General features: G+C 33.1%; 6 protein-coding genes across 8 annotated transcripts; all 6 read left to right on the forward strand.

The window, feature by feature from the left end:
• The first annotated feature begins 5,754 nt into the window (after positions 1 to 5,754).
• Positions 5,755 to 10,770, forward strand: LOC129901040 (fatty-acid-binding protein 1). The gene is made up of 4 exons (XM_055976149.1): positions 5,755 to 6,240; positions 7,411 to 7,660; positions 8,062 to 8,153; positions 10,420 to 10,770. The coding sequence occupies exons 1-4, from the start codon at positions 5,835 to 5,837 to the stop codon at positions 10,557 to 10,559; spliced, it is 888 nt and encodes a 295-aa protein (XP_055832124.1). The 5' UTR covers positions 5,755 to 5,834; the 3' UTR covers positions 10,560 to 10,770.
• A 436-nt stretch (positions 10,771 to 11,206) lies between these two features.
• On the forward strand, positions 11,207 to 12,337 carry LOC129901001 (mavicyanin-like). 2 transcript variants are annotated; one of them, XM_055976102.1, is made up of 2 exons: positions 11,207 to 11,497; positions 11,977 to 12,337. In XM_055976102.1, exons 1-2 carry the CDS (start codon positions 11,317 to 11,319, stop codon positions 12,054 to 12,056), a joined length of 261 nt encoding a protein of 86 aa, XP_055832077.1. In that variant the 5' UTR covers positions 11,207 to 11,316; the 3' UTR covers positions 12,057 to 12,337. The 2 variants fall into 2 exon arrangements, with proteins under 2 accessions (XP_055832077.1, XP_055832076.1); XM_055976101.1 differs by having other exon boundaries at positions 11,207 to 11,481.
• Positions 12,338 to 15,233: 2,896 nt separating this feature from the next.
• Positions 15,234 to 17,169, forward strand: LOC129899681 (probable inactive patatin-like protein 9). The gene is made up of 2 exons (XM_055974704.1): positions 15,234 to 16,563; positions 16,754 to 17,169. Exons 1-2 carry the CDS (start codon positions 15,634 to 15,636, stop codon positions 16,964 to 16,966), a joined length of 1,143 nt encoding a protein of 380 aa, XP_055830679.1. The 5' UTR covers positions 15,234 to 15,633; the 3' UTR covers positions 16,967 to 17,169.
• A 9,744-nt stretch (positions 17,170 to 26,913) lies between these two features.
• Positions 26,914 to 34,596, forward strand: LOC129899384 (ARM REPEAT PROTEIN INTERACTING WITH ABF2-like). Its single transcript, XM_055974333.1, has 19 exons — positions 26,914 to 27,309; positions 27,569 to 27,729; positions 28,185 to 28,357; positions 28,443 to 28,563; positions 28,655 to 28,729; positions 28,858 to 28,952; positions 29,115 to 29,190; positions 29,309 to 29,416; positions 30,905 to 31,033; positions 31,134 to 31,202; positions 31,347 to 31,406; positions 31,664 to 31,787; positions 31,882 to 32,021; positions 33,112 to 33,175; positions 33,253 to 33,332; positions 33,618 to 33,682; positions 33,773 to 33,890; positions 33,969 to 34,093; positions 34,203 to 34,596. The coding sequence occupies exons 1-19, from the start codon at positions 27,054 to 27,056 to the stop codon at positions 34,288 to 34,290; spliced, it is 2,127 nt and encodes a 708-aa protein (XP_055830308.1). The 5' UTR covers positions 26,914 to 27,053; the 3' UTR covers positions 34,291 to 34,596.
• A 616-nt stretch (positions 34,597 to 35,212) lies between these two features.
• On the forward strand, positions 35,213 to 41,714 carry LOC129899628 (DAR GTPase 3, chloroplastic). Of its 2 annotated transcripts, none has more exons than XM_055974640.1 (9): positions 35,213 to 35,444; positions 37,688 to 37,831; positions 37,947 to 38,063; positions 38,964 to 39,107; positions 39,192 to 39,278; positions 39,935 to 40,050; positions 40,478 to 40,659; positions 40,963 to 41,024; positions 41,125 to 41,714. In XM_055974640.1, exons 1-9 carry the CDS (start codon positions 35,259 to 35,261, stop codon positions 41,155 to 41,157), a joined length of 1,071 nt encoding a protein of 356 aa, XP_055830615.1. In that variant the 5' UTR covers positions 35,213 to 35,258; the 3' UTR covers positions 41,158 to 41,714. The 2 variants fall into 2 exon arrangements, with proteins under 2 accessions (XP_055830615.1, XP_055830614.1); XM_055974639.1 differs by having other exon boundaries at positions 35,215 to 35,444; positions 40,963 to 41,020.
• Positions 41,715 to 49,799: 8,085 nt separating this feature from the next.
• On the forward strand, positions 49,800 to 50,631 carry LOC129899630 (protein FANTASTIC FOUR 2). The gene has a single exon (XM_055974641.1). The coding sequence runs from the start codon at positions 49,922 to 49,924 to the stop codon at positions 50,567 to 50,569; it is 648 nt and encodes a 215-aa protein (XP_055830616.1). The 5' UTR covers positions 49,800 to 49,921; the 3' UTR covers positions 50,570 to 50,631.
• The last annotated feature ends 4,574 nt before the right edge of the window (positions 50,632 to 55,205 follow it).

Genomic DNA, 55,205 nt, shown 5'->3' on the forward strand with positions numbered 1-55,205 from the left:
AACAGAAAAAGATAGACATTAAAAAACAAACGTCATGTTAACAATTTGACAAGGACCACGATGGAGGGTGAGTGAAAACTTTTCTCTTTAATAATGTTTTGGATTTGATTTTTTTTTTTTTAAAATAAGGAATTTTTCTAAATAGAAAGCACTTCAATAAACTTTATGCAACATGTATCAAAATTAATCAGCTCAATAAATATTGAATACATAATGATTCCAAGGAACAATTTAATAAGGACCACTAAGGATATATGTGTTGGGGTGAATTAGAACCATTCTTAATTAGATGGCTCAATTATTTAAGAAATTCATGATAAAAAGTATTTTTTTCTTAAATAAACCTTATATTATACGTATTAAAATTGATTGGATTAATAAATATTGAATATCCGATGAATTTAAAACAGTTTGACGCATTGATTGTTTACGAAAATTTTGATAAAAAGTGTTTAGACTTAAATGAATCTTAGAGATGTATCTCAAATGGTCGCACAACTTAAGATAGTTTACTTAGAGAGTAACTCAACTTTGTTTTATAACTAAAAAGTTAATCGACTAAGAATAGTTTAATTGGTAAGTCACGCAACTTTATATTAAAGTCACTCAAATTATTGATATCAGAAAGTTACCCGACCAATCCAAATAATTTTTTAATTAAATTTTGTTAAAATAAATATTTTAAAGCTAAATTTTTAAGAAATAATAAGATACTATTTTAAAGAATTTTTTTATTTTGATTAACCAATTTCTATACAGACATAATTTATTTTAAATCTTTTGATAATTATGATATTTTTCTAGTATAAATGTTTTATATCTTAAACATACCACGAATTTGCAATCATCTAAAATATTATTCATAAACCTTCTAAAATGCGTATCAAAATTGAGTGACCTCTTCGAGCCTCTGAACTCATTTAATAAAGTTTATAGCTCCGCCTCTGAACAATGTTCAGTAATATAGTGTTAATATTATCACTTTTTCTGTATTATCTTTCAAAATTAAAGTCTTGTTATTTCTCAATTGGAATAAGAAAGATGAGATAAGCATTACAGAACTAACGTCATTTAACAATCTGATAGGACCACTCACGGATACGATGGGGGTGAGTGAAAATCTCCCTCCTCAATAAATGTCTCGAATTTGATTCTCAAAAATAACAATAAAAAATAAACTTTATGAATAGTAAATACATAATAATTAAAAGGGGACAATTTAATAATGACCACTAAGAAAACATGTGTTGAGGTGAACTAGAACCTTTCATTCTTAAGTAGACGTTTTGAATATTATATAAAAAATTTATGATAAAATGTGATTTTTTTATTAAATGAATCTTACATGATATATATCAAAATTGATCGTATAAGTAAATATTTAATATGCAACTGTTAAAACAATTTGACGTCTGAATATTTTAAGAAATTTTTGGAGAAAAGTATTTTTCCATCAATGAATCTTATATAATGCATATCAAAATTGACGGAATTAGTAAATATTGAATATACGATGGTTTAAAATAGTTTGATGCCTCGATTGTTTAAGATATTTCGAATAAAATTATTTTTTTTTTCTTAAATGAATCTTGCATATCAAAATTAATTGAATTAGTAAATATTGTTTGACAAAAATTAATGAGGTGGAGTACCGTACCCCATCAATGTAGTAAACAGTGGTGAATATTATCTTTTTCATTATGCGTAGTATTCGCCAAGATGAAAGCCACCAAAGACTAAGGATTTTGTGGCCGATCATAGCTGTCGACCAATCAAATTCGACTGGTTAAGATTAAACGATATATCGACTCAATTGACATGAGATTCTTTGTTTTTTTGTTTCCCATTTTACTGTTTTTGAATGATGGATTTGAGCAAATTAGTATATCGTTCCTTTATGCAAAGCTAATTTGAAATATAATAAATTTATCCATAGCACTTTTGAATTTATTAACTTCTAGATGATTCAAGTTGGTTTGATATATACAAGGCTTTCTTGTGTACTGTTACACGTGTATTTAAGCTAAAGCAGCTTAATTAAACACTAAAAGGCATACAATATGTATATGATGCCATAGTACGAAGCACTCCAAAACATTATAAGTAGAACTTAATTATATATTCAATATGACAATATATATATGCCGCAAAAATAACATGAAAGCGAAGGATACACTAACCTTCTCCCCACACACACTATAGGTCCTCCAATTTTTTCGAGAATTATAAGATTTAAGGGTCATTTTGTCTAACTTTGAGTCAAATATGAATTTAAAATTTTAATTTGATGGGTTTCACTTTTAAAAATTTTAATACTCCAATGTCAAAAATGTTGGATTCTATCGAACTCGTACCACAATGTCTATATACATGGCTTCAACCAACACTGACTGCTTTGAGGAGCGCTTGTGGAAGGATATATATTCGATGTGGTTCGCAAAATCTCGTTGGTAATTACACCAGTTTAAATTATGCAATGTGAAAATTTTGGAAATGGACATATAGTAATTAGTACATATATAATTTTTGCATTCTACAACACTTGCCAGAGGACGATTGAATTGGTGCGGCAGGTGGTATCTCATAATAAAGGAGGCCAGCTATTGATTTCCACCTGCATGCCAACGTCTTCTAAAATGAGCAAAGTGTGATGTGATTTATATTTCATATGCGGTTTGTGAGCTATATGCATAAGAGCAAATTTATCCCCTGTGCACCTAAAATACCGGCTGTGAAGTTCCCTTGGGAGTTGAAAAAGAAGACTAAGTTTGAAATAGCAAATTTTGCTGATTACTAGTTGAAAAAGAAAATCTTTTGGATTTTTAATTTGGTTTATGAGTACTCTTGAACATGACTTGAGATTATTATTTTTAATCCGTTCTTGATATTGTATTTCCATTGTTGGTTTCTTTGGGAGATCCTAAGAAATTGGACAAACCGGTATCGGAATCGATAATATTATATCTTATACCTCACACCAAACGACTAAGAGTCTAGATGTCTAATGTTGTCAATTCCAAACAAGAAAATCAATTTCGTCAGTTTTTATTGATTTTTTTGGTAATGTGAAATTTATTTTAATCTTATATCTAGTACTAATTGACAAATTAAAAATATGTGATCAATTGGAATATTCTTATGGGATCATTTTCTTGAAACACCCGATAGTTACATTATTAGTCAAATATTAGTAATTTTTCAATGATATACGATATCAAGTTTAACTAGATTTTAATAATTTAACAAAAGATAAAATGAATCCTAAATAATGAAATGATTTCTTTAATTTAAAAAATTATCAATAATACACCATCTCAAGAATTTGAGTAAAGTATAAGAGTTCAATATCAATCTTGTGTTGACATATAATTTGGAAGAACAAAGAATAGACACATTTCAACAATACTTGATATGAAAGTGACAAAATAAATGTTAAAACCAACCATTATTTAAATTGGATAAAAACAAATTCATTATATGGTTCTATGAAATATTAGTCCATTTCATAAGAAAATCAAAAATATTTATTAATACAATATATGTTTTTTTTAATAAAAAATATATGATATATTTATATCCCGGATTTGTTCAATTTTTTCTTGGTCAATATCAAATGAAATGATAAGAAAAATCAAACTAACCCGACATATTATAAATACTCATGGTGAAGAATTGAATGAAGTATATTTTATACCAATAAAACAAAATGGTGCAAACCGAAGATGGAAAGAAAATAGTCATGGCATCTAAAGTGAATTTGTAATCTTTCAAATGGCCTTTGATGCCTTTCCTTGAGCAGTTGATGCTCCAAACGCCATAATTTTTTGTTTTTTGCCCAGAAAACGACCTCATATGACTTCACATAATTATTATTGATGCTAATAATAAAATGTTCTTCCCTTTAAAATCATTACTTGTACGTGTCTTCTTATGTATCATGCAAGGAGGCCTATTTTGAGACAACATCAAGTCGAGTATAAAACATATATCTACATTAATTAGTTGTCTCGTGTAGATTATGAAATATGGATTTGGAAGTTTCGGATGATACATAATATGAGTTAACTTTTGAGATTGAGTTCGGTTTAAGTTTTTTATCTCGTTACATGACATAGGACCCATCCAAATTCTTGGTTTAGAAATTTTTGTCGATTGTTCTTTTTTTAGGACAATTATTTAGTGAATGATCCTCTTTTTGTTTCTTGTGCAATTTATTACCCTTTTAGACCATGATAAAAAAAAATCTTGTAAGAAACGTTAGGGCTCATTCTAAAATTTTATCCACTAGACGAGAAACTAATGTTATGTCAAGCCTGGTGGAACTATATATTTGCACAGCTTTTTAAAATAAACACAATCTAGATGACAATCTTAAAAAAAGATATTTTCGTAAATCAACCTTCTTAATTTACCTGATGTTATGCTTCATTTGCTAAGCCTAGACATGCGGGGCGTTAAGTTACGTTATTATTCCTCATTACATGCATGTGACATATGAATTGATATCCTTATGGCTTGTATGATCCTTTGACAATTCTCATTTTATGATCAATTGGCTTTTAAACTTTAGCGAGGCTCAACGTTCATTTAATCTTTTTTTTTTTTTTACTATCTGCATTACTGCATATGAGCCAATATGTAAGGACTGACAAAACCTTATATCATAAATGAGGCCTTATCGGTCTTGTAAGTCTTTTCGGTACAAGTATAATATTCTTTGTTATTAAGTTATTGATTAATCGAGACTGATTATGAAAATTTATATGAGTTTAACGTACGTACGTTTCACATTGTTAGGCTTAGTTATGTTATTTTTCTCAAGAAATAATTGAAGGGACTGACCTTTCTGTTTTTGTACATGTTTAAGTTGAGAAATTAGTCCAAAGTATCTATAAAAAACAGTACTTAATTAAGAATCAATTTTGTTATATGATATAAATGGATTTTTTCTTAATTCTTAAGTATAAATGGAGATGACTTGAATTTGGACTTCATGCAATCTCAACAACCTAAATGAATTAGAGGTTTCAGCTTTGAGCTTTGGTAGAATTTTTTTTTTTAGTAGGGAGCTTTAGCCCCAAATAGGGAATCTACCTGATGCGAATCCCAAATAGTCGGACTCCTATATAGGTACCAGACACCACATGGAAAACCCCAAGAAAGAAAAACCCTAAATGAACCGACCAAATTTTGGTTTGTGAAATGGACCACAGGAAATTGAACTTCTATCCTAGTTGCCAGGCCCAGACCATTAGAGAAGTGAACTGGATCTCCAAGTCCAAGGAGTCCAGTCCGTTGCATCTTTAATCCCGGAGAAGTAAAGCCTATTCAATTCTCCAAATAGCCATGAAAATAATATAAATATGATATTTCTATAATCATTCATAATTTAATTTTAAAACTCTTATTTTTTTTATCTTAATTACATATTTAAGATCACAAATTTCAAAAATTCTTCTTTCAAGGAATAGTTTCACTTGAATGAAACATTTGGAGTAATTCATTTTTAAGAATATTAATTTTAATATTTTATTTTTAACTGACATTAAAGATGTCATCATATAAAATTAAATTTTAAGATTCATGTTTCATAAAAAACATAGGTTAAATGATTCCTTTTAATATGCATTTATCGACTCCAAAATCATATTATGAATCATGAATCAAAAGCCTAAAAGATGAAATTCTTGCCTTCCACACCCCTAAATGTGTAAAGAATATTAGAAAAAGAAATAGATAAAAAATATACATTAGGAAGAGAAGTCCGTCCCTTTTTGGTTGAAACTATAAACTACAGTGGAAACGATATACAGTAAATAAATAAAAAATAAACAATGGCTTCTCTCCGTTTTCCTTTCTTGTTTTCTCAGCCCCACAAGACACCGTCTTCCGCCACTTCAGATGCTCCATCTCGTTCCTTCTCCACCGTCGCCGTCGCCGTTGCGGCCGGTGGTTCAGCCGTCGCTGCCACCGGAGCGATCATTGCCCTAACTCAAAGCTCCAAAAATTCGTTTTTGGAAAATGCTATGAATTTCTTACTTTCCAATTTCTCACCTAACAGAAATCATTCATCCCCTTTGTGGGGTTCTGTTTCTCTAGCGGATAACTCAGCTCCAGTCACTGAATCGAGGACCGGAATGTCATTTCCGTCAATTCTGAAAGATACTCAACGACTCCTTGGAATTGGGCTGCGTAAAAAGGCAATTTTTGGATTGAAAAACATTAATGTCTATGCTTATGGTACCATATTGTCACTGCAACTTATTGCATTTTTTTTTTAGCTCTATGCTGTTGCTGAGGTTCTTGATTTTTGTGATCGTTGTGTAGAGCACAAATGCTCAATTATATAAAATGAATTCCAATTCTATGGCTTAACTTCAGCAGCCTACCGAGGACATCACCTTACATACGAAGCTGATACAAATTAGTGTAGAATGCTAGTATGTAGTTGAGTATTGTTTAGCTTATCCTTCCATACTAGTAGTTGTAGCATTACTCTTGTAGTTTCTTATCTATCAGTATATGTTATTTCTTGTACTTCGATTATAGTATTTTTTGCTGTAGATATTGTTTCTTTTTTGTTTTCAGAATGTTTTTTGTCGTGCGTTATTCACTTCTGTTATTTATTTCCCCGAGCTACTTTTTTATGTTTTTCCTTGCGCCGAGGTCTATTGAAAACTACCTTTCTACCTCCCAAGGTAAGGGTAAGGTTTGAGTATACACTACACTACCCAGACCCCATTTGTGGGATTACACTTGGTATGTTGTTGTTTTTGTTGTTGAATCCAATTCTCATTTCTTGCTCTTTCTAATTCATGAAATGTTTTTTTTTTGGTAATTAACTTTATTTTCCGGTCAGAACACAATAGCTCTATTAGTTACTTTAATACCCTTTGAACTTTACCATTTACAGTAGCTCGTGTCGGCTTATCGATTCATGCTTACTATAGATAGTTTTCGTGGAATAAGTTTTTGAAGTAACTTAATACAGTTTCTTGCACCGTTAGTGCCAGTGACGGAGCCAGGAAGTTGTACAAGGGATTCAAAAAAATAATAGGAATCTCATACATGAGATTTGAACCTAGGTCTTAAAGTAATTTCTTAATATACCGAAATAGAATTCCTTTTTGCTCTGTGTAATTTTTCAACGAGGGGAATTCGATTGGATCTCCTTTCTACAACTTAGGTCCATCCCTGGTCAGTGCATAAAAATTAAACCTGTGGTGGTATCATATATGAGAATCTCATTGCCGTCTCTATTGGACCTTCCTTTAGAAAATCAGGGGAGATATGCATTATAACACTCTTTTTGTCCTTTTGTAATTTTGAGTGTCTGCATCTCGAAGTAAAAGTGATGTTTACTCTAAATTTGGCCTTTATCTAATGTGATATCAATATGGCATCCTCTAGGCGTGTATGCTGATGATGGTGATGTGAAGAAGTGTCTGGCTGAGAGGCATGGAGGGCACTCTGTTTCTGAACTGCAGCAAAAGGAAGAGTTGAGAAATCATCTCATGGAAAACGATATACGCATGACTGTTAGGCTTCAAATAGTCTATGCCAGATTGAGCATTCATTCTGTGCGTAGTGCTTTCGAAGAATCTGTTGGCAGCAGATTACATAAGTTTGGGGGATATGATAACAAGGAATTGCTCCAAAGGTAATTCCTTAGCCTCATATTATCAGTATCTTATTCAACCTTATTACCATATCACTACAGGGAAACAAGCCTGCCAAAGCTGGATGAAGCACTTCATTTGCTTGCACTCTAAATTATTATGTTTTATATATATTCTGGAACCTTACTCAAGTTGCCTTTTAAATTTAATCCTTTTGCGATATCAGATTCTTTAACATTATGACCGGACTCTTTTGCCTAACTGTGATCAATTATCTCTTAGCTACATACTACACATCTTTTCTTGAATAGAGTTATTGAGCTACTAACAAGTTAACCCACAGGATATTATTCGAAAAATGAGACGATTGTTTCTCAATCCTTAAATTATTATTGCCTCCTTCCAATTCTTATATAGCCTAAAATGCCTTTTGCAACTGTAGGTTCACTTCCCAGTTTAAAGATGACATTAAAATACCTCGGGGATCTATCATAGAACTCTCCAGAGACCATGGCTACGTACTTCACACAACAAGTAAGATGATTTATTTTCTGTTGACAGTAATTTGGAAAGGAATAGCTCAATCTTCTGTGGTTTTTCACTTTTTCTACAATGTTCATATTTCGATCTGATACTAATCTCTGGAAGTGAAGACTCCCAATCTCTCAGTGTATGTGCCCACACGACGTGCACGTGGGTCAGTGTGTTTTGAGAAAACAAATGTTGTAGCTATCACTTGGCCCAAATTATTGAAGAGCTATTGGACGGATACATAAGACGTCATTTTCTTTCAGCCATTTCCCTTTTAAGGTTGGCTTTCGAAGCAGTATGAAAGAGGCTACAATGAAGAGGAAATTACTTCAAGTGAGCTATACCAAAAATATCCTAATTACACTGTCAGTTGGCTCATTTTATGCCCTTACATTTCCTTAGTAGAAAGTGGCTAAACATTTCCTGAATTTGGTTACAGCAGAAGTCATACTGGAAAATTATAGGATTGTAGTATTATATCAACCAACAAACTCTATTATCTTTTACACGGATATATAATTTCTGGCCTTTACCAGCTTCACCATCTATAAACCCAAAAAAAGTTGCTGTATGTTAGCTGTAGAAAATATTCTTCCCCAAAATATATCTGGATGTTTTTTTCTTCTTCATTTCTCTCCGCGAGAATATGAAATGTTGCACTGTTTGCTTGCTCATTGAACAAATCAACTTACAAGCCACTAGTGATGATTTATATTGACCAATGGTTGATACACCTCTGCCACAGTGGCTAATAAGTCAAAAGACATTCCACATAAAAAAACTAAGTTAAACATCAACATATCCCAGTGTAATCTCACAAGTGAGCGGTGCGTACGCAGCCTTACTCCCTACCTTGTGAAGGTAGAGAGTCCATTTTCAATAAACCCTCAGCTCAATCAAAATCAAGTATGGAAAGAAAATCATGTAGTGAAGAAGCCATGATAACTCTTAAACTTTAAGGTAGTGGTAAGGTCTGCGTATACTTTACCCTCCCCCGACTCTACTTTGTATGATTACACTGGGTATGTTGTTGTTGTTGAAGAAATCATGATAAAATAAATTGGTAGAGAACAATAGAAACAACAACTAATACGGAAATCGAAGCAAAGGGAACAACAAAAATAACAAAATCGAATAAGATTGTAAGAGTATAATAATAACAATACTGCTTAGGGAAAATAGACAACGCTCGATGAATTAGTAATCTTCTACCCTAATCCTCGACCTCCATATTCTCTTATCAAGTGTCATGTCCTCGGTAAGTTACAAGTGAATCATGTCTGGTCTAATCACCTCTCTCCAGTACTTCTTCGGCCTACCTTTACCTCTCCTCATACCCATCATAAACCAACCTCTCGCACCTACTTATTGGGCATTTGTGCATCACCTATTCACACATCCGAACCATCTCACCTCACCTCCTTCGTCTTGTCAACCATGGAGGTCACTCCTATCTTTTTCCGAATTTTAATTCTATCTCTCCTAGTATGGCGACACAGACATCTCAATATTCTCATTTACGCTACTCTCATCTTCTGGATGTGTGGGTTTTGACAGGCAAACACTCCTCCCATACAACATTATTGGTCTGACAATCACTTTATAATGCATACCTTTAAGTCTTGGTGGCACAACCTTATCAGACAAGACATCAGATGCGAACCTCCATTTCGTCCGCCCTGTTCCAATATGATGAGTAACATCGTCAATCTCCTATTTCCTTGGATTATTAACCCAACATACTTAAAACTTCCTCTCTATGAGATGACTTGTGTATCAATCCTCACTTCCACATTTGCCTCGTGAGTTAAGTCATTGAACTTGCATTCCAAGTACTTTGTCTTAGTCCTGCTCAACCTTAACCTTTTAGACTCTGGCCTCTGTCTCCAAACCTCCAGCTTATTGTTTACTTCGTCGCATGTCTCATCAATGAATACTATGTCATCTACAAATTGCATATACCATGACACCTCCCTTTGGATATGTCACGTTAGTTCATGAACTACGAGGACAAATAGAAATGGGCTAAGCGCGTGATCCGTAAATATTGGTGGATGATTTGTTCAAAATGCATTTGAGGTAGGAAAGCGATGAGCCAATTAATTGCCTGTCAGTTCCATAAAAGAATAACTAAAACATTTTGTTGGTTTTCTTTTAATTCTCAACATATTATCTCTGACCTTTTCCCCTAATGTGTTGTTTGTTTATAGTTTATTCTTACATCAATCATTTAGATGACGCTTAGGTTCTTTTTATTTTTCTTTTGTAGTTGATGGGAAGGAAGTGGGAAGCATACAAAGCAAACTCTTATGCAGATCAATTCTAGACCTATATATTGGTGATGAGTCATTTGATCACAAAGCCAACGAAGATGTCGAGTCAAACTTGGCTTCTCTACTTCACAAGTAGCTACTTCTTTGGCATAAAGAGAATTTATCAAAACGAGGAATCGAGTTGTGGTGATATATTGGCTAGTTAAATTGTTTCCCCCTTCAGAAGTGCAAACAGAACTTGGATTTGTATGTTACATGCTGATGAGTTGTTTTCTCTACTCTTGTAATATCCTGCTTTGGAATTTTTGTAGCATAATTGAAATAAGTATCTTGTCTTGGTTACCAAATTTATTTTCTTTGCGTTTAATTGCATCTTGGAGTGATTGAGAGAACAATTTGGAAAATCTTAGTAGCGCTTACTACTAAGGTTACTTATTATCTTGTTGTTTCTGTTTGTTGCTATTGCTTCTTTTTCACTGTTTGTTCAGCTGAGGGTTTGTCAGAAGTAGTCCTTTTACCTTCTCAAAGGTAGGGGTAAGGTTTGCGTATTTTCTACCTAGCGCGATGCAGGTACAATGTTGCCCAAAGAACTTTTTGGAGTGACAGATTTTTTTTCTACTATGCTTATGCATAGCTTTCTTTGAGCATACAACACATTCTACTCATACAATTTGCTCAATTCACGCACAAATTGTGAGTGCTACTGGACTCCTAGACCCATCCTTGGTTCTTTATTCACTCAAACATCATGGTCCATTCAGCAGCAAAAGTCTGCTGAACATTTATATACTGATAGTTCATGCGAAAGTGCTGCTACAAATTCCTTAGAGTTCTAAGATACTACTTCTGAATTACTAGAACACCTTTTCTTTTTCTGTTTTGGAGGTCAAGTCATGGTCTGCGTAAAGGAAGCTGTGTTTCTCTTCTTGATGATGGTAGTTTTTGGTTTCTTCAGCACAACGGTGATTGGCAGCACAGTGTACAATGTTGGTGATTCTGCCGGTTGGACTGGAGGCCATGTTGACTACCATATGTGGGCTTCTAGTAGGACTTTCCAGGTTGGTGACACTCTTGGTAAGTCTGACTAGTCGATCAACTGGGATCTAGTATGAGAACAGTGTATATAATAAAGTAGTAACTGATTAAAAGTATACATTCAAATTTACATTCACTATATAATAAATTAGTAATTGGTTAAATTTATGTGATGTTTGTCTCGGTCTTGGGCAATCCTCACATCATGATTGAGTTCGACCCAACATCCACTTTCTTATTATGGTATCAGAGTTAAATCAATGCCTCGATCCCTGTTATTTTGTTTCTAATGTTGTATATGTTGTGGCATGTGGGGGAGGGTATTAGATTGTGCCACATTGGTTGAGGAAGTGGGTTGTTCTCTCTTATATATTAGATTTTGGGGTTTAAACCAAGGCTTAAAGTCTATTTTCTTATTAGCTGATTGTATTATGCAATTTCTATGGATATACTACTTACTACGATGATTTAACATTGTGTTTTTTCATCTTTAATTCAATTGGTGTTGTATATTCAAGTACAATCAACAACTCCACAACGTGATACGAGTGAGCCTCTCCGATTTCCATTCGTGCAATGCTTTTCATCCAATCGTTAGTTACTCCACCGGCAATGACACCATTACTATCAACGGTCCCGGCCACTACTACTATATCTGCGGTTTCCAAGGCCATTGTCTAGCCGGATAGAAGGTCGATATTAGGGCCCCCAAGGCTAACCATATTCACAGCAGAAGTGCAACTAAAGCTCCGGTTAAAGCTTCTCAAAGGGAAAAAGAGAGAGACTTAACCAAATAGCAATGATTAGTAGAACGAACAAAAGCCTCTTAATAAAATTTGTACTTGTGACAATGTTCTGAATTATTCTCTCTTTTTGCTATTGGACTGCCCCATCAATAACTAGTCTTATTTGTTTTAGTACTGATGCTCTGGGTAATAATAAGCATCCTTGTGGGCAAAACATATATATTTGACTATCAGAACCAAAATTCAATAATTCAACGTCCCTTCAAAATCTGTCTTCCATTGGAAAAAATACATTTGTACAAATGCATGAATTATAGTTATATTTCTGGTTATATTATTATGAACTGTAGCCATTAATAACAAGTAAAAACTTACTGGCACCAAGTAATTACGTCAAATCATAATAATTTATAGTTTGTGTGGTTATTGTCAAAGAAACACTAGGAATTCATTTGTTCTTTCGAAAGACAAATAGATTTAAGGCTTGTTGTCATATAGGCATAGAGATCTCTGGAGCAACTTTAGTCTTGTGTAAATTAAAACAGATTGGAATTTATTTCAGATAAAAAGAAATAGAAAACACAAGTAGAGTTCAAGAAATCCACATCAAATTTGGATCAATTAATCCATTTTTTCATTTTTTTAGATCAGTGGGTCAAGGTCCATTTTACCAACCCATCATTTTCTAGAAAACATGCAACTTTTTGACCAACACAGATAATCCAAAATCTTGTGATCCCATATGCATAACACAGATAAACAGAAATTAACAAACACGTCTATCTTCTTTGTCTTCCCCTGATCAAAAATTTGTATTTTATGGGTTTGGAATGCCATTAGACTCGCAAAACACTAGAATTGATCACTATTATTGTCCCTCCATTTAAGCTGATCCAGGTCTTATAATAGTTGTACACTATACAATTAATTTAAAAATCAATAAGAGTTGAGACAAACCTGTAGTATAAAATGAGGTTTAACTAATAGTTTCAACGCAAACACTATTTATGTGTGATGAAAAACACTAGATAATGAATCCTATGTTATGAACTCTTAAAATTAAATAAACCGTAATTAAAATAAATAAAAATTAAAATTTTGGATTGTGCTGAATCTCACACATTCAAAGTGAGTTTGGTAGGAGTTAGTCTAGAAAGCAAGAATCCCAATATTAAAAATTTAAAATGTCTATTAAGGGTCAGTATACTGTTAAAACATGACCCCTAAGGGCCCTAACTGAACAGTAGGAATGCACTTTTTTTTTTTTGTTTTATTGTATTTAAAATAGCAAAATAGCTGACTAGGCTACTCACAATTGTAAGAAATATAGATATATATAGGGACAAATAAATAATATTGACACTACAAAATTGCAATTAAAGTTAAAATTTTCTGATTTGTGAATAAAAATAGTACTATTCCCTCCATTTTAATTTACCTAATTTGTTTTAACTTGACATGAAGTAAATTTTTTTAACTATTATATTAATTATACCCAAATATTATTTATTGTATAATTTTAAATATGTCAGATGAAAAATTAAAATTAATAATTAACCATCTCTATTGCCGGAATCCTATGAAACCACGTATGTGTCCTGCTAAGAAACACGTGATTTGGGATATTTTCAATATGAAATACTTATTCAATAAAAAAGATTATGTGCAAACTTTATTAGTCAAACAGATTTAATAAAGTAAATGGAAAAAAAAATAACAACATCAGTCAAAAGCAAAGCAAAAGAGAAGCCATTCTTAACTTTATTCGACGTTTCAAGCCTTAATTTTGCAGAGCTCTCAAGAAGTTCTATAATAAAATGCGTAAGAAAATTATATGCAAAGCAAACAACTTTTACTCTATTTTATCCATTTAAAAATGAATATATTGATTTTTCCAATATATAAGAAAAGGTTGTAATAAGAATCTAAATGGATATGATGATCTTTATTTATAGAGTTGCTCCGTTTTATTTTCTGCAACATACTTTAATTGAGTAACCTAATGAAAGTTACTGATCAGCATTAAAAAAAAAGAGTTACAATTTAAAATTTACAATTAATTATGGGTAAAAAATTATCCACTGCAGATTATTATTTCTTTCGTCCTCAAATAAGTGTTGTTTTGAAAATTCTAGATTAAAAATAGTATTTCTTTTCAACTTTATCTTTATATATTAAAGAATTGTTCAATCTTCAAAAAATATCTAACATCTAATAATTAATAAATAAAAATAACTTAGTAAACTATATTATTGAATTTCTTAATTGGCATAAAATGGATTCAAACAACACTATTTTAAAACAAAATGAGAAATATTTAACTGTTGATTAATTAATATTCATTGCCACCTCATTAAACCATGCAACTATAGTAAATATCCGGAAATATTCACCCAGTTTCAAAATGAGTGGTAGTGTTTTTACCTTGTCATTTCAAAACAAGTGGTGTTTATATTTTCTCTAGTCCATACAACAACAACAACCTAGTGAAATCCCACATCGTGCGGTTTGGAGAGGTTAAAGTGTATGCAGACCTGACTCCTACCGCTGTTTCCGAAAGACCCTCGGCTCAATATATTTTCTCTAGTCCATGTTAAGTAAATTGTTGAGTTATGATATATTAAATTATTATTCTTTTAATTATTCTTAAACTATTCTTTTATAAAATATAAAGTTAAAAACTTAATTAAAATATAGGGTAAATATGGGGGAAAATCTCAATAATTTTTTTAAACTTTGAAAAAGTTACATAGTCTAAATAATTCATTTAATATGGACTAAGAGAGTATAATCAAGAAGAATTATTTTTTTTTCTTTCAAAATTATAATGTATTTTATTACATGAACACACCATTAAAGAGACACTTCTTTATTTAAGATATTTAATTAAGAGTGAAATACTACCGTGGCACATAGTGTGTCCACGTTAGGAGCTTCAACTGCAGCTAATTAAAGCTTTTTTCAATGCTACATTTCCTCTGTCATATTATTGGTCTATTCCAAAAAGAGAAAAATGAAAAAAAAAAAATACCATCATATATGTACAGCTTCCTTTAGTTGCAGTACTATACTGTTTCCCTACAACTACTACTGCTCCACTTCTCTTGTTTCCACTCTCACTCACACTCTCAGAGAGGAAGCATACACTGCACTGAAAGTGTGACTATTTCAAGTAAGAGGAACTCATACATATACATACAACTGGCCCTGCCCATCATAAATGTCTCTCCAAACCAAATCGTGAGCTTTTTGCTGCTGTACATTTCACGGATTTCTCCATTACTACACTGCATAGGTACACCCAGCCCCTACACACATCCATCTGGCAAACTATTCCTTGTTATCCACACTCCATTTTTTCTTTTTCATTGCCTTAATAATCATTAGCAACTAGTTTTGCCGTTTTGGTGTTGATTTACTGTATCTGAAATGGAGCTTGGTAAGGTGACGATGGAGATCTTCTCTAAGCTCGAGCAGAAATGGTTGTACCAGCACGAAGGGAAGAAAACGCGTATTCTCACCATTGACGGTGGTGAAACCACCGGCATTGTTTGCGGTGCTGGGTTGATTCATCTAGAAACCAACATCTGTTCAAAAACCGGCGATCTTCACGCTCGAATTTCGGACTACTTTGACATTATCGCCGGCACCGGCATTGGAGCGGTTTTTGCTGCAATGCTTGTCGCTGACGGAGGCGATGGACGTCCAATATTCACGGCGAAGGATGCTGTGAAATTCGTAACGGTGAACCAGACACGACTGTTTAAGGAGAAGAACGTCGGTGTTTTTCCCCGGAAAAGGAGGTTTTCAGGGAAGAGTATGGATAAGGTGTTGAAGGAAGCTTTCAGAAGAGAGGACGGGAAAGTGTTGACGTTAAGGGACACATGTAAGCCTATACTTGTTCCTTGCTTTGACCTCAACAGCTCAGCTCCTTTCGTTTTCTCCCGAGCTGATGCGACGGAGTCTCCTAGCTTTGATTTCGAGCTCTGGAAAGTTTGCCGCGCCACGTCAGCAAATCCGTCAATGTTTAAGCCGTTTCAGCTAAATTCTGTCGACGGAAAAACCTCTTGCTCCGCCGTAGACGGCGGTCTAGTCATGAACAACCCCGCCGCCGCCGCGGTAACTCATGTTTTACACAACAAACGAGATTTTCCTTCCGTGACTAGCGTTGATGACCTGTTGGTTCTCTCTCTGGGTAACGGTCCGTTAAGTCCCCAGTCAAACTTGAAACTCCGTAATGACGGCTACTGCTCTCCATCTTCCGTCGTTGGTATCGTTGTCGACGGTGTATCTGAAACCGTTGACCAAATTCTCGGCAATGCGTTCTGCTGGAATCCTAATGACTACGTGAGAATTCAGGTAATTATAGATGAGCTTAAAAAAAATTATCTAGTGAGATTTTCACTCTTTTGAGTATTTGAGCATGTCCTTATTATTCACTACTAATCCATCATTGACATTGTTAATAAAGAGTTTATAAGTTTAGCTGAAATTAATTAGCTACATTGGTGTGAGTCAGTGTTGTTAACGGAGTGGCGTTTATGCACAGGCTACCGGCTACACAAGTGGAGGAGTGGGGCCGAGAGAAGAGGAGGTGTTAGAAGAAAGAGTAGTAGAGTCGTTACCTTTTGGCGGTAAGCGGTTATTGACGGAGACTAACGGACAACGAATCGGAAGCTTCGTACAACGGCTTGTGAAGAGTAGCTTGCCGCCAAGTCCCTGCAAGGAAACTGCCGTGAACCCTCTCAAAAACGGACGTTAAGTCATTTTATTTGTCTTCTTCTCTTTTTTTTTAATCACTTTTTGTACGTTCTGTTTAGTTCTAGAGACTCGAGATTAGTGTAAAACCTTTGTCGTGTTACGTCCTAATCGTCTTGATGCTCGAGTAGAATATTAGTGGTCGCATTTTAATAATACTAGCTTATTGTCTACTGCAATATTTTACATAAATCTATTTTGTCTTAATGGATCTTATCAAATGAGGGTAGATATATATTTGTAGGAATTTTAAAATATACAACTACGTATCAACTAACAAAAAAAAAAAGGTATACGCATTGTACCAAAAACATTACTAACATGTCCTGAAGTTAAGTATTTTAAACTTATATTCTGATCCGTTAATTATTCCACACAGCTGGTAACCCTCGTCTGTGAAAATCTCATCATCTCTGCTGGAATTAATGAAAATTGCACATTTGCACGTACATGGTTATTTTTTCTTTCTGACGTACAGCTTATTATTAGTTGCCTGAAATCTCGGTAATACATTAATTAAGGCAAATCTATTCTACTATAATTAAAGATTGTCATGTACCACTAAGTTTCACCAACGCTTTAGGATGTGATGTCCGTTTCTTGTTTACTGAGAGCCAAAACCAATTGATTAGTCAAAAATGGCTCGTTTCGATGAATTTAACTCTCGATCATCAATGTACTTTGGGTGAAGAACAATGGTGGTATCGGATGTTCGGGGAAGGCAGCGTTCGAGGAACTAAAACGTAATTTAAGTCAGAACTCACAAGCATATGTATATTATTAATTAAATATGTCCGGCTATGGGTTTAACCACATGAATTATTGACACTTGAAGTCTTGAGTACTCCGCCCCTAACTTTATATGCATGTCTTAAGTTTCATATAATGTTATGTGAGATTGTAAATAACTTTATACTTTATGAGATTACTTAAGAATCAATTGAATATAGCATTATTAGTAAGTTAATAACCTTTAAAAAAAAAAAGAGTACTAAAACGTAATTTACTAAAAGCAGACAAACTACATCAATGGTATCAGTAGTATATTCTATTTGGAGACATTTACGTACAAACATATACAAAAAATGCTTGCAACTTCGTTTAAAGTAACTTTGTCAGCGTGGCGACAGCGTCAAAGAGGATTTAATTTGTATAACATTGATTTGCTTTTGACTTTGTACCAGAAACTGCAAAAAAAATAGCAAAATTACTAAAATCAAACAGTAGCATAAGCTTTGTTAATTGGTACATCTACACGTAAACCTTCTTAAAATATGAAATTTATAATTTTGAAAATAAGGCAAGCTAAGTTTCCTACTACACCAAGAAACGGGGACTTGACGTTGTAATTTTGTTATACATTAATGATGGTGTATCTATAACTTATATATTATGTCTTTATAAATCTTCCTACCTTATTCATATACAATTTGTTCTTTTGGAAGGAAAGGGTTGAGGGGTTGGGGGTCGGTTGGGTTGTTAAATATTAATGCACTTGGTTCAGTGCGATATCTGGCTGCTTTATGTATCGTTTTATTGTCTCAACTTCCGTATGAATTAGTTGTGGTATGTAGAAATTAACTACATATTCTTTTTGGAAATTAATTATGAACACACCTACTCTCCACTATATATGGTGAAATATGCCTACAAATAACATATGAAATGCAGTGAATGCTAATAATAGTAGTAGTAAACGCTGATCTAGTAGATTCTGATCTAAATTAATCTTTAAAAGGTGTACCTCTCTTATAATTGAGGATTATATTGTTGTTTGGCACAACTATAATTAACAGAAAAGATAAAGAGTAACAATAGATATACTCTTTTTAATGCCAGATACTAGTAATAGATGGGCCTTTAATTTTCATTATATGGGGTATGTACCATTAGACTTTAAACAAAGCTAATTTCTTAGACTGTCACTCAATTAAATAGTTATTATCTCAGAAAGTCATTTTTTGTTGAAAAAGATTGAAATCAAGAAGAACAAAATGACTTTATGAAATAATAACTATTAATTGACTGACCATATCAAAATATACATGTTAACATAGTGAAAGTGATACCATAAACCTAAAACACAACTAATACAAATATAGAAAAAAAAGTTAAAGGGGTAGTTTTGAACAGTGTAATTCAATAGTCTAATTAGTCTGATATGATGAAAACATACCTATTAATATCATAGCCCTACAATTAGTAACTCTTTATTCTTCCCGTCAAAGAATCATTTAGTTAGTAGTCCAACCTCTGAACTATTAACTTAAAGAGAAAGCAGACCTACTTCTCTAGTTGCACAACTTTTAACAATTAAAAGTAGTTGTTGGCCATATATTAATTAGTCATTAACCTAAGAGTTTACACTATCATAGTAAAGAGTAATTGCTACTAGTATCTTTAGTTCGAGTCATCTTGCTAAATTATGGAAAAGGAAGAAATTAATAGAAAAGACAGGGGCAACTGCCAAAGTAATAAGTATCAAAACAAGAATGTAGGTACAATATTGAACAAGAAGTATTTATGAATTTTGTGATTTTTTGAGAGATTCCTGACATGTACAGGCATAGTAGCTAAAATATATATTATTTAATTAATAAATTTAACCATCATTTCTAACTTTTCTTCTGTCGATTCTATTGTCTTTACTCAAAAAATAGCATAGAGATAAAGTGTCAAAAATAAGCTTAAATTATTTTATTTTTTTAGTTTTATATTTAAATTATTGAAGATATAAGTTTCATATCTAAATTATCATTTATTAGTTTGAGAAACATACATCAATGGTGTATGTAATAACTCTCTCTTTTTTTAAAAAAAAAAATCCTGTCACATGAATAAAATATTTCACCTTAATAAAAATTAAATAAAATATTAATATTAGTTAAAAGTTAAAACTAAATATTTCTATCTCCAAAAAAAAAATATTTTTTTATAAAAGAAATTACTTTTTAAAAAAGAAATTATTTAAAAAAAAAAATAAAATTTAAAATATTTTGCTCACGCGCTGCACCACCTGCCCCTCTCCCACAATCTCCGTCCTTTTATTTTTTAAAATTTTTTAAAGTTCTTTTATAAAATATTTTTATAAAATTTATATTTCACCTCCAACCACACTCTTTCCTAAAAAATATTATTATTTTTATTTTTTAAAAATATAAAATTATACCACCCCATCTAACCCTCGCTCTTAATTTATATTTTCTTATATATATTTTTCTCGTTTTGTGTTAGATATGTACATATATTTTTAAGAAAATATTTTTTCTATTTGCATACCGAGTATAACAAAAATAAAATTTTTATTTAAAAAAAAGTCTTGCAGCAAGTAAAAAATACTTTCCTAAAATCATATGTATATATCTAACACAAAATGAGAAAAAAAAATTAAAAGAGAAGGGTTAGATGGTACGGGATAGAATTTTTTAAAAAAAAATATCTAAATTATTATTTGAAGTGGGGGGGAGGGGGAAGAGATGAAGTAAGAATTTTTTTTGAAAACTTTTAGAAAAGAAACTTAATAAATCAAAATAAAACTAAAAAAATGGAGTGCGGGGGGGGGTATGATGAGAGAAAGTGGTGGAGTGAGATAATAAAAATATTTTATAACTTTTTTTGGGTGGGAGATAGTAATACTTTAATCTTTATTTTTAACTAATTCTAATATTTTATTTAATTTTTAATTAAGGTGGAATATTTTATCCATGTGGAGTGTGATATGACAACTTTTTTAGATGAAAAAGAGAGTGTCGTACACACACCATGATGAGAGTGAAATAAAAGAGAGAGGTTTGTTTCTTAAACTAATAAGTGATAATTTATGTATGAGACTCACACTTCCAATAGTTTCAGTATGAAACTCAAAACAGAGAGATAGTCCAATATGATGCATGCTTCTTTAGTTTCTTTAAATTTCGTGGCTGGTATAGCTATCGAGATCAATGCAATCAATTATGTCTCTCCTAGACCCCTCGCCTATTTACAATCCATTTTTACATTATTTAAATTCGAAAATAAAAGAATAAAATTCGAATATTTCTCTTCTTTCTCATACGTGACGAGTTTGAATTAGTCAGATTTCAATATAAATATGAAACACTAGATGAAAAAAAAGAAAGAAAGTCCCTGATGTCCAGCTACCTCCAATTTTCCGGTGGATAAGTTTGGGAGTCTATATTATCAAATTATACTTACGTTGTCAAAATTGTCATCCGAAATCTTGAGGTTAACACCTGTAGTTCATGAGCTTTTTATTCACTGCATGCGCCATAGTAAAGTAATAAAATAATTTTTACCACATTAATTAAATTTTGCCAACTATAACAATGAAGTCACCAATATTTACCTTCTACAATAGTAAAATCACCTTGATTTTGTCGTTATAGTGATAAATTTTAGTAGTAATTTGTTGTTATGATAATGGTAAAATTCAATTATTTTAATATGACAGTAATTTCGTAATTGGTTTTTCGATAAAGTTTGGTGGTTTTAATTTTTTTTAATAGCTTTAATGCTATATTAGTGAATATTAATATCAAGGGGGACCATAGGTGAATTTAACTCAAGATTACTCTTTGAACAGTAGAATTGTCCGCAAAATTGAGGATTACATATATATTAATTACGGAAGAATGTTTAGTGTTTGCTAATTTGTTAAGACGACTAATTAAAAAGATTGTTATTTACGTCACAGACAAAGTTCTCCTGGCACATTAAGCAGTATTTTTTTTCTTCTTCTTAAGCAGTAGTATAGTTGTATACTTGTATACTTGTATAGGTTGTTGGTGGAAATACAATATAATTATAATTCGAAAATAAGATGAAGAAAAATAAAATATTATAAAATTTTGAATATCTCGCTCTTTCTAAACAAATTCAAGTTAGCAACAAAATCTTCATTGGTCCCTAGACTTACTGTTCTTAAAAAAATAAGAATGCAAATAAATCAAAAAGGGTGAAGATCAAAGCTAAAGGGATTCATCCGACCTCTTCATTGTAGAAGATCAAAGCTAAAGGGATTCATCCGACCTCTTTTTGTGAAAAATATTGTTGTTTATATATATATAATAAATGTTGAATTTTTTTTGATTTTTATGTTTATTTTTCATATTTAATTTTTAACTTTTCAAAAATTCTGACTCCGCCGCTACAGTATACCTAATACCATAAGTCATAATTAATCTTGTACTCCCTCCGCTTCGTTTATATAATTGATGTTTTATTTTAGTTGCTCATATATTTTAGCAAGTTAAGAGAGTTGTATTACCTTTTTCAATATTATTAAATAATTATATTATAAAGTAAAAATAGCCAAATTTAAAATTTTAAAATATTATTAGTAAAATTAATTTAGTAAAATATATTTCTAATTAACAGGAGTCCGTCAAGTCAAAACGTCAAGTAATCGTACATACGATATATACACATTTGTGTATGTACGAAAGAGGGAGAGAGAGAGAATTAATTAGTCACGCGTGTGCATGATATTTATATATATATATATATATGGAGACACATGGGGGGATGGAAAGTTATTGTGTGGAAATGTGTGTTGCCCCCTTGCCCTTGGTGGTAGTTTGTGTGGAAATGTGTGTTGGCCCCCCTTGCCCTTTGGTGGTCTCAAATGATTTACTCCATTGTCGACAATAAATGCATGTCTCCATTGCATCTATTTTTTAACATTGTTTATGCTTATGATATTCGACTAGTATCTAAAAGAGATTTATTAAATGTTTATTATACTTATTGTATAGTAACGGATATATTATATTGTTTATGCTTATTTTATTGTACGAAGACGTAGCAGAAATTCGGTTCTGAGACTAGAAAACCATAGAAAGATGCTCATAGAATTATAACATGTCGTGTAAAAAGAACACTGGACATACGTGTGACAGATGACCCGTCCTCCTCTGTGTATTCATTTTTGTTGGTGGACATTGCGTTCACAAAATAAATCTTATTTTTTATGATAAAAGTGGATCTTAACTAATTGACATGAATTACCCCTTCTTTTGGATGATCTCGTATACATGATTGCAATGTGCTGCATTTTGTAGATGCAGAGAGGTTAGAAAACAATTCAACTAGAAAATGCAGCTACTGTTAATTAGTATATTCATTTCTTGATATTGTCCAAGTCATGGATTTATGAAACTAGGAAACTTTGCTGAATACACAGTTTACAAAATGATATATATATATGCATTCTTCAATTATATTCATAGAAAACCGCTTGGCATACATGCAGAGGCAGACAGGAAACATATTCTATTGTTCTTGATCTTAGGAAAATAAAATGGAACTCGTAGAGTTACGCGTAGCATGTTATTCTGTTTTGGGGGGATATTGTAATATATCCCCTATTATTGTTGTAGTGAGTGATGAAATTGAGGAATTTAGCTGAAATTCAAAGTGTTCACTGCATGCATTTCTAGGAGCTAACAGAGGTTTTACACGTGAATAAATAAACAACTCAAACCTTTAATTTGCATTAAAAAGTGTATTTAATTAGAGAAGGATTCGGAATTTAAAAGTGTATAGTATTTTATGATAACCTCAAGCAATTAAAATGGTAAGAGTTGAACGGGTTAATTAGGTTATGACACATTATTTTTTCCATTTAGGTCTAGCACATTTCAATTAGAATAATATTCGAGGAATTTTCGCATATAGTCACTCAAAAATATCTTAACTATGCTCTATAACTATAGTTTGCTAATTACAATTCGTAGCTATAGTTGTTACGTCGAAAATAGACGGTTTAAAATTAATTTCAACTTTATAGAGAAAAAAAATCAAATTTAGGAAAGAAGAATCGCCACTTAATTTTTTAAAGAAATTAAGAAAACTTAATTTAAAAGACCCTAACAGATTTAAGTCTTAAAAATTCAAAAAAAAGGTATGAGGTTCTTATTTCCACTTTGAGAAGGTATTAAGCATTCAAAGTGGCCGCTAACGCGCGGTTATCCGGCGATTTGAAAACTCTTATTTTTGACTAACTTTGGAAAAACGTGTTTAACAATAAACGAGGCATTGAACAATTTGAAAGGAATATAAACTTTAAAACATTTGAGATAGTTTATAAGAGAAATAAGCTTGGTATAAAAATGATTAAATAAAGGATGGACAATTTAAATAAATCAATTACATGGAACAAACGGTCATAAAGAATGGTTTCTCTTTAGGGGATTTAATTAAGTTAGAACTAAACAATTAATGTTAGAATTAATATAAGATAAATAAATATCACCAACTAATTAAATGAGAATAAAGGCAAGCGAAAGTAATAAAATCAGTGATGCCTAAAAAAGAACCATTCAGTTGTTTTTTTAAAACATTAAACTACCTCAAATATATACAAACGAAAATATTCAAAAGGTAGACGGAATAAAAATATTTATGTATTCATATTCTTCGGATCAACGCCGGCTTATTAATCGGAAGACAAAAATATAGTGTTTTGTCATTTTTCTACTCGAGTCGACTTCCATCATTTTCGAAGGACCTACTTAGCCCTACCCCTCATAGATTTATTTATTATTATAATTCTAAAGCGATCTAAAAGAAATAATAAAAACTAACGTCCTAAAGGTGTCTAACGTCCCAACTTAATGTCCAAGAGGCATTGGACGTACTATTAGGATAGTTTTAGACTAACAAAAATATAGACATCCTAATTAAACATATCGTCAAATAAAACAGATAGGACGATCAGTTAACACATAGAATCTCAAGTAAGCCTCTAGATTAATTAATTAGCATGCTTGAAAACACAGATAAATAGTGGAAAGTCATAAAAATTATCATGTGAGGGAATACAATCAGACATATGTATCATAAATATAAAAACTTGAATAACACGGAGGCAAGTTTCATTATTTAGACATATGAGGGCAATTTTAATTACTAAGGTGATTATAATAAAAGAAGTCATGCTTGACAATTTAGTTATTAACTAATAGTGTTTATAAAATCCTATTAACCTGATTTTTAGTTAATAGCATGCTGAAAATATAGTGAGTAAAATAGGCACGATCCATAAATTATTAGTTTATTAAAATTCTATAGGCAAAATCTCTAATAGAAGTAAGAGGATGAAAACTTATTAAAATTTTATAAACATGTCTTCTGTGTATATTAAAGCAAACATTTATTAAAATTCTAAAGGCATGATTTCTATGCCAATTAACATGATAAGAATTATTATTAAAGCCTATGAACATGGTTTTTAGACAATGTAACATGTTGGAAATATTTATGAAAATCTCGTAGGCACGACTTCTATATGATAATAGGAGGAGAAGCTTATTAAAGTCCTATAGGCATGATTTCTAATTAATTAAGATGCTGAAAATTATTATTAAAGCCTATGAACATGATTTTTAGACAATATAACATGTTGAAAATTCATTTAAAGCTATAGGCATGCTTCAAATGAAATAACATGATAAGTGTTTATTTAAATCCTATAGTCATCATTTCTAAATGATGAAATATTTATTAAACTATAGGTATGATTTATAGATTGACAAATATGTAACAACACACTACATTAAACATGGTTTCTATGTGATTAACATATAGGAGATTAAATCATATAGTCATGATTTCTAAATAACACACATGTTCTAATGTAAACTTGATTATTTAAATAATTATTCTAATAATATGGGTTAGTGACTTTAGTTTAAACTAGACAAATGTAAACATGTACAAGTTAGGCAAATCATTACTATGGGCAATATTAAAATTGAATTAGTCTTACTAAATTTAGTCCGATTTTAATCAAACAAATATCCATAGAAATGAACTTAAAAATCATATTTAAAATTAATCTAAACATAATGGCTATGATCAAACAAGTCTTATAACACATACACACAAGTTAAGGTAAAAAAAAAATAAAAATACAAATAGCACATAGTTCCCCTTCCCTTAGACTATCCCCAATTTTTCATTATTATATAAAATATAGTTTACAAGATTATTACAAACCAGATAAAAGGAGTAAGTAAATAAAATAATACAAATGATCAAATATAAAGCAAAAAAATGGCATTCCAACTTTTCATATCCAGATGGCTCTTCATGACTTTGAACTTTGAAGTTCAAACCTGCTGAATCATAAAGAAGAATATAAACCACATACGAATAATATAGAGGTATAACATGATTATATAATTTTACTTCAACAAAATAAACAAGCAAGGCATGAACATTTTTAGATCCACCACAAACTATGTATACAATTCACAATGTGATTCAATAGTCCATATGGTATACAACTTATGTGAGTTGTATATTCGAAGTTATACAACATATATTTCTCTTGTAGTATAATCTTTTAAGGGATTAATTTGGTAAATAGGTATATATGGATAAATTCTTTTTATGAAATTATAATCATGATATAATTTGTTTACGAATCAAACAATCCTCACCCGGGTTCTTTTCTTTTGGAATAATTATTTCATAAATAACCATATATATATATATATATATATATTTTGGGGATTTATGAACTTTTTAGACCACATTCTAAAATTTTCTTTTGAGCAAAAGTGAATTTTTATAAGAATACGTTAGGGTTTATATGACATCAAAATATTAAATCCCAATCAAAATGAATACTTTTTCAAGGATATATTTGCATAATTCTTAAAAATAAGAATAAAAATTAAATGATTATCTAAAAGAGGGGACATTTGCATGATTTAGTAAAAAAAACTGTCAAAGGACTAAAGCCCACGACTTGACCAGCCCAAAGGAGCCGAATTGGGTTTTGTGTATTCTGGACTTTTGGGCCGTCTAGAAGACTCTCTCGCTGTAATAACGGAAATAATGGCGGGAGACAGCAAACTGTGTTTTTAAAAATAAACGCCGTCTACCCAACTCACGTAAGAATAAAAATCTAAACGCCGTCACTTTTTTTCAACTCAAAGTAAAACAAAGTAGAGAGGATTAACATTTATATATCCCTAAACTACCCCACACGCACTACACACACTCATTGCACTGTGTCACACTCTCGCTCTGTTGCACCACCACTACCACCACCACCACCACTCCTCTCTCCATCCCACTCTTCCATGGAGAGCCAAGCAAAGCGGAGCAAACAATCTTCGAGTTCCGGGAGGAGAAGCTTGAAGAGAAAGCTCGAAGAAGATTTCCAAGACGATCGTAAAGTCTCTTCTCCATCTTCTCACGATGATGATGCTCATCAAGATCTCGCTCCTGAGGTTCGGACGCAGGTGGAGATTCTCGAATCTACTTTCTCTTCCACGGAATCAGATCGTGCCTCTGCCAAGCGTGCTATTCATGTCCTCTCCGAGTTAGCTAAGAACGGTAACTCAACATCTCGTTTCATTTTCATTTCTAGCGGATCAGAATATTTCATGTACATTTCTGTCTATCTGGAGTTAGATATCCAAAAGCATCACGATAAGTACTGTATTAGAAGAAAAATTCCATTATGAATGTTAGTCAAAGTTCTTATAGAGTGCTGAATGTTCTGGGAAGCACATGCAAAGAGTTGAATTGGTTTATTTCAATCAGTTTGGGCCTGAAAGTTGGTTTTTGATATTTGAGGATTTTTGTGTTGCAGAGGAAATTGTGAATGTGGTTGTAGACTGTGGTGCTGTTCCAGCTTTGGTGAAGCATCTTCAAGTGCCATCCCTTGGGAGTGAAGGAGATGGTGGACAGATGCCTTATGAGCATGAGGTCGAGAAAGGAAGTGCTTTTACGCTTGGGCTTCTTGCCATAAAAGTTAGTATTAAATCATATTTATTCTCTTAAGCACATATGAGAAGGCAATTTTCACTATTAGGGCAGATGGTTCTTTGAATTATTCCACACTATCCACACTTCAGCATACACAGGAGCTTGCTTATGCAATAGGAGCTATTTTATTATTGAGTACATGAACTAGCTTATACAATAGGATCTTTCTTTTGTTATTGAATGCATTCCACGTTAATTAGTACTTTAATTTTACCTGTATATTGCATGTACCATTTGGTCTATTTGTGCACTCTCTTGCCATTGTGAAGAAGATGAACAATTTCATTAATAAGGATTGGTACCAAAATGATCGGATATTCGTGTTTCCTATCAATTCTTTGTCTCTCAATAGGAGTTTGGAATTCTAGTCTATCCTATAAGGCCCTTCGTTGGTTTATAATTTAGATGAAGGTGTTTTTAACTGTTTCTGTGTCTGACAGCCGGAGCACCAGCAACTTATTGTTGATGCTGGAGCTCTACCTCATCTTGTGGATCTGCTGAAGAGGCACAAAACTGCACAAAACTCTCGTGCTGTCAATGGTGTTATCCGGAGAGCAGTTGATGCAATCACTAATCTTGCCCATGAAAATAGTAGCATCAAAACTCGTGTTAGGTTAGTTTATTTGTTAAATTTTGGTCATTACAACAAATCAAAAGAGGACTTGTTTTCACACTTCATCTCTATTTTGTATGTGAAGGATTGAGGGTGGTATTCCTCCACTTGTCGAATTGCTTGAGTTCTCTGATGCAAAGGTGCAAAGAGCAGCTGCAGGAGCCTTGCGAACTTTGGCATTTAAAAATGATGAGAACAAAAATCAGGCTAGTGGCTTTATTCCGGTTTCTACAAGTATCTCTGAACTTCTTGTGTTATCTGTTCTATTAGGATAATTTATATCTGAATTGATTTCAGATTGTTGAATGCAATGCACTCCCTACTCTTATTCTAATGCTACGGTCTGAAGATACTGCAATACACTATGAAGCGGTTAGGCATCATTTCACAAGTTCATATGACTAGCTCTTTTTTTGTTTCTATATGTAATTAGCTATAAAGTCACAGTCATGCTTCAAGTGGTAGACATAGTTAGACATAATAAAATTGTGGGATGTCAGGTTGGAGTTATAGGAAACTTGGTGCACTCATCACCAAATATCAAAAAGGACGTTCTTCTTGCTGGAGCTTTACAACCTGTCATTGGGTTACTTAGGTATTGCTGGATCTTATAATTTTTGAGTGGCTGGTCATGTACAACTTCTGTTCCATAGATGCTTATCATTTGCAGAGTTCCATCTAATGGGCGTAGACGTGTTACTATTTTTTATTTTTTTTCCTCTTGATGGCTTCTGAAATAAGCCTTTTTATATGATAGTTCCTCCTGTTCGGAAAGCCAAAGGGAAGCAGCTTTATTGCTTGGACAATTTGCAGCAACAGACTCAGACTGTAAGGTTGATGAAACTACTGTACTCTATTAATGTCATAAAGAGTAGTAAAATTCTTGATTTATTGGCATTTAAAGCAACTTAATCTGATTTATGCTTTAATTTTTTATCTGATGGTTTGCAGATTCACATTGTGCAAAGAGGTGCTGTACCACCACTGATTGAGATGCTCCAATCTCTGGATGCTCAGCTTAGGGAAATGTCAGCCTTTGCCCTTGGAAGGTTGGCACAGGTGACTTGAAATCCTTACAGAACTTCTTTAGGGTACTTTGTTTCTCGTGGTTATCAAGTAATTCTTCTGTTCTGTTAGTAGTTGTCCCTGGGCCATTATTTCTCTGATTACTTACCATTCAGATTTATTTTCTGGCATTAACCATTCAGATTTTTTTTCTGGCATTACTTGTCTCAATAGTTGATGATCGTGAACTTACCTTTCATGATTATTGAGGTTGTTTTCAAGTATGATACGTGCTTGTGGCATCTTTGTCATGGTCTTAGCCCCTTTTCCAATCAAACCCTATACGAAATGAATATTTTCGTAGTAGTTGTTCCAATTAGACCATGTTTTTCTAATTGTTCTGCGAGCTTAATTCAAGAATTTACTTTTTCTTTCACTTGTATGTCTGATGATGAATTGGCATGACTTGTCCCTTGATGGAGGGGAAAGATTACAGAAGATTCATATGGGCGACCCCTTTAGGATTGAGGTTTTGTTGATTGATTGGCTTGTATATTTGGATGATAGATCTTGAATGGACACTTGATTACTTGTTTTTGGTTTGTTTACATGTATTAAAATGCTGGATTATCTTACATATTGGCTTACCCACTTTTTAAACATAACTTGTTACTCAGGAGTAACATAAATGATAAAACATGGAATCATGATTGTGAGTAGTTGTTCTGTTCGATGAGTGGTTTCAATTCAAGACTGACATATTTTCCTTTCATGGCACACATGTATGGACAATTAACAGTTAGATTCACTATCTTGTTGTTACTTATGAAAAAACAAAAAATGCTGTTTTGCTGTTCGAGTGCGTCTTGCTTCATGTCTTCAAATATTATATGTTGTTGGACAGGTCTCCCTAAAGTAGTATAAATTGTTGTTGTTTGGCATTTACACTTTTCTATTGGGCAGTATAATTTTCTGAAGGGATAATGCCATCTTTGTGATTATATCATAATAATGAGTGAACTTCAGGCCTTGATTCGTCCTCCGCAAGGAAGGAGGGAGTCGGTTCCCCTGAAGGGCCAAAGCTTGGAGCTCCCCCCCCCCCCCTTCTCCCCCTTTAATTATAGTACAGTACGACTGGAAAGTGCCAGGACATTGGGTTCTTCATTTCTTTCTTTCTCAGTCAATTAGCTACAAATCAGTCCAAACTATATGAAATTTTTTCTGTACTAGCTCATTTCGTTCATATACTCAATAATCTACATGTTAAATATATAATTAAATAAATAGAAGTGGACTCTACACTTCATGATATCAGGGCAGGACCTTGGGTTCGAGTCTCATCGCCGCCCATTATTGAAAAAATGTATTTTCATCTGCTTGACTCATGAAAAAAGAATCATCCTCGCACGAAAAGAGGTGTGTTGAAGACATAATTAAGTACATAGATATGTGCTCTATCTAACAATTTAGGATTTCATATGATTTGAGAATTCTCTACCATGCATTCTAGTTGATTGGGTTTATTGGTTCCATGATGTTCAGGACACACACAATCAGGTTGGTATTGCTCATTGCGGTGGAATAGTCCCATTACTGAAGCTTCTTGATTCAAAAAATGGATCCTTGCAACATAATGCTGCATTTGCTCTTTATGGGCTTGCTGATAATGAGGTGTTACATCTAATCCAATCACAATACTGTTATTGTAAACAGATTTCATTTGTAACCACGTGTTACATCTCATCTGACTTGGTGCAACTTTCTGCGATAGGATAATGTTACAGATCTTGTAAAGGTTGGAGGTGTTCAAAAGCTTCAGGATGGAGAATTTATTGTCCAAGTATGATTCCTTTTTTCTTCCCGTAATCGTTATTTTGTGCCAAGTATTATTCAAAGGACAAACAATTTCATAAAATTATGGTGCTTTTCTCATTATTCTTAATTCTTTGCCATGAGCCTTGATGTTGTTCACCTCATTTTTCAGCCAACTAGAGATTGTGTAGCGAAGACATTGAAAAGATTGGAAGAGAAGATTCATGGACGAGTGAGTTTCTATTTGTTGCAAGGAATTTGCTGATGCATACTTTATTTATTGGCAGTGAACAATTTTTTTATATGAAAACTCAATGAATACATTTCTTTTGCTGAAAAATGCAAGGTTATTTTGTTTTTTCTAGCTATGAAATATGGTGTATCTCCCATTGTCCAGTTCCTTCTTGTCCCTTCAATATGGCAAATTTCTTTTTTAAGTCTTATAGGTTACTGATGGTTATATCTCAAACCTTTTTCCGTCTTTTGCAGGTATTAGGCCATTTGTTGTATTTGATGCGTGTTGGGGAAAAGGTTATTCAAAGACGAGTTGCTCTGGTGCTTGCCCATCTTTGTTCACCAGATGACCAAAAGACAATATTTATTGATAATGGTGGTATGTGTTCTGTACCTATACTCAGAATGATTTTTTCTCGGTGTATTGGTTAAGCTGTGACAATTTGTCCACTGTGTGGACTATGTTCTTGTAGGATTGGAATTCCTTTTAGAGCTTCTAGCATCAACAAACTTGAAGCACCAAAGAGATGGGTCTGTAGCTTTATGCAAGTTGGCTAACAAAGCTAGCTCACTTTCACCTGTCGATGCAGCTCCTCCATCTCCTACACCTCAGGTTTGCTCGCAGTTTAATGCTAATACTCTGTCAAAGTTTTTGCTTCTAAGTTCTAACATGAGTAATACTAGTCTCTTAGCTGTTTATGTTTTTTTTTAATTTAATTTTTCACTGTTACATTTGGTGCTTCTCCCATTGAGTTAACATTAAGCTATGTTCATATTATCATCAAGCATTTCGAGGATGTTCCCTGAACTGACTGATGTTCAAAACTAATCATTGATTATGATGATTTGTGAAGCTTTTACCATTTACTTTATAGTTTATATGTCAAACCACTTTTTGCTAGTGTTACCTCAAGACTTGAAAGTTATAATGTAGCTGTCATGCAAGTTTAATACAATGTCCACTTTACCAAAAAATTGAATTACTGCATAAAAACTCTGGTTGTACAGTTTCTTCCCATCTTGATTTTTCTTTGTCAAATTTACATGTCGATTTGTGGTTCCGTTTGCTTCTCACATTGTGACCCTTGTAGTGTTATATGCTGCTGTTTATACCATGCTTATTATGGGAGAGCATCTAATTAGAGTATGATATGCTTTTTATTTGTTCTTGGATGGTATCTGTTATGCTGAGATGGGTAGAAGACCTTAGAACCCTCTCTTGATATGCTAAATTTGCTTCACTGAGCGTTATTTTTTTTGTTTCTGGGAGGGTGTGTATACCAAGGCTTGGTCTTCCTGTCGATCATTTGTTCAGGTCTATAACCTTGTCAATTGTTCTATGCTCTTAGTAATACAAAACAGTTAGAGTTCTGAAAACTTCACTGACTGACCCTTAATTGCTGGCATGATTGGTGTATTCTGAGAATCAATTAGGCAATATGAGGGCTCTGCTTATCCATGTTGACAGATTCCACAGGCTGTTTTCACCACAGTTTACTGGATGTTCACTTTCTTCATCAATTAATACTGTCATCTGAGCTTTTCATGTTTGCTAGTTTGTATGTCTGCCTTTGCCTTTCTGTCTTTTTTTCTCAATGACTTATAGGTTGTTTATAACCATTCATGGTGCAGTAATTAGACAATGCATTTGATCCTATATTACATCTCTTTTCCTTATTTCCTTGTGCATTTCTTTAATGCAGGTCTATCTGGGTGAGCAGTATGTAAATAATTCTACACTATCTGATGTGACATTTTTAGTTGAAGGTAGCAGCAGTTTTTGATTCAAATATTGTTTTCTTTGTATCATGATGTATCTTGATGATTTTTTGGTCCTTCACCAGGCAAACGGTTTTATGCCCACAGAATTTGTTTACTTGCTTCTTCTGATGCATTTCGAGCAATGTTTGATGGTGGCTACAGGGTAAGTAGAATTGATGTCATAAAGGTTTTTGCTTTTACTTTTAGGTTTATTGGTTTCTAAACTGATCATTAGCAACACGAGAGGAAGCTGTTTTTGTCCCCAAAGTTTTCTTCGACTGATTAACTTTCCCTCTTGACAAATTTAAACTGACTATCAAATGGTCTTGCAAAATTGCTAAAGGCAAACATGTTTATTTGAAATGTTGCAAGCATGTGTCATGTGACGTGGCTGAATGCACAAATGTGGAGTACAAAACTCTGATGATCTGTTATCTATTCATTGCAGGAGAGAGACGCCAAAGATATAGAGATTCCTAACATTCCATGGAATGTTTTTGAGTTGATGATGAGGTGCAATGCTGTTTAATCTGTCACATGTGGAATTTAGGTTATACAAATCAATCTAGCAATATTCAAGAGAGGAATGTTTCTTGTTTGCAGGTACATATACACGGGATCTGTTGATGTTAATATGGATGTTGCACAGGATCTTCTAAGGGCTGCTGATCAATATCTTCTCGAGGGCCTTAAGCGTCTGTGCGAGTGCGCAATTGCACAGGTGAGTGCTAGGGACCTTTCTATCTTTGAGGAGGCTTTATGTTGGGCTTCCCCTGAAAATTTCTCATCTTTTCTGTAGGATATCTCAGTGGAAAATGTCTCTCTGATGTTTGAGTTATCAGAGGCTTTCAATGCGTTGTCATTAAGAAATGCTTGCATTGTCTTCACATTGGAGAAGTTCGACAAATTAAGTGTCATTCCATGGTATGTCCAGATTCCTATCCTTTTGCTGCACCATTCCTTGGAAGAAAAAAAGATATCCTAAACAAATATGCTACTGTGTATTAACACGCTATAACCTCGTTACATGTAGGTATTCACAATTGATTCAACGTATATTACCTGAGACACGTGCGAACTTTGTAAGGGCGCTGACCAGGCCAATTCAAGCTGACCTCTGATGTAGAGATTTAGGTTCATTTTTATTCTTTGATTAAATGTAGAACATGATGTAAAGTGTACAGCAAGTGGGTATTATTGCACTCGTCTCTAATTGCAATTCCAGATTTGTTATGACGTTTAATGTAGCGTATAAAGTTCAGTTGCGACGCCAGCCATGTGATTAAATCTCTTCCACAACAAGATTATAACTACATTGCCGGATTTATGAGATGTATAGATCTCAATTATCCACAATATTATTGGGGTCTCATCTATACTGCTTTGGAATGTGTTTTTTCCTTGAGTTGAGGTTTATCGGAAACAGTCTTTACCTTCAAGGTGTAGGGGGGGGGGGGGGTAAGGACTGCGGTGTATGTTGTAATATTGGGATTTCATCGAAGAGTACTTCCAACTTTCATACTTTAGATAATCAGTATCTATTTACTAGATGTAGAAAATCCTTGATAACATGGTCCAAAAAGTAGTACTGAAATGAGTACTACGACAATTAATGGACGATGATCTCTGGCAAATTAATGGGACGGACAGTTCTACAAATTTCTCTGGAGTATAATGGTTATATGCCAATCACCATTACTTTTCTATTTGAATAGCATACACATGCGTTTTGGGTTATGCATAATTAAGCTTCTTTCCTTTATGAATAATCCAGTGTACATTTAAATCTTTGTTTCCCTTGTAGAATTAATTTCCCGAAATTAGAAAAAATAAATTTAAAAGAAAACAGGAAGAGCAAAACAAATTTGAGGATTCTGAAAACTTAAGGATTTTAAACTTCTGTTAAAAAAAAGTTTATTTTAGTAACAATAAAACATGTTTGGTTGATGTTTTTTCTTTTTCTTCTTCTGATTTATTTTTTGTCAATTAAAGTTATAAAGATAATTATTTAACAAGCTATATTATTTTTTAAAAGTAGACAAAAAAAATTATCCTTTAAACCAATAATCTTTTCAAAATATATCTTCAAATGCTCCCTGCAGTGGTAAATCTGAAGCTTCATAATCTGCAACCGATGGCTACGCAGCTCCCTGGTTTGTTGCTGAACAGCGCTGGCTTTACACTCGCCGGCGACCGGTCTTTTAGTTGCCGGAACAGTCAACCACCGGCAGCCATCTCCTCTGCCAATCCTCCTTCTCTCTCTTCCACAATTCAGGTGAACCGTAAAATATTTACCGTGTTACAGTTACACTGGTACAGCGAAAAGCTTGAAACCTGATTTTTTTTCTTCCTTTTGCTTTGAAGCAGCGCAATTACTTGTTTTATAGCTCTCCGAGGTTCTGCAATAGCTGCTTATAGTTGCTCAAGAAGTATGCATTATGCAAAATTTCACTTTTTTAACATCTGTATTTGAGGTGCTAAATTAGCCAAAACTTGCATAATACTGCATCCGACCCAAAAGGAACAAACTGAGTTCGTCTAAGACATCTAATTTTCTGTAATTGGCATCAATTTTTTATACTTCTATTTTAATTAGCAACTACATAAAAAGTGCTTAAATTCCCAACTTCATGTAGTTAAAATTTTAAACTTTTGAAGTAATCTAGTTGAATTAGAACATAAATACGATAATTTTTTTTAAAATCGAACTTTTTAAAAGTACATAAAAAACACGATAAATGACAACTTTGTATAGTTAAAAGGAAAAACTGCTTAATTCCCTAATGGTTGCCAAAAAAGACATTCAGATGGAGGAAGAACTTCGGAGTATTAGGGATGGAGGTGTAGAGGCGAAACAAATTAACAAACTTCAAATTTGAGAGTGAGACCATGGGGCAAGGACTGTTGCTGAGAGAAGGAAGCAGCATTCTCTGATATTTGGTCCATGTAAAGGAGCGATACACCAGAAGGTATTACTGTGTCATAACCGTTGCTTTAGGGAGTTTGTATGTCCCTTCCAAGAGCAAAAAAAGTAATTATAGATGTGAGATTGGATAAGCTGAATGTGAAAATAGTTCTTGGAGAATCTATTGAATCAGGACATAGTCAGGAGCAACGAAATGTAGTATAACATAATTGGGTCATTTCAATCAATTGAAACAGAGCTAAGACCATAATACCAGATCTTTGCTGTAAGGTTGAACCTGTGTAACCCTCGAGGTCCAGTAAGGTAGGTTCCAGCAGCTGCAAATTTTGGGTCTAGAATGAAGGTATGATAAAGATAGTGTGAGCTGCTGAATAAAGTGTGACTTAAAGGGTGAACGAGTGTGAGATAACTCAAGTGCAAGGGTAGAGTTAAGTAATGCCAGGGAAGAAATACAAAGTTGATTAAAGGCAAGACATCAGTATTTAGGATGCCATGCCCAGTGCAAGTTTAAAGGAGCTCGATCTCTAAGCTCTTTTATTTGCTCAAGCATCAGTAGCATTATGTTCTTGGTATTAGTGCTTCACAGTGGTTGAAGTTGCTTCTTGTAGGATACTATTTTTCACTACAAGCCAGTTAGGACCTCTCTTCTAACTCATGGGCAGAAGATGATGTTCCCATGTGGTTGTTTTGAATCTGACTCCAGACTTTGGAATTATAGTCATAGGATGGTATGTGACGATTATGTCAAGATAGGATTCTTGTCTTTATAGGGTGCCTTGTTTTGATGTTATCATCTGAGAAATAACCAGAAATGAGTATAGGGGTTATTGAGAGTATACATTTTGACTTCATTGGTCTAGGTTTTCATCAGTTCTTATCAACTAATGTGATTTAATCTAGTATTCCGTTTACATAAACAAAAAACCAAATCCATCATTGAAATGTATTACAAGCTCAGATCTCTTTCAAAAATTAATGCAGTCTCATGTAGCAGTTGGTTCATAGCACCTGTTCAGCTTGTTGCCATCTTTACAAGAAGACATGCAAAGAAGTTTAGCAAATTGCTTTCAAGCAGTGGCCTTCTGTGAATGTTTGGTGTGCTGTGCTAGCCTGTAATTCTTCCATGTAATACAAACTATTTGTACTTAATCTTTCTCACATGACCTTTCATGAAAGCATGGTGACTTGGAAGCTGCAAATGATTGCTTATGTTTCTTGCTTAATTTATATGTTGAATGTTGACATATATATGTTCATCTGTTTCCCCCCTTTTTAGTAAGTTTAAGCTATGGGTAAAACTTAACATTCATGGGTTGTGGTTTATGTTAGGTTTTTGTTTTTCTTTTAGGCTACAATAGTCAATAGTGCTGTATTTCCTGATTCATTCTCACATGCAACACTTGGACCCATAAAAATGCTCTGTTATGTGGGTATTATATGTAATCGGAATTCTGATTAGTTTTTCTTGCTCTTATTGAGTGTTTGGTCTAACTTTATTTAATGAATTACCCGAAATTTCTGGAAATTCTCATAGCAGGGTTTCTTTAAGTATCCATTACACTAAGTAACGTTATTGTGAATCAACTTTTCAGGTTGTTGGTTGGAAAGGTGCTGGAGGGTCCAGCAGTGAGAATTCAAAAGTTTTTAATTCTTTTGTAGGCATTCAAGAAGAATATGGCTGGAATGATCTAGAAACCGATCTTTACCATTGGACAAAGACTTTACGACCAGTTCAGGTATGCTCAAGGTGCGGACTTGACCTTGATCTTCTGTATGGTTTCAAGATTTTCATGTGTTTCCCTGTTGAATGTTTGACCTTCTAACTTAACACACTGTCTATTTTTTAAATAGTGGTATCCTGGTCATATCGCGAAAACTGAGAAAGAGCTCAAGGAACAGTTGAAACTAATGGATGTTGTCATAGAGGTTCGAGATGCAAGAATTCCGATGTCCACAAGTCATCCACAGGTTAGATATTTTCATGTTTATGCTTTGCCTGTGTGCTTTTTTGGATAGATTATTGAATATTGGGTTATATTTTCACTAGGGTACTGAGTGATGTGCTAGTAACCTAGCTTCTTTTCCTAACAGCTAGGTAAATGTGGCCCACTGTGCCATCCTAAACAACCTTTACCACTTAAGAATTGTTGTGTAAATTATGAGTGTTGCAAACAGCTTGAGAACTGAATCATAATATTTTATTCGAATTGGAGAAAATGCTTTGGAGTGCATTTCTACATTTGAGATCTGACATGTATTATGTTTGACAATTCTGATTAGAAATGGGACTGCTAGGTATTCTGCATGTTGCTCACCTCTATAGCACTGGCCAATTCTTTCTACATCGCACTTGTGATTAGTATAAACTGATACTCCATCTCAGAGTCTGGCTTAGAAATGTGCCTATTGAATTGCAGTTTAATCACTTCAGCGGTTGTATTTTGAACTTTGGAAATTGACACTATACTTAACAAAACTTTCGATCACTTTCAAGACTAGATTACTCATAGGTATCACTTTGACTGTGTTGCCCTTTGGCAAAGTCAAACAAGAGCAAAATGAGATGTAGGAAATTTTTTCCAATGATGCAAAGAGTGTGCTATGAAGTAGATACACAAGAATATCATTTGAACCAGGATAGAGTATTCATGTGCAGTTCATAATTCCTTTTCTTGACTTCCATTTAGTATACCAAGCCATTATTAAACTTGTGGCATAAATATTGTTTTATGCATTGTAGATTATGTTAATTCATAATCAAGAATATTTTATAACAGCACCAGACTCCTATTGCATGTGAGTTTCTTATCTTGTCTCCTTTCAACTGTCATCTACTTGTTTTGTTGGTAATTCAATTTCGATGAGCAGATGGACTCATGGCTTGGCAACAGAAAGAGGATTTTGGTTTTGAATCGAGAGGATATGATATCAACTGCTGATCGGAATGCTTGGGCAACTTATTATGCTAATCAAGGGATTAAAGTTGTTTTCTCCAATGGCCAGCTTGGAATGGTGATTGGAACAGCATTTACTCGTTTCTGCTCCAACAAACAGTTGTTTTATACTTATTTGATTCATGTATTGGACAAATTTCAGGGAGCACTGAAGCTTGGAAGGTTGGCGAAATCATTAGCGGGTACTGTGAACATAAAACGTAAAGCAAAAGGACTACTTCCTCGTCCAGTGAGTCTACACAGATTGATAATTGCTCATATCATCCATGCCTTTAGACTGTAGATCTGTTGTGACCTCACTGCAGTTGTCAATTCAAATGAAACTTAAATGATTTCATACTTTCAATCCACCAAATTCAGTTGGTTCCTGGCTGATGTTTGCAATGTAATTCTGATTTTTGTATTTATATGTCATATTCGTCATTTACATATAGACCTTCAGAAGCATTTAAACTGGCAGATCTGTGTGAGTACATTTCAATTTTCAAGTACCAATGTTCATTTAAACCACCAAATTCAGTTTCTAATTGTGATTTTGTATTTAATATGCCATTTTCATCATTTACATATAGACCACTGGAAGCATCTACTGATGATATAAAAGTAATGCAAGGAGTTCAATGGCGAACTTCAAAGTCTTACTGTCTAATAATTTGGGTTTGTATGTACATCAGAGGAAAAGTGTTATTTCTGCTACCGTAATCTTGTACCAATGTACTGATGAACAACATATGGAAATTATGTAACAGAATATAAAATTTTTATTTGGTTCACTCTTAGATGAAATGACCAAAAAATATGGAACTACTTCCTTAGTTAGCATAGCGGATTTCATGTCTGCTTCTTCTGTGTTAATTTTTTCTGAGTGAGAAATATATTTGACAGGTTCGAGCTGGTGTAGTCGGGTATCCAAATGTTGGTAAGTCATCTCTGGTAAATCGTTTGCTGAAGCGTCGAATGTGTCCTGCAGCCCCAAGACCTGGTGTTACCAGAGAGCTGAAGTATGTCCATAGCTCCTTACTCTTTTCTTTTGCGGCAAGTTCATTCGCTAGTTGATTCCATGAAATATCCCACAATATTTTGATTCCAAAGCGCATATCTCTCCTTTACTTTTAAGTGACAAGGGGGTGACAGGGTTGTACCTTCTTCTCTATTTCACCATCTCATTCCAACTCCCGTGAACCACTTCGATTTTCCAGTCATTTTAGAATTAACCATTACATAGAAATTGATAGGAGTATCTTTTTTAATATATAGCAATCTATTTCAAAGTATTGATTTGCTTAGTGGAACTGAGTTTTCACCATAGTTAGGTCCATGTAATTGTTATGCAAGAAGGAAGGCTATCGTCAAATTAATTTAAAAAGACTTGATTAGGTTTTACAGACTCTTCTTCCTTATAATTTTCTACTGCTTCTTTTTTAAAAGGTGGGTCCGTTTTGGGAAAGATCTAGAGCTACTGGATTCACCTGGCATAATTCCTATGAGGATCAGTGATCAGACAGCAGCAATAAAGCTTGCCATATGTGATGATATTGGAGAGAGATCTTATGATGCCACAGATGTTGCAGCCATTCTTGTACAGATGCTTTCAAGGCTTCCAACTGTTGGTATGTTTCCCGTCATTCAGATAGCACATGCTATTCACTCGTGTAGGTAGATTTCTTGTTTTGTAACACGTTGCTGAAGGTACTATGCGTCGGAATTCATTACCGGATCTTATTTAGATGACAAGATCAATTACTCATCCTAATAGATCTTTATTGCACCTCGGCATGCACTTTGAGCCTCTCGTATGTAATAACCCATTTGCATTAGGGATTGGCTACCCATAAATAGTTCAAGCTCGATTAATTACTCATGCTTGTATGCATGCTGCCTTATATTTTTCTGACATGGGTCACTCTGACCAGGTAATAAAGCTCTTTGTGATCGCTACAAGATTGAGGCAGATGGGCACAGCGGTAAAATGTGGGTATGACAAATTATACCCAAAGGGTGCAACTGGAATTATGGGTGCCCGTGCAGGATTTGTTCTATATTTCCATTTTGATCTTTGTTTGTTTTGGTTGCAGATTTATTCAGAAGCTCGCTGTTCAGTTATTTAATGCGGACAATAACCAAGCAGCATTTCGTATCTTGCAAGATTTCCGAAAAGGGAAATTTGGTTGGATAGCACTAGAGCGGCCACCCAAGTAGGCCTGTGTATTTCAGACCTTGTTCTAGTGCTTTCATGTATATCAGCTAAAGCTTGCTGAGAATTGTTGGAAGTGCCTAGACTGGAAAAACCCAGGAAGAAGCTGTTCGCGTCTTTCATGTTAACTTTCAGAAACTCTTGCAAGCTAGAAAGGTATACTCCACTGAACCTACCCAATGAAGCTACATATGGTGTAATTGTTTCTTGAGTTCCATTAGTGTCAGGCAAATAAACTCCTACAGCAATGACGACTTTGGTTCTTAATCGTGGGTTGTAACTGTTAATCTTCAGACGACGAAATTATAGTTTGGCTACAATTCCATCAGTTGGACTTTGCCAAAACATTTCAACTTTAGTTCTATATCTGCTGTAAATAAGAAGGTGCTGATTTGGGGGTGTAGATTTTGTCATTAATATTTTTTTTATGAAAGTTGCAATGAGTAGGCCGTGTATATTTTACTTAATAAACTCCAAATCCAGTAAATTAGATGATATTCGACTGAAATCTATGTTCAAATTTTTCATATGTGAAATGAAGGGCAGAAAGGGAAGCAAGTCTATTGCCTCCATATCATGTAAAAGGTTATTAGTGTGACATAATGTGCTGTGTCCATAGTATAACACATGCGCACGACTTTTTAGTCTATCTAAAAAAAGAATGTCACCTTCAATATTTTCAAGTTATTTTCGTAGCTTCAAACTTTGCTTGTTGAAATAATACGACGATATGTTTAAAATCACAAATTTAAGGATATTTTTTGTATTGGACAAAAGTCTTTTCTATTTAAAATTGTCTAGTTTAACACACCATATAAAGAATAATTTTATTGAGGCTTTTAGGAAAGTATATTAAGCAATGGTCGGGTAATATGAGACAAATCTCTCAACAAAAGAAAATGAATCAGCAGCAAATATTTAAAGGACAGATTATGGTCCAATTTTTTCCTTTTTTCTTTTTAAGCAAATATTTAAAGGACAGTTTACAAGCAAGAAAGTAGAATGGATTATTAATCTCATAATATTACATATATAAGCTGGTTTACAATCATGTTAATAAGGTCAATATATTGCAAATAAATTGGAGAGAATAAGGCCAGATTTTTACCTTGTTTTGTTGCAGTTTAATTTCCACCCCTCTTTTTTGAATTCTTTTCCTTTATTTTTTTAAGCAGGGATGTATATTTAATTCTAATCCAAACCTACAAGTTATTGAAGAAACATCATTTTCATGTCTACTAATGTCCCTTTTTAAACAAGCAGCACTTTTTATTTTATTTTATCATATAGACATATACTAACAAATAAAGTGTGAAGTTACTGTTCTAAAAGAATTACTACTACCCAAGTCCTCATGATAATCATATTGCTATCTCTACTTCTTTTTTCCCTTTTTCTTATTAGATGACTCGAGGTCAATAATGTAAAATTATTGATAATACACGTAATGTACCACTTGATGTGATCTAACTAATAGTGGTAAACACGAGCACAAACCAAACATAGATAAATTTATTATTTGCCATAGTAAGTGTGGGTGCATATTTGCTTTCCACTAAAACTATATATGTTCCTCTATTTCAATTTATTTGTTTGATTTTAACTTAATACTTAGTTTAAAAAAGTAAAAAAAATAATTTAAATCTTGTGATTTTAAACTAAAGATATGTAGAATGCATTAAAATATGCTTTAATCTTGTGATATTAAATATATTATGTAGAAAGTTGAAATTAAAGAATCGACAAATATCACATAGGTACACTTGTGATGAGAAATTTCTAGAATTAAGGAGTGATTAGAGTAGGTACACTGTACTGGAGAAAAAGGTTAATGAAAAATAAGAAACAAACACTGAATGAGAGATAAAGAAAGTTGCCTGCTTCTTAGTGGTTAAATATTGCATATTATTGAGCCAACCAGATAACGCGTTATTAATCAGACCATCCTTTGTTGCACGTAATTCTAAAGAACCTACCAACTTTTAGAAATAATCTTAAAACACAATCAAATCATAGTAGTCTTTTGACACGTGTCGATTTTCGAATATTTTTTTTTAATGACAATTATAGTAATCGTTTGACAAGTTTCTATTTTCTTCGAGTATTTTTATAGATGGACCAATACCATGAGCTTCAAACAAAAAAGCAATTTATGTTGTTTTTGTTTGTGTTGTGTGTTGTGTGTCCCAGACAGGGCACAAGCTGCTGTTTAGCATGTGTACAATTCTTCTACAAAAATTAAGATTTTGGAAAAAGAGTAGGAGACAAAGGAGAAAATGAAAAGAAGATTAATTATGGTCTATTTCTTCAGTAATTTGGTAGAATTTTTTTTTTTTTTACCCCCTATTTTGGAGGATTTATAGTGTTTCCACACTTCCCCTCCAGCGAACCCAGGACCTACCGATCGTGGGTGGAGGTGCTTAACCAACTGAGCAAGCCTCACTTGTATTTGGTAGGAAATAAGGGGGGAAAATAGGGGGGAAATATACCTTTTGTATGGACCCTTATATACTTCATTCAGTCTCTTTTACTTTTTATGTTTGATTTTGTACGTTTTTTAAGAAAACATTATATTTTTTTGCCGTTGGTGATTTAAATGATTGATAACATTATTAATAATATTCAAGAGACTGGTTCATTATGCCCTTATTTAGTCACAGAAGTTAAACTCTTATAAACACTATTAAGAAATCCTTTGTTTTGGGACATTTTGTTGGCTTACTAGGGAATGGCAGAAAAAGAAAATTCACTCTCTTTTAGACCAATTCCTAATCTAACCGATGTTGGATTTAATTGATAGGTCGAATGGAAAATGGAGGGAAAAAGAAGTGGAGGAAAAAATGAGTTGTTCCCTCTTGCTTTATGAAATAAACATTTGTCCCACATAGGTAGTGGAAAGAAAAGGTCTCCAACTTAAAAGTAGAAGTACTCCTTCATGTTGCTAAAGGGTTAAGAAAAGGGTCTCCCCTTATGCTGTTGTTGTCGTCGCTCGGCTCAGCTTTGGCTTTGCTTGATAATTTTTTTAGACCAAATTTCCTTTAATTGTAATTAATTATTATTTAATTAATTAATTAATTAAAAATCCTGACCTGTGACCCGACCCGTTTCTTTCTTTCCCAGATTAATTTAAAATATTTTCTTCCGAAAGGTTGCAACCTTTTCTGAAAAGTTGCAAACAGGCTATATATTTCTGTTGATTCTCAGAATTGTTCCTTACAAAAAATTTCTGACAATCATCATCTTCTTCTTCTTTTCTGCACTTCTTAAAAAAATAAAAACCCGTGTGATATACTGCCTTCGAGTGGTTCGCAGTCACCTTAATTTGTTGTACTGCTATTTTTGGTGAGTAAATCATTCTATCCTGGGAGGAAAGATTCCAAAAACCTCGGGTACGTTGAGGGGAATAATTTCCTTAAGAAAATACTATGCATTCAGTGGGCTCGATTTTTGTTCTTACATAATTTTTCAGATATTGTTCTTATTTTCAGTTTCTGTCTTTTATTTTCAGAAATTATTGTTACTGTTTTAACGTTTTACAATACAAATTAATAACAATCTTAAGGAAATTACTATTATTTTATTTCTTTCATATTAAACTGTATTCTGTTTTGGAGACTAAAACCTGTGTGGTTTTCTACGCTGTATGAAATGAATATTTTGACTTGAAGAGTATAAAATCTTCGTTGGAATATTAAAGTTCATACTTATACAACGATTTGAAGAATATATAAAAACTTCATTGTTGTTGTTGTAAAAAGTTTGATATTCTGAAGTATTAAGACAGTTTATCTATTTTGACAGTGAAAAGAAAGGGCAAGTGAAACTGCTACTACTTCTGCGACTGTTGCTGCAACAAGCCGCACTGCTCTTGGTATGCAGAAATTCACCAATGAAGACCCAGGAATTTTTTTTGGAGAACTTCAAATGATAGCAACAAAGGGTGTTCTTTTGGCTTACCACTCTTGGTATGCAGAAATTCACCAACGAAGACCCTCCTGTGCCTGATGCAGATATGCCGGTCAATGAAAAATTTATGATTTATGAGGCATGGACACAGACGAATTTTCTATGCAAGGGCTATATCTTAAGTGCTTTGGATGATGATTTCTACAGTGTTATGAAAACTTCTAAAGAATTGTGGGATGCACTTGAGAAGAAGTATAAAACTGAAGACGCATGCTTGAAAAAATTTATGGTTGCTAAGTTTCTAGACTATAAAATGATAGATAGCAGAACCATTGGAACCCAAGTTCAAGAACTACAACTTATTTTTTATGAACATATTATTAAAGGTATGGTAGTTAATGAAGCATTTCAAGTAGCTGCAATAATAGAAAAGTTGCCTCACTCGTGGAGAGATTTAAAAAATTATCTAAAGCACAAGCGCAAGGAAATGAAGTTGGAAGATCTTGTGATTCGTCTCAAAATTGAGGAAGATAACAAAACAGACGAAAAGAAGTCGCGTGGAAATTCAACGATTATGGGAGCGAACATTGTTGAAGATGCTGCTCCAAAGAATAAGAAAATGAATAAACATTTTGGAAAGAATAAGGAACAGAACAAGAAAAAATTCAAGGACAATTGTTATAGTTATGGAAAAGCTGGTCACAAAGCCCCAGATTGTCATCTCTCAAAAAAGGATAAGGGAAAAGGACAAGCCAATATGGTGGAGAATAAAGAAGGCATGAATGATCTGTGTGCAATGCTATCGGAATGCAACCTGGTAGGAAATCCCAAGAATGGTGGCTTGATTCAGGAGCTACATCGCATGTTTGTGCGGTCTGAGAAGCCTTTGCTACTTATTCCCCTGCTTCACCTGATGCGACTATCTATACGGGAAATTCTGCAACGGCTAAGGTTGAAGGATATGGTAGAGTATTTCTGAAAATGACATCCGGCAAGGTGGTGACGCTGAACAAAGTTTATCATGTTCCAGAAATGAGAAAGAACTTGGTTTCTGCCGGTCTTCTTATCAAAAAGGGATTCAAGTGTGAATGAAATGTATTTAGAAAAAGGCTACCTCACTGAGTGTCTTTTCAAACTAAATGTAATGGTTGTTGATGATAATAAAGTTCAAGCTTCTTCTTACTTACTTGAGTCAAATAATTTATGACATTCACATTTAGGACATGTCAATCATAAAATCTTGCGAAAACTGATTAACTTAAATGTATTGCCTAACTTTGAGTGCAATAAATCAAAATATCAAGTATGTGTTGAATCTAAGTATGCTAAGCATCCTTATAAATCTATTGAAAGGAATTCGAGTCCTTCAGAATTGATTCACACAGACATTTTTCATATGAAGTCAACACCAACTCGTGGTGAAAAAAATATTTTATAACTTTTATTGACCATTGCACTCGATATTGTTATGTGTATTTGCTTAATAGTAAGGATGAAGCAATTGATGCATTTAAGCAATACAAGAACGAAGTGGAAAATCAATTGAACAAAAAGATAAAAATGATTAAAAGTGATAGGGGTGAAAAATACGAATCTCTTTTTGCAGAGATATGTTTAGAATATGGAATTATTCATCAAACTACTGCCCCCTACACATCACAATCAAATAGAATTGCGAAAAGAAAAAATCGAACATTAAAAAAAATGATGAATGCTTTATTAATAAGTTTCGATTTACCGCAAATTTGTAGGGGAAAGCTATTCTTACAACTAATCGAATACTCAATAGGGTGCCCCACAGCAAAACACAATCTATTCCATATGAACTATGAAAAGGAAGAAAACTCAACTTAAAATATTTCAAAGTGTGGGGGTGTTTAGCAAAGGTCCAAGTTCCTTTGCCCAAAAGGATAAAAATCGGACCAAAGACCGTGAATTGTATTTTTATTGGCTATGCTACAAATAGCAAAGCTTGTCAGTTTTTGGTTCACAAATCGGACAATCCTAAAATTTATATTAATACGGTAATTGAATCAGATAATGCTGAATTCTTTGAAAATATTTATCCATATAAAACATAATGTGAATCCTCAAGTGAAAGAACTAAATGACCTCGAGAAGAACCAAAGGAAAGTAAACCAACCGAAGATGGTCCAAGGCGTAGCAAACGTTGAAGGATATCTACTTCCTTTGGACCAGATTTTATGACATTCTTGCTTGAAAATGAGCCTCAAACATTTATCCGTACATTCCTTTATCTTATGGAAAGTTCAAAGGGAAACCTACTTATCCAGATGAAATTAATCTTCGCTTGTATATCACACACTTATCCGTACATTCCTTTATCTTATAGCCATTCCCAATTCATGTGGGGGATTGTTGAGTTTAATTGATAGGTTGAATGGAAAATGGAAGGAAAAAAAAGTGGAGGGAAAAATGAGTTGTTCCCTCTTGCTTTATGAAATAAGCATTTGTCCCACATAGGTGGTGGAAAAAAAAGGTCTCATACTTAAAAGTAGAAGCACTCCTTCATTATGCTAAAGGGTCAAGAAAAGGGTTTCTCCTTGCGCCGTCGTCATCGTCACTCAGCTCGGCTTCGGCGTCTGCTTATGGATTTAGATTTGGATTTGGATTTATGATCTGATTGATTGATAATCTTTTTGGACCAAATTTTCTTTAATTGTAATTAATTATTATTTAATTAATTAATTAATTAAAAATCCTGATCCGTGACCCGACCCGTTTCTTTCTTTCCCGAATTAATTTAAAACATTTCCTTCCGAAAGGTTGCGACCTTTTCTAAAAAGTTACAAACCTTTTCCCAACATGCAGAATTTTTCGAAAGGTTGCAACCTTTTCTGAAAAGTTGCAAACAGGTTATATATTTCTGTTGATTCTCAAAATTGTTCCTTACGAAAAATTTCTGACAATCATCATCTTCTTCTTCTTCTTCTTTTCTGCACTTCTTGAAAAAAATTCGTGTGATATACTGCCTTCGAGTGGTTCGCAGTCACCTTAATTTGTTGTACCGCTATTTTTGGTGAGTAAATCGTTCTATCTTGGGAGAAAAGATTCCAAAAATCTCGGGTACGTTGAGGGGGATAATTTTCTTAAGGACACACTGTGCATTCAGTGGGCTTGATTTTTGTTCTTACATAATTTTTCAGATACTGTTCTTATTTTCAGTTTCTGTTCAGTTTCTGTCTTTTATTTTCAGAAATTATTGTTACTGTTTTAACGTTTTACAATACAGATTAATAACAACCGATACGATATTATCAATTATAAATAGGTTAAACTAAAGCGCGAGACTTTAAAGTTTATGAATTTAGGAATCTATTCTTTTTAATTATTGAATTTTAAATCAATAATTTAATTTCTTAAAATAAATACGCATCCGAACTAAAATTATTGAATTGGGTCAAATTTATAACCTGTATTCTAGCTTTGCCAATGCTAAAGAGCACCAAGGGAAGCAATGACCAATAAGCTTCGTTCTATTTCGAATTATTCTTGTATTCCACTTTTTTCGACTTTTCCTTGTCCTTTCGTCCGTATATCTTTGATGTAGTAATATTTTATCATAATTTGAAAAATAAGAAAATAACATGCAATAGTTAGTTAACTTTTAAATCCTAATTTATGTAGCTTTTTATTATTATTATTTTGAGAGTGAAACGACCTTTTCTTTTATTATATTTTTTTTATAAGTCTTTTAAATGTTTTGAATTATCAATTACCGTAATTTATAGTACTTCTTACGCAGTTTTCAAATATATAAATTTTATTTTAAAAAATTAAAAGATTTCATGTCCGAATTTATAATTGAAATTTAAAATTTAAACCCTCAAAACACGAATTATGTCACATAAATTGAAACGGAAGAAGTACATTAAATTGATGGCGTAAAAATTCTTTACTTGTCTAGGTATATAACTTAAATCCAAAGCTAAATAATTCAGTGGCATCAAAAGTTCTGCTCCTGCCCTTTGCACTTAATAGATCCCCCTCTCACAACTCAAGCCAAACTTTTTTTATTTTGCTTTTTCGTAGTAAGGACTTAGGAGTATAGACAATCCAAAAGGAAAATCATGATCATGACACTATTGTAATTAGAATTTGGAGTAAATTCTCTCGATGGCACCTATATTTAGGAAATTGCTTATGAATATTATTTTATTGTTTTTTAGAATTATAATATCACTTTATTTTGAGGAAAATAGAGATAGTTGGGGTGATATTGTAATTCTAAAAGAAACACAAATGATATTAGTAGGCAATTTCCTAAACGTGAGTGACCATTCAGGGAATTTGAAATTCATTACTACAATTTAATTACTCCTTATTTTATGTGATTTTATTATTAATTCGTCCCCACTAGAAAGATGCATTTCTATGTTTGGAAATAATTTAATTTCAAATTTTTCTATCTAAGTTTTTATAGCTATTTTAATATCTTGACAAGTGATATGTTTAAAAAAAAATTCGTTCTTTTTTTAAATATAGGTCGAATCAAAACACAATAGAGGAAGCACGATTTTTAAACCACTTGTGTTGTACGTGAACAATTCTCAAGTTTTGTTCCTATAAATTCAACCCTTGCCCTTTCACTTATCTTTCATTCTTATCTCTTTGTGCTTCTTCCTCTATTACTTGCAAATCTTTTTGGTTGCCAATACCCAAAAAATCTAAATATAAGTCACACTTAGTTTAAGTAGTAGAACAAATCCTCTGTTTTTGTTGCTCTGTTTCATAGTATTGTTAAAAAAAATATGGGCTCAACCTCAATTCTTTGTCAGCAACATGTTGTAATAAACAAACTATGTCCTCCTCCATTAACGTCAGAAGAAGTTGATGACATTGGTGGGTGGAGTTTCATACAAGATGTTTCTAACCCAAAAAAAGATAATAACGAGGTGTACGTTCACCCTCTGGTGAAGCGCTCTTCTAACACCCTTAGCATTAAAAGCTTGGAGATGTGTACTGAGAGCTTAGGAAGTGAAACAGGCAGTGACATTAGTGAAAGCATGAAGGAACACACTTTCGAAACCGAGAATTCTCATTTAGCTCGACGATCAAAGTGTAAAAAACATAACCGGATAACTAATTTTCCTCCTCCTCTGACTTCAATTGGTGTTCAAGTGAGGCAGTATCGCCAAGGCGGTCGTTTAATCTTGAAAGCCACCCCCATCTCGTCTTGCTTCAAAGCAGAACGCCTAAATGGGAGACTTAGGCTTTCTTTGTGGAACAATAGTGAAGCGCCAGACGATGAATATGACAATGTTGATGAAAGTGACCATGGTAATAGAAAATTACTAAGTGAAAATGGATACATAAGACCAAGAAAGTGCAAGGAAAATGGGGGTAGGATCAAAGGGATACCAAGCACCTGGGAGCCTTTTTGGGTGGCCATTTCTTAAATGCTTAAAAAGCTTTCTACCTAGCTACTAAGTATTATGTTTTCATTTGTATTTCTGACCTGATTTTGTAAGGATAGATATCTTGTGCAATCCATTTGCGGTTGCTTATTATGCATTAATTTTGGCTATTAATGCTTAACTTATTATATATTATATTGCATGCTGAAGTTTGTGTATAAGTGCCTATAGTACCAACTCTTTATCTCAATTTATGTGAAAATGTTTGACTAGTAACAGAGTTTAGAGGGAAAAAGTAATAATTTGGAACTTATCATAAATTTTTTTGTGGCTATAAATCATTTTATAAAGGATAAAATAAAAAATCTATAGTTAATGTTCTACTAAATATAAAAATATGTCATTTTTGTTTGACTAATAAAAAGAAAGAATGTCATGCAAAGTGAGTGAGACATGGAGATCAGAGTATTGAATTTTTAGTACTCGTGAAATATTAAAAAGCTTGTTTGAGGAGCATTTCAAGTGAATGAAATTCAATATTTTTTCAAGTGAAATTCATGTTCAAACAAAAATAATTTTTTCTTTAACTTAAGTGCTGTCTAAATGCCAACTAAGTGTTGCCAACTGCCATAACTGCAGTTTTTCTGTTAACGCAGGGAGGAGAGGCTAGGAGAGTGTATAAAATATTTGATGGTACGGCCAAGTGCACTTCCGTACCTCAAACTCCTTTTGCAGCACAAAAAAAACTTTAACTGGGCTAAAAAAAATAAATCAAACCAAGACTTTTAGAACGTGTACAATAGCTTTAACTTTGGTGTAGTTATAGTTATGGGTAAAATAAATAATTTCAAATATAAAATTGTCTCATTCCTTTTAGAATAGACTAAATAAAAAAAAGTGCCACGTGGAATAGAATAAATAAAATAGCATAACAAACTAGCAATTAAAAAAACAAGATCAATCACACAATATAGAGAAGCCCAAAGATAAATTGTCCTTTTATTATATACTTGATCAGTTTTAATCCTCTATATTTACAAAAATTGAAAGGATGTCAATCCCTGGGCTTGGCCAAAGACATACTCGGTGTCTTCGTAATGTTTAAAACATACTCGATATTTAGCTCGTGAGTTGTGTAAAGTAAAAGAAGGACAATACAATCCCGATGATTTCTTTCGTTTAAACGGATCACGCGATTCTCACGAATCGCTTTCGTGAAATATAACTCATTTCAAGTATAACGGAGATCAAAACTGCACAGGAGCATATTTAAAGAATTGTTTTAAATTAATTAACCTTTAAATATAAGGGACTATTACTGTCATTGTCTGTTGAGGTTTCTTTTTGACAATAAAGGAAAGTTCTTTTGAAGAAATAGATTGCCTAGAAACGAAAAAGGCCTAACTGGTGGTTCCACTTAACCATTTTCAAAACCAGCATAATCTTGTGATTTTGTTGCTCGTTCAAAATAAGATATGTTTTAGCACATAATAACTCCTAAGCAAAAACCTCCGGGTCGTTTGATAGTGTGTATTAAGTAGAATAGTGATAGTATAAAACTTTAATTAGTACAATGTTTGGTTGCAAATCTCAACTGGGTATTATTAAAATCAGTATTACTAATACATAATAAACATATACTAATACTTTTTATATACTTATACACCTTATTCAAAGTTATTCTTGATAATGTCATGCATGTTATTTTTAATACAACAAATCAAATAGGTGATATAAAACAACACCTTAGCAAGATCTTAGTTCGTTGTACTTGGCATCTCCCATCATAATCCTTTAGAAATCACTATTCCTTTTTCACAAAGTTAAGATTAGTATTATTAATGGATAGGAATATGACATTTGTATGAAATATAAACCATGAATCCATCGTTACACTGAATCTTTCTAACAAACTTCGGTTTATTTTGTTTGTTATAGGAGACATATCTAATTTCAATTGACGTTGTTTTATTTGAAGTGTCTGCCTATATTGAAATTGGAACATATATATGACTTGTAACTGTGACTAGCACTAGTTACTACTTCTTTTAATTGGTAGGTATACTTGTTTCCAGCATCACTTCATGTTCAGATGCAAAATTTGAGATTTATGAGTTATGATTTGAAGTTTGTTGATTCTGAAGTTTATTATAAGAACATATTTTCAGTAAATTTCTCAACAAATATACATAATTTAGATTAACATTACTGAGTTTTAACCAAATCTATATCATATAAAATTTTGCATACGCCACTATCATGTTGTTAGGCAGAGGTATCCATCCTATACCGGAACTTGAAGGGACTGGTAAAAAATGAAGTGGTCCATCTACATTACTCTATGAGCTTTACTTCAAATTAACAGAAAGAGTCACCAGAAATGAGAAAGGGAGCAAAATATGGAAGTTGGATCTTATTTTTGCACATGCTATAACATGCTATAATTTGTGTATGACATGTGAAGGCTGCAAGTATTGAGTGTGCTTTTGAGTTTCACATGAAATTAAGTATTTGCATTGGGTAACCGCAAAGACACTACAAACAAATTTCTAAAATTGTACACTCACCACTTCCGTACTTTTAATTTATCGAGGATTTAATGAAAATAATCTATCTATTTTATACAAGATAAGATTTGTGTCTATTTCACCCTCTCCGGATCCTATTTATAAGATCATAATGGGTTTATTGTATTTTTTTTGAATCCCAAGAGATATCTACAGCTGCTACCCTTTTCTATTTCTGTGAATATAGCTCGCAAGCCACACAGAATGCGATGAGGTCTAACTAAAAAGACTGTTGGTGAGGAGAATCGGTCTAAGGTCTCTCATGTGGGAAACCACTCACCCAGCCCTTGAGGGTTTATTTGTTTAAAGGTTTAATGACATTTTTTGCTTCGTAGGTTATTGATAAAATTCTAATTTTAATCCATATAATATCTGATTAAGTACGTTAAATAATTAATTTATTACCTTGTGTACTCACTCATTTTGAACTCATTGCTTGTGAATATTCACAAATTTATCATATTTATTAATTGTTCAATCACTTAATACACATGCATTATATTAAGTTAATATTGTTACTCCATATTTGACGACAATTATATAATTTTATAAATATTCATTTATAACATCTATTTTATATTAAGGGACCAAATATATGCACTTTAAATTGATTGAAGGTTAAATATATTAAGTTAGAAGCAAAAATTTACCAATTAATAACTTAGAGATCAAAAGCGCCAAATGTCCCTTGTTTAATCTACCTTTTTATTTCTCTTTTAAACCTGTCATGTGATTAACGCTATATACTAACTGGATCAGAGGAGTAAGAAAGGATTTGAAAAATAAATAAATAATAAATGTTTAAATATTAAGATAAAACAATTATACAGAAAACCAGTGGCTCAGTACTAAGTTGTGAAAGATGAGAAAGTTACATCTCCCTCGTTTTATCTGAATCTTTTTAACATTTGCCCAGTGTTTTACTGAAAATGAAATACTTAAACAAGATGCAGCCACAATTTAATAGCTGTCGGATCATTAGTTTCCACAATTAAAAGTAGATTTATTCTTTGTCAAGGCATGATCTATCTCAATTTTTATTTCTGATATTGGGCTCCTATATAAATTGGTCACGCACGTACAAGATATTCAGCCTTTAGCGCGAGGGTGGGTGTGAACTGTGAAAAGTGTCTCTTTAATTAATATGAATTGGACAATGTTCACTTCTTGAGTCAGCATTTGTGATTGAATTTGGATTAAGATTCACATGACACGACACGACGTGACAAGACATATTTCGTAATAAACTTAATATGTAATCCCCTAACGGCGAACATATTGGATGGCAAAGCAAGTAGCAATTTAAGCGGTAAAAAAGCAGGATCCCATATCTAGAGAAAGCTGACCAAATTGTTTGTTAATGAATAGGAGCCGACGCTTTTCTTTTGGCGTTGGGCCAATATGGTCTCAAATCCCCACAGACGTGTCGACTTATAGGCCAAAGTTCTCCCACCAATTTTAACTTTCTATAATTATTAACATACGTATCGTCTTCCCATTGGCCGCCCAAGTATTTGTAACATTGAGAGTGGATAAATTGTTTGTTTTTATGCTATTGAAAGGGAGGTCGCAATTCTTTTTTTCTCATGCTTGTATCACATCAACTGCTTTGTACTACAAATTTTATCTTTTACTTATTGATGAAGAGAATTGTAAATAATTCCAAGGGCAAAGATATGCTAGATCTCCTGCACTCACGTTACTGTCCCAATGTATTTGAATACAGTTGCCACCATCAACTTGCTTCTTTCCTGTCATACATTTACGGTTAGTTGGATCGAGAATAATAATCTTGAGATAAATATAATTATTACATTTTATAATTTTTTTCTACTCTTTATATATGGTTAAGTAATTTATATATATAAATATAAGGTTTGATCCAAAATTATAGGATTCTATCGAACTCTTCGCCTCCCATTTTGAAATCGATTAATTTTTACTGAGGAATAAATGTTATCCGATTGTAATATTATTTTTATATCATACTTAATATGAAATAACAATCTCGAAATTATTAATCTCATAATCAAACACCAAAATAACAATGTAAAGGCTAAAATTAAAAGTAAAACATTATATCAATTTATCTGGTGTAAACCAAACACATG

Source organism: Solanum dulcamara, chromosome 8, assembly GCF_947179165.1.
Source record: "Solanum dulcamara chromosome 8, daSolDulc1.2, whole genome shotgun sequence".
Taxonomy (NCBI): Eukaryota; Viridiplantae; Streptophyta; class Magnoliopsida; order Solanales; family Solanaceae; genus Solanum; species Solanum dulcamara.

Coding starts and splice junctions, on each gene's coding strand:
- LOC129901040 (XM_055976149.1), top strand. CDS start 5,835: ATGGCTTCTCTCCGTTTTCCTTTCTTGTTTTCTCAGCCCCACAAGACA. Junction 6,241..7,410: donor CATTAATGTCTATGCTTATG/GTACCATATTGT, acceptor GGCATCCTCTAG/GCGTGTATGCTGATGATGGT. Junction 7,661..8,061: donor AACAAGGAATTGCTCCAAAG/GTAATTCCTTAG, acceptor TTGCAACTGTAG/GTTCACTTCCCAGTTTAAAG.
- LOC129899384 (XM_055974333.1), top strand. CDS start 27,054: ATGGAGAGCCAAGCAAAGCGGAGCAAACAATCTTCGAGTTCCGGGAGG. Junction 28,358..28,442: donor AGCATCAAAACTCGTGTTAG/GTTAGTTTATTT, acceptor TTGTATGTGAAG/GATTGAGGGTGGTATTCCTC. Junction 28,953..29,114: donor CCTGTCATTGGGTTACTTAG/GTATTGCTGGAT, acceptor TTTATATGATAG/TTCCTCCTGTTCGGAAAGCC.
- LOC129899628 (XM_055974639.1), top strand. CDS start 35,259: ATGCTCCCTGCAGTGGTAAATCTGAAGCTTCATAATCTGCAACCGATG. Junction 37,832..37,946: donor AGACTTTACGACCAGTTCAG/GTATGCTCAAGG, acceptor TTTTTTAAATAG/TGGTATCCTGGTCATATCGC. Junction 39,279..39,934: donor AAGGACTACTTCCTCGTCCA/GTGAGTCTACAC, acceptor TATATTTGACAG/GTTCGAGCTGGTGTAGTCGG.
- LOC129899630 (XM_055974641.1), top strand. CDS start 49,922: ATGGGCTCAACCTCAATTCTTTGTCAGCAACATGTTGTAATAAACAAA.
- LOC129901001 (XM_055976101.1), top strand. CDS start 11,317: ATGGTCTGCGTAAAGGAAGCTGTGTTTCTCTTCTTGATGATGGTAGTT. Junction 11,482..11,976: donor CTTCTAGTAGGACTTTCCAG/GTTGGTGACACT, acceptor TGTATATTCAAG/TACAATCAACAACTCCACAA.
- LOC129899681 (XM_055974704.1), top strand. CDS start 15,634: ATGGAGCTTGGTAAGGTGACGATGGAGATCTTCTCTAAGCTCGAGCAG. Junction 16,564..16,753: donor ATGACTACGTGAGAATTCAG/GTAATTATAGAT, acceptor GTTTATGCACAG/GCTACCGGCTACACAAGTGG.